This window comes from Colletotrichum tamarilloi (assembly GCF_030869305.1).
Source record: "Colletotrichum tamarilloi strain Tom-12 chromosome Unknown Scaffold_59.1, whole genome shotgun sequence".
Lineage (NCBI taxonomy): Eukaryota > Fungi > Ascomycota > Sordariomycetes > Glomerellales > Glomerellaceae > Colletotrichum > Colletotrichum tamarilloi.
Genome location: NW_026849441.1, coordinates 1 through 65,510, shown reverse-complemented (window position 1 = coordinate 65,510; position 65,510 = coordinate 1). Strand labels below are relative to the sequence as shown.

General features: G+C 54.3%; 24 protein-coding genes across 24 annotated transcripts in view; 11 read left to right on the top strand and 13 right to left on the bottom strand.

The window, feature by feature from the left end:
- Window positions 1-1,061, bottom strand: part of CTAM01_11225 (cyclopropane-fatty-acyl-phospholipid synthase) — a gene marked incomplete at both ends in the record, with an annotated part of 1,672 nt that extends 611 nt beyond the window's left edge. The window contains 2 exons of the mRNA XM_060527236.1: window positions 1-814; window positions 939-1,061. The exon at window positions 1-814 is cut by the window's left edge and continues 611 nt beyond it. Coding sequence (XP_060378090.1) covers window positions 1-814; window positions 939-1,061 — 937 coding nt within the window. The remainder of the gene's footprint in view (window positions 815-938) is intronic.
- Window positions 1,062-2,010: 949 nt separating this feature from the next.
- On the top strand, window positions 2,011-2,250 carry CTAM01_11224 (uncharacterized protein; the record flags this gene model as incomplete). The annotated part of the gene is made up of 1 exon (XM_060527235.1): window positions 2,011-2,250. One exon carries the CDS (start codon window positions 2,011-2,013, stop codon window positions 2,248-2,250), a length of 240 nt encoding a protein of 79 aa, XP_060378089.1.
- Window positions 2,251-2,559: 309 nt separating this feature from the next.
- CTAM01_11223 (threonine dehydratase catabolic) lies at window positions 2,560-3,567 on the top strand (the record flags this gene model as incomplete). Its single annotated transcript, XM_060527234.1, has 1 exon — window positions 2,560-3,567. The coding sequence occupies one exon, from the start codon at window positions 2,560-2,562 to the stop codon at window positions 3,565-3,567; it is 1,008 nt and encodes a 335-aa protein (XP_060378088.1).
- A 331-nt stretch (window positions 3,568-3,898) lies between these two features.
- Window positions 3,899-5,344, bottom strand: CTAM01_11222 (uncharacterized protein; the record flags this gene model as incomplete). Its single annotated transcript, XM_060527233.1, has 2 exons — window positions 3,899-4,352; window positions 4,416-5,344. 2 exons carry the CDS (start codon window positions 5,342-5,344, stop codon window positions 3,899-3,901), a joined length of 1,383 nt encoding a protein of 460 aa, XP_060378087.1.
- A 2,156-nt stretch (window positions 5,345-7,500) lies between these two features.
- CTAM01_11221 (RTA1 domain-containing protein) lies at window positions 7,501-8,913 on the bottom strand (the record flags this gene model as incomplete). Its single annotated transcript, XM_060527232.1, has 4 exons — window positions 7,501-7,911; window positions 8,041-8,414; window positions 8,495-8,630; window positions 8,689-8,913. The coding sequence occupies 4 exons, from the start codon at window positions 8,911-8,913 to the stop codon at window positions 7,501-7,503; spliced, it is 1,146 nt and encodes a 381-aa protein (XP_060378086.1).
- Window positions 8,914-10,397: 1,484 nt separating this feature from the next.
- On the top strand, window positions 10,398-12,788 carry CTAM01_11220 (ion transporter; the record flags this gene model as incomplete). The annotated part of the gene is made up of 4 exons (XM_060527231.1): window positions 10,398-10,534; window positions 10,664-10,798; window positions 10,896-11,722; window positions 11,782-12,788. 4 exons carry the CDS (start codon window positions 10,398-10,400, stop codon window positions 12,786-12,788), a joined length of 2,106 nt encoding a protein of 701 aa, XP_060378085.1.
- Window positions 12,789-17,713: 4,925 nt separating this feature from the next.
- CTAM01_11219 (importin-beta domain-containing protein) lies at window positions 17,714-21,051 on the bottom strand (the record flags this gene model as incomplete). The annotated part of the gene is made up of 4 exons (XM_060527230.1): window positions 17,714-18,105; window positions 18,158-18,285; window positions 18,334-20,574; window positions 20,714-21,051. The coding sequence occupies 4 exons, from the start codon at window positions 21,049-21,051 to the stop codon at window positions 17,714-17,716; spliced, it is 3,099 nt and encodes a 1,032-aa protein (XP_060378084.1).
- A 2,339-nt stretch (window positions 21,052-23,390) lies between these two features.
- CTAM01_11218 (RhoGEF domain-containing protein) lies at window positions 23,391-28,012 on the bottom strand (the record flags this gene model as incomplete). The annotated part of the gene is made up of 2 exons (XM_060527229.1): window positions 23,391-25,699; window positions 25,753-28,012. 2 exons carry the CDS (start codon window positions 28,010-28,012, stop codon window positions 23,391-23,393), a joined length of 4,569 nt encoding a protein of 1,522 aa, XP_060378083.1.
- A 2,232-nt stretch (window positions 28,013-30,244) lies between these two features.
- CTAM01_11217 (uncharacterized protein) lies at window positions 30,245-30,911 on the top strand (the record flags this gene model as incomplete). Its single annotated transcript, XM_060527228.1, has 2 exons — window positions 30,245-30,360; window positions 30,623-30,911. 2 exons carry the CDS (start codon window positions 30,245-30,247, stop codon window positions 30,909-30,911), a joined length of 405 nt encoding a protein of 134 aa, XP_060378082.1.
- Window positions 30,912-31,483: 572 nt separating this feature from the next.
- CTAM01_11216 (ubiquitin-conjugating enzyme) lies at window positions 31,484-34,453 on the bottom strand (the record flags this gene model as incomplete). The annotated part of the gene is made up of 4 exons (XM_060527227.1): window positions 31,484-32,781; window positions 32,858-33,287; window positions 33,337-33,787; window positions 33,903-34,453. The coding sequence occupies 4 exons, from the start codon at window positions 34,451-34,453 to the stop codon at window positions 31,484-31,486; spliced, it is 2,730 nt and encodes a 909-aa protein (XP_060378081.1).
- Window positions 34,454-36,484: 2,031 nt separating this feature from the next.
- CTAM01_11215 (Rad4 transglutaminase-like domain-containing protein) lies at window positions 36,485-39,685 on the bottom strand (the record flags this gene model as incomplete). The annotated part of the gene is made up of 2 exons (XM_060527226.1): window positions 36,485-37,331; window positions 37,380-39,685. The coding sequence occupies 2 exons, from the start codon at window positions 39,683-39,685 to the stop codon at window positions 36,485-36,487; spliced, it is 3,153 nt and encodes a 1,050-aa protein (XP_060378080.1).
- Window positions 39,686-40,398: 713 nt separating this feature from the next.
- On the top strand, window positions 40,399-41,334 carry CTAM01_11214 (AN1-like Zinc finger; the record flags this gene model as incomplete). Its single annotated transcript, XM_060527225.1, has 1 exon — window positions 40,399-41,334. One exon carries the CDS (start codon window positions 40,399-40,401, stop codon window positions 41,332-41,334), a length of 936 nt encoding a protein of 311 aa, XP_060378079.1.
- A 196-nt stretch (window positions 41,335-41,530) lies between these two features.
- On the bottom strand, window positions 41,531-42,449 carry CTAM01_11213 (uncharacterized protein; the record flags this gene model as incomplete). The annotated part of the gene is made up of 2 exons (XM_060527224.1): window positions 41,531-42,215; window positions 42,268-42,449. 2 exons carry the CDS (start codon window positions 42,447-42,449, stop codon window positions 41,531-41,533), a joined length of 867 nt encoding a protein of 288 aa, XP_060378078.1.
- Window positions 42,450-42,578: 129 nt separating this feature from the next.
- On the bottom strand, window positions 42,579-42,929 carry CTAM01_11212 (uncharacterized protein; the record flags this gene model as incomplete). Its single annotated transcript, XM_060527223.1, has 1 exon — window positions 42,579-42,929. One exon carries the CDS (start codon window positions 42,927-42,929, stop codon window positions 42,579-42,581), a length of 351 nt encoding a protein of 116 aa, XP_060378077.1.
- Window positions 42,930-42,977: 48 nt separating this feature from the next.
- Window positions 42,978-43,365, top strand: CTAM01_11211 (uncharacterized protein; the record flags this gene model as incomplete). Its single annotated transcript, XM_060527222.1, has 3 exons — window positions 42,978-43,025; window positions 43,130-43,254; window positions 43,320-43,365. 3 exons carry the CDS (start codon window positions 42,978-42,980, stop codon window positions 43,363-43,365), a joined length of 219 nt encoding a protein of 72 aa, XP_060378076.1.
- A 224-nt stretch (window positions 43,366-43,589) lies between these two features.
- On the bottom strand, window positions 43,590-44,552 carry CTAM01_11210 (uncharacterized protein; the record flags this gene model as incomplete). Its single annotated transcript, XM_060527221.1, has 3 exons — window positions 43,590-43,877; window positions 43,937-44,148; window positions 44,201-44,552. Coding segments are annotated over 3 exons (852 nt in total), but the record flags the coding sequence as incomplete, so codon positions are not given.
- Window positions 44,553-44,984: 432 nt separating this feature from the next.
- CTAM01_11209 (uncharacterized protein) lies at window positions 44,985-46,501 on the top strand (the record flags this gene model as incomplete). Its single annotated transcript, XM_060527220.1, has 6 exons — window positions 44,985-45,035; window positions 45,108-45,158; window positions 45,217-45,920; window positions 45,985-46,103; window positions 46,259-46,296; window positions 46,460-46,501. The coding sequence occupies 6 exons, from the start codon at window positions 44,985-44,987 to the stop codon at window positions 46,499-46,501; spliced, it is 1,005 nt and encodes a 334-aa protein (XP_060378074.1).
- A 1,325-nt stretch (window positions 46,502-47,826) lies between these two features.
- CTAM01_11208 (uncharacterized protein) lies at window positions 47,827-49,262 on the bottom strand (the record flags this gene model as incomplete). Its single annotated transcript, XM_060527219.1, has 2 exons — window positions 47,827-48,790; window positions 48,880-49,262. The coding sequence occupies 2 exons, from the start codon at window positions 49,260-49,262 to the stop codon at window positions 47,827-47,829; spliced, it is 1,347 nt and encodes a 448-aa protein (XP_060378073.1).
- A 727-nt stretch (window positions 49,263-49,989) lies between these two features.
- Window positions 49,990-51,058, top strand: CTAM01_11207 (thymidylate synthase; the record flags this gene model as incomplete). The annotated part of the gene is made up of 2 exons (XM_060527218.1): window positions 49,990-50,141; window positions 50,200-51,058. 2 exons carry the CDS (start codon window positions 49,990-49,992, stop codon window positions 51,056-51,058), a joined length of 1,011 nt encoding a protein of 336 aa, XP_060378072.1.
- Window positions 51,059-52,147: 1,089 nt separating this feature from the next.
- Window positions 52,148-53,389, top strand: CTAM01_11206 (centromere binding protein B; the record flags this gene model as incomplete). Its single annotated transcript, XM_060527217.1, has 1 exon — window positions 52,148-53,389. One exon carries the CDS (start codon window positions 52,148-52,150, stop codon window positions 53,387-53,389), a length of 1,242 nt encoding a protein of 413 aa, XP_060378071.1.
- Window positions 53,390-55,006: 1,617 nt separating this feature from the next.
- CTAM01_11205 (SH3 domain-containing protein) lies at window positions 55,007-57,068 on the bottom strand (the record flags this gene model as incomplete). Its single annotated transcript, XM_060527216.1, has 3 exons — window positions 55,007-55,936; window positions 55,992-56,765; window positions 56,910-57,068. The coding sequence occupies 3 exons, from the start codon at window positions 57,066-57,068 to the stop codon at window positions 55,007-55,009; spliced, it is 1,863 nt and encodes a 620-aa protein (XP_060378070.1).
- Window positions 57,069-59,215: 2,147 nt separating this feature from the next.
- On the top strand, window positions 59,216-59,801 carry CTAM01_11204 (uncharacterized protein; the record flags this gene model as incomplete). The annotated part of the gene is made up of 3 exons (XM_060527215.1): window positions 59,216-59,348; window positions 59,401-59,483; window positions 59,598-59,801. 3 exons carry the CDS (start codon window positions 59,216-59,218, stop codon window positions 59,799-59,801), a joined length of 420 nt encoding a protein of 139 aa, XP_060378069.1.
- A 457-nt stretch (window positions 59,802-60,258) lies between these two features.
- Window positions 60,259-60,492, top strand: CTAM01_11203 (uncharacterized protein; the record flags this gene model as incomplete). Its single annotated transcript, XM_060527214.1, has 1 exon — window positions 60,259-60,492. A coding segment is annotated over one exon (234 nt), but the record flags the coding sequence as incomplete, so codon positions are not given.
- An 818-nt stretch (window positions 60,493-61,310) lies between these two features.
- CTAM01_11202 (uncharacterized protein) lies at window positions 61,311-61,622 on the bottom strand (the record flags this gene model as incomplete). The annotated part of the gene is made up of 1 exon (XM_060527213.1): window positions 61,311-61,622. The coding sequence occupies one exon, from the start codon at window positions 61,620-61,622 to the stop codon at window positions 61,311-61,313; it is 312 nt and encodes a 103-aa protein (XP_060378067.1).
- Between the last annotated feature and the right edge of the window lie 3,888 nt (window positions 61,623-65,510).

The window sequence follows — 65,510 nt, the reverse complement described above, 5'->3', positions numbered from 1 at the left end:
TCTCGGGGATGCCGGCGCGGCGGAGGCCGTCGTTACCCCAGGCGGCCTGGTTGCTGGCGATGGTGGCACCGGTGACCTTGGCTCCGTAGTTGACACTGGCGAACTTGGCGAGGGTGCCCCAACCGCAGCCGATATCGAGCATGGTCTCGCCCTCCTTCAGGCCGAGCTTCTCGCAAACGACGGCCATCTTGTTGTCCTGCATCTCCTCGAGGGTCTCCTCGCGGCTGAGGTCGGAGAAGAGACCACTGGTGTAGACCATGCGGGGACCGAGGAAGTAGGAGTAGTGGTCGTTACCCTTGTCGTAGGTGGGCTTGATCTGGTCCTCATCCTGCTGGCGGGAGTGGAAGATGACATCGGGAGCGAACTCGAGGAAGATGAAGCGGAACAGGGAGTAGGTGAAGGCAAAGTTGGACCAGTCGTGGCGGTACTCGAGGGCGTCGAGGAGGTCGCCGTTGATGTCGACGAGGCCCTCGGTGTAGAGCTCAGCGAAAGTCTGAATGGGGATCTTGTTGCGGCCGCTGTACTGCTTGCGGTCCTCCTCGTTCTTGAAGGTGAGGTAGTGCTCGACGGGGCGGCCGGGGAGCTTGGCCTTGTCGTTGATGCGGGGAGAGAACCTCGAGGAGACGGTCCAGAAGGCGATCAGGAGGGGGACGACGAAGAGGATGAAGAAGAAGATGAAGGTCTTGAGACCGCCGCCGAAGATGCGGGTGACCCAGAGAGGGACACCGGCGAGGACAGCTCCGAGGATCCAGTTGGAGAAGGATTCATTGCCAGGGCCCTCGGCAGGCAGAGGAGGGTTGTTGATGGTGGGGTACTGGATAGGAGAAGGTCAGCTTTGGGTCAGAGACGCAGGGAGGCAAGAAATTGAGCTTGTCTGTGATTGCTCGCAGTCGATTGAGTCAATCCGCGGGATAGGGGTTTTGGTAGAAAGTCCTTACGTTGGTGGTCTTGACACCGCAGTCCTCGCCAGTGCTGAACGTGGAGGGCTTCGCGGCAGGGGTCGCGATGAAGGTGATGTCACCCTCAAGCTGCGCGCCGTCCTTGCGCTTTTCGTCAGCCATGATGGACGATGTAAGCTGATGGTGCTTATGTTAGAAAGGAAAGCTCCGCGGTTTCGATCTTTGTTGCGCGCAGCTTCGTTTCCTAACCGCGTATCGGGATACAAAGGAGGAAAGGTGGTTGGAGATGTAGTTGGAGACACCGCCTGTGGAAAAGGTGTGGACAGATTTAAAGCTGGAGCTGTTTCCGACGCGGGTCGCGACCACCAACAGAATTTGGGGGGGCCCTTGGCCCTTTTCGGGGGGGCTACGGGGGCCTACGGGGGGGTGGTAACGGGGTGGTTTACTTGGCTTCTAGCAGCGTTTCTGTCTTGGCCTAACCGCATTGTGTGTTTCTCGGACGCCGCTGGGCCCGCTTTTGTGGGCAATTTTATGCAGGGGCGCTGATAAAAGAGGGCAACGTCGCACACAACTGGCTGAAGTGGCCCTGGCAAGCCCAAGGACCCCTGCGGGCAATGCACCGCCAAGTCAGTTGAGGCCACGAAGTCACCAACTGTCAGGAAAGAATTCACGAAAAAAAGTCTTCACCGCCCGGAGGCCGGAGGGGTATACGGTATATCGTATGGGTGGCTCTTCTGGCCTTTCTAGACCGTCCAATCCTCCAAGGTCTCGACATTCCCCAGATCTTGGTTGAGACTTGATAGCCAGCAACACACAGCGTTGCACAGAACGGTAGACCGTAGAACCTAACCATCCAATTTCACCCTTCCGGGTTGTGGGTTTAGATAGCCCGGGCGTTCAACAGGACCTATCCATGTTGCGTCTTGAAATGATGATGGCCACGTTGAGCCAATCAAACAATGTCAATTTGCGAAATCAGCCAGGCCAGAATGAGCGGTGATGGGATTCAATCATAAGGTAGCGAAATGACGCCTCATTGTAATTGTGCCGTTCAAATATGCATCTTGTTTTTTGCATGACAGTAAATGCTGAATCCGATTTCGGCCGAGAAATGGCACGAGCTCAGGGTCCAAGGAACCTTATCTCAAAGTGCCCTGCCTTATCAATAGCCCAGATTGCTCCGGATCCGATCCGGGGTTCATCCGGGTTCCCGGGTCCCGGGACGGCGTTAGTGGATACATCTAACGGCATTGTGGGCCCCGCCGTTGCCGACCCAAGTCGCACTCGAACAACGATAAGTCCGGCCCGGTTCCGAGCCATCGTTACACTGCAGACGGTGCTGGGACTTTAGTCGGAAGGATCCGGCGCCTTGCATCACTAAACGGTAAATGGCACTCAAGCCAATCAGGAATGCAGCCTTTTGAGTGGGTCGTCCGTCATCAACAGGGCGTATGGAGTACCTTAACAGATCCAAAGTCCCGTAGTCCCTGATTCGTACATCTCCAAGACGTCCTCAGAGTGTTCTATAAAGTACTTGCGTAGATACATCGTTTACAACCAGGTTTGGTTTTACATCTTCAGCTCGGTCTACAGTACCATACTACCGTGGTCCAACATTTCCAATCGCTCAAATTCGAAATCTCCATCACCACACACCACCATGTCCCTCTCAATCCACGAAGTAGCAGCCAGCGCAGTCCAAGCCAGGTCCCGCATCGCCTCCCACATCTACACAACCCCCCTCCTCCCAGCCCGCACAACAGGCCGCGACGCCAACGCCCGCGTCCTCTTCAAAGCAGAAAACTTCCAACTCACAGGCTCCTTTAAACTCCGCGGCGCAACCTCCAAAATCTCCGCATCCCAAGCCACCGACTCCGACTCTCATAACAACAACCAAAAGCTCATCACAGCATCCTCGGGAAACCACGGCATCGGCGCCGCCCACGCAGCTCACGCCCTAAACCGCTCCCTCACCGTCGTCCTCCCAGAAACGGTCTTCCCCGCCAAACTCGCCAAAATCAAGTCCCTCGGCGCGACCGTTATCCTCCACGGCACAGAAACAGGTCTCGCGGAGCAACACGCCCAACACCTCGCCGCCTCGGAGGGTTACACCTACATCTCGCCCTACAACGACCCCCTAGTCGTCGCAGGCCAGGGCACGATCGCTCTCGAGATCCTAGAACAGTGCGCCGCGCAGGGAATCCGCCCGCTCGACAACATCTTCATCGCCATGGGCGGCGGGGGACTCATCAGCGGCATCGGGTCCGTTCTCAAGGCATTCGCTCCGCACGTGAGAATCTACGGCGTCGCGGCGACGAACTCGCAGGCTCTTGCGGAGTCTATCCGTGCCGGGAAGGTTGTGGAGACGGAGCATTTGCCTACGCTTGCTGAGGCGGTGGCGGGCGGGATGGACGAGGACTCGATTACGCTGCCGCTTGCGAGGGAAGTGGTGGATCGAGTTGTTGGTTGTAGCGAGGAGGAAATTGCGGACGCGATGAGGAGGATCGCGGTGGAGGAGAATATGGTTGTCGAGGGGGCTGCTGCGTTGGCGTTGGCAGGGTTTGAGAAGGTTAAGGAGGATGTTGAAGGCCAGACGAGTGTTATTTTGCTTTGTGGGGGAAACGTTGATCAGGGGGTTGTGAAGAAGATTGTATATGGGCTGGACTAGCAAGGGTAATTTGGATCTGGGCTGTGTAGACTCTATCTCTTTATAGCTGCTGAACTGCTTCATAGGCATGGTAAGTGTCGAGAGTTTTATAGAGCTGGGCTCAAGATAGCAGCCATGGGCTAGGCAGGAGAGAGCCAACAACATGTTAGATTTCCAATAGAGAAATATCAAATGATGTGATACGAATTATTTACGTATTAGGAGCATCGCAACTCCGAGACTACCAGGGCCAATTTTGTCCCTCCTTGATGATGTCAAAATATATCCAAAACTCCAAGACACCAGAGCCTGACCGAACCAACCCACCCAAACCTCCTGACCTCATACCATCTTACATCCACATCAGATTCCGGCTCTGCCTCCGGTTCTGCTGCCACAACGGCCTCTCCTCAGACCCATCAGCCCGTTGGCCCGCATTCGTCGCCCCAGCGCCAGCGCCGTAAGGGCTCCCATCCGTACCCGAACTGGTCGCTCTGTGTCCCCCTTCACCCCCACGCCCAACAGCGTCATTATACCCTCTGGAAAACTCCTCCATCTCGCCGTGGTGCGTGAGCGGGGTGTCGTCCCCCGTCGACCGGGACGCGCCGGACGCAGAGGCGCCGCTGGCGGGGTTATATCCTCCGTGGGGGGCGGACGACGGCGGGCTGTTGGCGGATCGGCCTCCGCTGATGGAGGTGGTATTGCCGTGGGCGCCTGGCATCATGGATGGGTGGCCGTAGCCTGCCTGGTCGAACATCACCTCGCCGCCGGGCACGGGTGTGAAGTCCTTTTGGTTGGTTTGGGGGCTGCGAAGAAGTTAGTTTCGTTGACTTGATGATTATGGTGTCATGGACAGGTTTTGGACTTACACATAGGTGGGACCTTTGCCAGCGCCAGGACCGAGACGCTTGTTGCCACGCTTGCGCTTGCGCATCCAGAGTGCTACTGAGACGAGGGCGACGAATACAGCGCAGCCGCCGATAACACCACCGATAATGCCCCCGTTACGTCTCAGTCCTGCCGCGGCAGCCTCGGCATTTACTGGAGGAGCGCTGCTAGTGGCTGCTGGCGCAGACGAGGTTGATGACTCTGATGACGTTGTGGAGGTGGTTGAAGATGAGCTGGTCGTGGAGCTGGTGGTTGAGCTCGAAGAGCTTGTAGTCGTAGAAGAACTGCTCGACGAGCTTGAGCTGCTGGAGGAAGAGCTACTCGATGAAGCGGTCTCCTGTCTCGTGACGAGGCCTGAGATGTGCGTGATGGCCACCGTGGTGCTGAGTCCTGAAGCAGTAGCAGCAACAGTCGTACCCTGACTTGTCGTGCCGCATCCATACTGGTAAGCACCGCCATCGAAACTATTGCGGTAGCAGACATTAGAGCCCTGGCAAGTGAAGATGTACGGATCCGAAGCGGTTTGAGTGGGGCTGTTCTCGTCGACACAGCTCGTGTAGACACCCGTCGTACAGGCGGCGCCGTTCGGGCAGCAGCCAATGGCCGAGACGGAAGCGTCCATGGCGCAGTGGGAACCAGCAGAGCATGTCGCTGGCAAATTCGGGTCACCGCCGAGGTAACCACAGACTGTGTTGGTGCTATCGTCCTGCCTCCTCATAATACCCAGCCATGGCGCCGGTGTTGCCAGCGGCCAGCTACGGACGTCCAGTGTGCGGTAGGCGATGTGAACTTGAGCATGCTCTGTTTGGCGGGGTAGAGCGCCAGCTTCGGTCAGGGCGAAGATATTCGAGAGCAGCAGTATCGCCGCAGCCGTGGGCGGTAGTCGCGCGAAGCAGTCGTTCAACAACATCTTGTTGTTATGGATACGTAACTCTGCGAGAGGACCTTTTCTCCTAGCTCGGCCCTTCCTGGGACTCTCGTTCCTTTTCCCCGTTCCAAAAAGTAACCTCCGCTGAATACCAGGATGATTTATGACGAGAGTTGTTGCTCAATGGTATCCATATAAATAATAACAGAGCAAAGAAACAAAAGAGACTAGGAGAAGGAGACGGGAAATCTAGAATGATGAGTAGAAGGGTACCAGGATAGGCAAAAAAGGAAAAGAATGAAAAGGAAGAAACCGATGCTGACGAGGGATTGGGCGACGGAGTGTAATTTAGATCGGAACAGGGACCTCTGGAGGGTGGAGGAGGGGGGTGTTCGTCCTCCGGGCCCCCGGGGGGCGACGCCAACGAGGCTGACGCTGATTGGGGAGCTGTGTTTCAAGGATCCTCCGATCGTGAGCATACCAAGATTCGACTCTCACTCGAGAGCAGAAGGGAAGGGGGAGGGGCTGCCGGCCCCTCCTGGGCCCCAAATGCAACAAGAAAGCATGCCGTACTGTCGTACCACAGCCCGCAGATTCGCACCGCTCGGGGCGTTACCGGGGGTCTGAAGATCTCTTGGGATCATTCATACATACATTGGGGTCTTTGGAGGGAACGTTTCTGCCGTGTACCGTGGCGATGAGAGACAAGCGCCCGCCCGGGACCAGTCCGTGCGGATCTGAGAACCGCGCAGGCAGCAGAAAGGCGAGGGAGGCTCGGTGCCGGTGAGAGTGCGAGGTGAGGCTAGTGAGTTCGAGCTACGGATGCTACGTATGAAAAGAAGGATTGGCAGACGGAAGCTAAGAAGAAGGGAAGCCAGGAACAGGCGGAAAGCTTTGGGAACTTTTTTCGCTCGCAATTTGCTTCTACCCACCTACCGGCCGAGCGAGTCGCTCATGCTTTCGACTGGCCTGACCTGAGCTGGTCTGAGTATGATCCTGATTGCTTGATGGGGGGGGGAACAACAAGACATGACGAGAAGCCCGATTGTGATTCGTGAAAGAGTGATCGTCCCGTCGGGCTCGCTCGCCGCTCGCCGTGTCCGGCTGCAGACTTCTGTGCATGGCTCCCGTGGCCTCTGCAGGAGGTGATACAGATCATACAGACACCAGACAGCGGCTGGCCCCCAAGATGCCAAAGCTGTTGTTTCTCCTCTAGTGGAACTTTGAAGTTGTGCCTCAGCCCGCCCCTCCCTCTCTCTTTCTCGTCACCATTGTCTGGAACGATCTTGGGGGCAGCCGTTGGTCTTCCTTCCACGGCCCTTTGTTCTCTCGAGAGTCGCCCAACTTGTCAAACTTGCATGTTGGTTTGGCCGTTCAAGTCCAAGTAGACAGGGATGAGAGAATAAATGATGGAAGAAGTCATTCGATGGGGGATATTGAAGGAGTTGGGGACCCAACGGGGAAATGGAGCTGGATCGTTGGATCGTTGGAAGGAAGTGGGTTTGGGCCAGAGAGCAGGGGCCATTGAGGCGCGTTTGTCCTCGCTTGTTTGCGCTGCCTCCACCAAGCCAGATCCTCCGGACATTATATCGCTTATTTGCACTGTTTTGGATAATGATATATGCAGTATAATCACAGTAGCACAGTGTCCGGTGATCGCAGGCTGGCGGCAGTCATGGTGCTTTTTTTAACACGCGCTAATTCCCGCGCCAGGTGGATCCCCGTGGCGATGCTGTCGAATCGTCAAATCAGATACCTTCCATATTACCTAATCAGGGTCTTACAGTACGTACACACACCACGACATTTGAACTTGCCGCAGCAGCATCATCATCCAAACCTGAAGTGCGATGAACTTATCACAATCCCCCAAAGTCTTCACCTGCGATTATTCGCGCAAGAACCAGAGAACAGATGTGCCGACATACTGCACACGCAGTCCATTCCATTCATGCATGCATGTCAGAAGCAACGCTGTGTTGTTTCATGACGACATTCCCAAGAGTCCGATTGGTGTCAGCACGAACTAGGCACCTGAGGTAAGGTAAGAAGCTTGTTCTCGGACACATCAAAGGTCCATCTAAACTGCCAAAACGCCCGAGCTATTCTACGCTACACTGATTGTACACATGATGCCACAATCCAGGGCAAGGCAAGCAGGTACCTTGGCTCGGAACAGTGGCAGTCATGTTCCCCCTCTAAACATGATGGCTTCCCCTAGCGCCAGTCCTGTCATTGCTGTCATATTCATCCGCCGCCAACGGCCTCTCCTCCAAAGCAACATAGTCACCCTCATCACTATCCACCTCCAAGCCCGCCGCCTTTTCCTTCTTCTTCTTCTGCTCCCTCGCCGCCTTCTTGGCCAGCTTGGACTCCCTCTTGGCAGCCTTCCTCTCCAGCTTCACCTGCTTCTTCTCCTGCCTCGACAGCCGAGGGAACTCGCTGTTGTCGCCCCTGAGCACGATACCCGGATGCACAGCGTTGAGCAGCACGAGCGCGAGCACCATCGGCAGTGCGTCGAGCCCGAACGCGTAGTTCTCGTTTGTCAGAATCGGGTTGTCCATGTTCGCCCCCGGTCCGAACTCGACCAACCGAAAGATGATCCGGATCTCCGCGAAGAATAAGTGTCAGCTCGGTCCGTTCATCCCGTCTTCTTGTCAAACATGTTCTGTCATACAGGGGTGGGGGGATAAGGAGGTGCAGGTTGCAAAGACAACTAAGAAAAGAAAAGAACTCACAATGATGAGAACCAACACCACAAACATCACCAACACCATGGCCCCGATCCGTTTCAAGTTGAGGTTGAATCTCTGTGCCCGCCTCATCTTTACGTAGAAGCGACCCATGAGTCCGCAAAAGACGACAATGAAAGCGAGCTGCAGCCCGCACCCAATCATGTACACCTGCTTGCCGGTCCGCAGGATGGGGTCATCCGATGCGACCTCCGTATTGGACATCATCGCGCCGCCCGCCCCTTGCACCAGGAAGCAGACGACGTCCATGGTGACAAAGATTTTGGTGAGGGCCGTCGCTTTGATGCGGAACACGCGCTGGTCGGGCAGGACGAAGTAGACGAGTCTGGCGGAGAGCATGTAGGCGAATGCATTGATCCCTGGACGGCGTCAGCTTTCTAGCTTGGACTTTGGCTTCTCGTCACGCAGATGTGATACGGAGTCATGTAGTGAAACGAACATAGTGGAGCGAGTAGGAACAAGAGCTGCCCGCCAATCTGGTAACCAATCTGCTGTTGGTCCCTGGCGCCGAGGGACCGGAGAATGAAAGCTATCAGTTCCCACGACGCGCCGACGCAAAGAACCCAGCAGAATCTCTGTCTCGGCATTAGTTTTGGAAGTCATTATGACTGGATGACGAGCAGCATTGCGTACCTTTCTGTAAAGAATGGCTTGGGCAATGTGCGCTACAAACGACATGCCAAAGAGAACGGCAAACGCGACGTTGCCTCCAAAGCTGGGATCAAAGGCGTAGTACGAGTTGCAGGCGTCGATCGGGACGTGTCCGTACTTGCCCGGGACCGCCGTTGTGCATGATGGCAACGAGCCGGACGAAGTTACGCTCGCGGTAGACGCACTGGTAGATGTTGGTGTAGCCATGGTTTGTCTACAGTGAGTTGTGTGTGTTGAAGCTTGTCATCTGAATCCGTCCGAACTCACGTCCGAAGTTGTGGATGTTATATCCAATTCCCCCAACACAGCGTTCGCTCTCGGACATGGCAGACGTTCATCACGAAATGCAGAATGAGGCTCAGCTCTGGGACTTTGGTGTTGGTTTTACTCGTCAAATACAGCGCCGCGCCGCGTCACTGGACGAAAAAAGCCCCCCGAATCCTTCGATAAGCTAGGCAGCCACCCCATTGGATTCGGGTAGAGCACCAAAGTCCCGGTTCGATGGGGCGCAAATGCCAAAGTTCTTAAGCTCAGCCAGCCTTATGACTGATAACGTTCCGCAAGTTGGCGGCTGGCTCATCCTCCACCGTGACGCGGCTCTCTTGAAGCTGCTGCATCTCTAGGGCTGAAGTAGGTACGCGGCGAAGCTCAATACGTGCATAAGGCGTCTTGATAGATACTAGATGACGATCGATGTGTATGTAGATCGAAAGCAAAGACAAGCCTCTTTGGTGGGTACGTCTGAAAGCTCACTTGCCTATTCTGAAATTTCTCTGGCTCGCGAGTGGACGATTGGAAGCCAGGTGTGGCCTGGTGAGAGAAGGGTCCATCGCGAATGCCACGAAAACGTAACGTAAATGGAGGAATGGATGCCGTAATGAGCTTGGCATCGACTGCCGTTTGCGAATATGAGACATTCACTTGGCACTGTGAACTGCAGCAAGATCTTGGGTCATGTCCCCATTACGTGGGTTCGTATGAAGAAAAATCTCACTGTGAGACTCCAAAGAAATGAAGCCATTGACAAGCTCAAGCGGTTATCGTCACAAAATGTGTGATGCTCCTGGCGCATCTTTTTTATTCTTAACAAGGAAGGAAGCCGCTGACCTAAGGGACAGAGGTACTATGTACTGACGCTAGACTCAAACAGACGGAACACCTGCACGGGCCAATGGCAGTCGGTTGATCCGACCCCGCGCAGGTCTCCACCAACGTTCCTCGTTTCCAGTAAAAACAGGGTCCACTTTACCCCTGTTCTGCGCCGCAAAGACCTCCCGTTGCACTCCACTTTGGCACTGGTTGGAGACGGGAAGCTCAGCTATCTTCGTCCTCGGCCGACCGCTTCTCAGCATCCTGTTTTTTCTCTCTCTCTCTCTGTTGACCGCCTCCGTCTCGCGCTTTGCACCGTGGCTGAGTTGGGATCTTCTACTTGCTGCTGCATGTCGTTGCCGTTGCTCGTTTGCTTCCGCAGCTGCAAGTGAGAAATTACGCGGCATATCTTCCCGAGTACCTGATAACCAGATCAACCAGAGCGTGCTGACCGCTTGGCGACCCTGAATTGCTGACCACCGCAAAAAAGGAGGCATCTTTTCTCACGGCTACCCCCATTGGCCAATCCGAGTTGCGTTCCTCTGCTGCAGGATCGCATTGCATACACACGAAAGAAAGGCACCGAGTAAGCACCAGCCAAGATGCCTATCCGCGTCAAGTCCAAGAAAATGCCAAAGTCCCGGGACATGAGCCCCGTGTCCATGCACTTTGACACGTTTGAGCTGCCCGACATTGACACGGACGATACCTTCCGCGAGGTCGTCAAGAAGCTCTCCGTGTAAGTTTTGCGCCCCTTCGTCTCATAGGCATTTCCCCCGTTGAGAGCCGCGATGCTCTCCTACCGCCCGCCGCCCCTGGACGGAAAACGGTTGACCGAGTTTTTGCTGACTTGACGGATCCGGTCTAGATACTTCACCGATGTCATTGTTCTGCCGAGCACCTTTGAGCAGCTGCGTACCACCCAGGCCGGTGAGCCGTTGCGAGTCTTGGTCGATCACTTGAATGCGACCTGCACCAACCGGGCCATCGTCAACGCCCTGCTGTAAGCCAATCTCCCATGCCTCTCATTTACTGTATTCTCCCAAGAGGGTGAAGCGGTAAAACGACCGCACACCAGCTCAGTCTCTAACACATTCCAGCGCCCTAAAATGGCACTATGCCGTCGACGAGGCCGAGTCCAACAAAGGCCTCTGCGAAGCCCGCGCCAACGCCTGTGAGATTGTCGCTTGGCGCTTCCTCACCCGCCTCTCGGAGCGCGAGGCTGTCGATTTCTGCCTCTACGAGATCCCCGACCCCAAGGAGCCGGCCACACCGCCGCCCAACGCGGATCTCGAGAGCAATGAAAACTCCCCTCTGCTCTCCGGCGGCAGCTGGTCCAACCGCAGCGGCAGCCGCCGCGCCTCCGTCCGCCCGGGAAGCAGCGCCAAGCGCTACCAGCTCTTGTCCTCACTCTCCAGGCTCACCATGAGCATGCACGCCGACCAGGACGAGGAAGAGGAGGACGACCCGACCTCGCCCTTCACCAACCTCAACGCTCTCGAGATCGCCGCCGTCGCCGACGCCAAGCGCTTCCTCAGCCAGCACGTTGTGCAGAAGATTGTCACGGGCATCTGGAACGGCGACATCATCTTCTGGGACAGCCTCTCGGTCCACGCCGAGAAGAAGCCCCGCTTCTACAACGCCCACACGACCGACATCTTTTCCCGCCTGCGCGTGCCAAAGTACCTCAAGTTCTGGGAGGCCTTCTTCTTCTTCATCTTCCTGTGCCTCTACTACTCCGTCCTCGTCACCCAGAACACCGAACGCATCACCCACAACGAAATCGTCCTGTACGTCTGGCTCGCTGCCTTCCTCTACGATGAGCTCAGCGAGTGGGCCGATGCCGGAACCATCTTCTATGCCACGGACATTTGGAACCTGTTTGACATGATCATGATAGGCATCGGTATCACCTTTGCCGTTCTGCGTAAGCAAGCCCCTTCCCTCGTCATCTCCTCCCTACAACGAGCTAACACTTTATCACAGGCGTTATCGGTATTGCCAACCACGACATGAAGATGACCGACACTGCCTTCAACGTCTTTGCTCTGGAGGCTCTCTTCATGGTCCCGCGCGTGTTCTCTCTCCTCAGCTTGTCGCCCTACTGGGGAACCCTTATCCCGTGCCTGAAAGAAATGAGCAAGGATTTCATCAAGTTCATGGTCCTCGTCGTCATCATCTACCTCGGCTTCCTCACCACCTTCTCCCTCATCGGCCAGGACGCCTACACCTTTTCCCACATGACCATGATCCTCACAAAGATCTTCTTCGGCTCCTCCTACGTCGGCATCGAAATCATGGACGACATCGACAAGGTCTTTGGCCCCCCTCTCATGATCATGTTCATCATCCTCTCCTCCTTCCTCCTCATGGGCTCCCTGACCGGTATGCTCTCCAACTCCTTCTCCCGCGTAATCACCCACGCCCGCGAGGAGTACCTCTACGTCTACAGCGTCTACGTCCTCGAGGCCTCGACCAGCAACCGCCTCACCCACTTCTACCCGCCCTTCAACCTCATCGCCCTCGTCATCTTCCGCCCTCTCCGCCTCTTCCTCCCTTCAGACGACAAGTTTCGCCACAGCCGCATCATCCTCCTCAAGGCCACCCACCTCCCCATCGTCGGCATGATCCAGCTCTACGAGAGCATCCGCAGCCGCGTACACTCGGACGAGTACGCCGGCTTCAAGGGACCCCGAGGTCTCACCGGCGCCACGAAGCAGCGCTCCCTCGGCGTCTTCCAGGCGAACCGCCCGTCGTCGGGATACCGCGCGGGAGGAAGATCCCCGCGCCCCGCGGAGCGCGACAATCATCCCTCGTCGCACCACTCGTCGCGCCCGCAGACCCGCGCCGCGGAAGCCGACGACATGGACGCGCCGTCCGTGGTCGAGGTGCGCATCTCGGAGCTCACTGACAAGATTGATAAGCTCACTGCGCTCGTCGAGGCTCTGCAGTCGCAGACGCAGCCTGGTACCTCCCCCTCCGCCTCCTCTTGAAAGCTGGACTGCGATGGTCCATCCGTCTTGGTCTAGACAGGTAATGTTCGACCTTGCCCGAATTGGCCACTTTTCATCTTTGGCTTGATGTCAGGATAGTGTGTCTTACGCGCGCATGTGCGTCTGTGTATGTGTGTATGTGTCTCGTCGATCAGTGAGAATCTTGGTTGGATATATCTGCATTGCCCGGTGCATCTTCGGTGCTTGTCTTTCTGTTTTTGGTTTTTGTTTTCAGTTCGATGTGCATATGCATTTTGCTCTTTTCTGGATGAGATGAAAGTATGTGAGACTTGGATGTAGTCATGCTGATGCTAATGTTTTCTCGTGATCATTGGACGTCTTTTGAGTTGGTTGTTAGTTGGCCCTTGCAGTGATAAGCGAGCAACTTGTTAATTTTGGGAGAATCATGTTTTGAGTAGCGCTGGTGTTGTAGTACGTTAGCGAATCAAATTTGGTCTTGCTATGATTTTACATCAATAACATGCATCTTCTTAGACGTGACGTGCCAGAATCCAAATCTGGTTGCACTCAACATTTGCGGTATTAGCTTCCCTGTAAGCGGAGGCACGAAGGGAATTGCAGACACATCTCCTTCGATTTTGAAGAAATGGGACCACTGGACACAATGAAGATAGATCGTAGTCCACCACGCAGAACCTTCTTCCCTGAGAAAAGCCTCGTTTTCCACCATTCCTGAAAAACCTCAAGTCCATGAATTCAAGAAGTGAGGTTCGAGAAAGGGTATGGTGAAGCCACCCCCACCATCCACAGCCACAACCCAAAAATTTACCCCGCTAACGCCACCGAAATCAGCACAGAAAAGAAAGAAAGAACGAAAAAAGGTTTCCAAGCTGCGGTGTGCTCCATCAACCAAAAGGTTGGACTCAGAAAATACAAAAGTAGAGGCTCGCACCTCGTAATGTGAAAAGAGTGGGATTCGAACCCACGCCAATTACTTGACTAGCACCTGAAGCTAGCGCCTTAGACCGCTCGGCCATCTTGCCTTGATGGATTGTTGTTACTTTTCGTCAAGTGAGGACAGAAGTTGTGTGTGTGGGTGGGTGAGTGGCCGGGCAAGAGGTAGTGGGGCGGGTGTGTCACGCGTGGGCGTTGTTGTCCCAGTCAGGAAGAGAGCCCTTGGGCAGTTATTGCAGACGTCGGATTTGCGAGCAGGGAAACGGTTTCTACTGATATGTGACACGAGCGTTTTGGATTCGAAGAAGTGAGCGTTTACCCAATTGGAGTCGGTATCCGGCCGGGTTCAGTGCCGATCTTCGGACCCCGCATCGCCGTTGGATCGGACCAAACTCCGACGTCCTTGGCACCTGGCTGACTTTGAGTCAATGCCAAATGTTGAAGTTTATGGCTGAGGTTAACATTCTTTATTTGCGCTTCGTTAATTTCATGTGTTTGTCGACGCCGCAAGGTCAGTCCTGCACCTTACTTAGAGTTTCAATAACGGCCAGGCGGTAGTGGGCTGTGATACCTTGACGGAAGATCTCGATCCTCGCAGCCATGAAGATGAGTATAGCAATTCAAATCTCTCAGAGGCCACTCTATACACCTTTGACTTCGTTTACTTGCTGATTTGCCCTTATGTGGCGCAAGAGCTTGTCAATGTCCGCGCAGCCATCCTAAACTTTGGAGCACCCCAGAGAGCCCGACTCTGATCAAACCTCTCAAGTATGTGATGAGAATCGCCCCTGCCCTCATTTTAGACTTCCAAAACAACGTGTTTGTTCTTCAGATAAATGCGTATATACACGAATATCTTTCATATGCATTGTTTTTCTAGGCCGCAGGATGCGATTGGGTCACTGAAGCCTCTACCCTCGTGATGTCAAATCGTAAGGTGCGCTTGTTCAACCCGCGAGATCAATCCGGAACCATCTGAATCATGACCAACATATAGAAACCACACAGCTTGATGACGGGAGAGGCTTCTTCAATGTATCGAAGCTAGCGGACATACCGCCCCTCATGTTTGAGGCAGTTCCAAACAAACGATCTTCTTCAATCTATGTCCCGTGACATCTATTCTCGCATTTCTCTCTCTCTCATAGAGATAACAAAACCCCATTTAGAACCGAGAATGGCCATGGAAATGCGTATATATTATGGACAAGTGCACTAGAGCTCCTGTTAGGTAACCCACTCTGCATCATTCGTCGTCGGCAGCTGCGAAAGCGGTTGGCGATGAGCGCAGCTATAACGCAGTCCTCATTTCCGCGAACTTCATGGACGATTTTCTCACAAGGTTAATCATGCCCGGGGTGATATTCCTAAGCTTAACAACAGCAATCCTCGATCTGCCACTCCCAAATGTAGGATATTCCTACGCGTATATTCAGTGATCAATACTCACCGTATGCCGGGCAAGAAAACTTGGAAGCAACGATTGCCTATCCTCCCGAACCCGCTGTGCTTCGCCCTCCGGCTCCGGCTTCCGCCTCTCCACAACTCCATTCACCCACACCCGACGCCCCCGGCAAGAAGGGCGCCGCCGGCTCTTTCGCAAACGGATGCACCAGGCCACCCAAGGGGTGCTCCGTTGTAGCCTTGGGTTTCAGTGACGCGTGTTTAAATACAGACGATATCGTGTCGCATCACCACCTCGACGCGGAAGGTCTAGATTAGACCTGCACCATACCTTCTACCGGGACATCGGGTTTGCTACCTAAGGCAAATTGGTTATCCATCGAGCTGAATCAGGTCCGGGCTGCCTCATCCGTCTCATTGTGCACGCATTCAACGAAGGGATACATCCGGGAGGAGGACTATCTATAATGGAAGGGGTACTTCTACACAGCTAGATGCTGCCGCAATCTTCTCAGGGGTGAATTATGGTGTAAAATAGGGAGCTATCGAATAGTCCAATTTCAGACAAACCCAGGTTCGGCTTTCACGCGGGGTAAGGTCGTGGATATAAATGTTCGACATGCTATTGTGAACAACGAATTTTACGGCGAATTTCAATCGAAATGCAGTACGCAGGCCGACGTATCTCGGGAGTAGAGACGACTGAGGCTACTCATGCCTAGGGAGACCATTCATCTAGTAGCTAGGACGTACAATAGGTACTTCACTTGCAAAAGGAACTCAATACGGAGCATTGGAGAAACGCTCTAGCGTACCGAGGTATAGAGTTGAATACCGGCATGGACGAAGGAACCCAGGTCTGAAATTATTCATCGTCGCCGATGCCGGCGTACCAGACATAATGGGCCATCGTCATGTGCCTGGTCTCACTGTTAGATGTAAGGTAGGCCGAGCTGAGCATGCGAGGTGGCCAGTATGATTCAAGTCACCAACGATCGCTCCATGAGATATCGATAGCTTCGTCACCAGGGCAGTGCCAAGCTTACACCAACGGCAGTGCTGATCAAGTGCCTCCCTCGGTTCTGTCGATACAAGAGGTGTCGTCCAATACATCAATTCCACCTCCTCGGCAAGTCAATCTCATTTACAGAAGACGCATCTAATCCCCACGCTCGCCACCGCAATCTTAGTATAAGCGATAGATTCTATACCTCCTGTATCTTTTTCCTATACGTATATATATGGTCGCAGTGCTCCTTAAGCAGCGCCCACCTAAGATCGAGGCCAGCCATTGTTTCGGGCCCGGGGCAGAACCCGCCATCAAACAAAAGCTGAGCGGATTTGGTGCGAAGTCCTGCGTTGGCATAAACATAGCTCTGCTATACATACTTCACTAAGAAGGTAAATCACCAACCCCCATTAAAGTACTTCATCATCCTGCGTCCCCTAGACATACGCATCTCAATACACCCAAACCAACAACCAGAGACCAGGAAAACCCCGTAGAATCTGCCCTTGTAACGTCACAGCATAAATCTCAAGTCTGATCCCAAGCTCAGGCTGGACCCCTACCTCATCGGCAGCAGCAACGTGCAACAACAAGGACAACAAGCCGCCGGATACGGCATCTTTGGCTCTTCCCCTTCTTCTTCTCGGAACATTCCATTTATATACCTGCACGAGTCGCCTATTGAAGTCCTTGTCTACCAAATTTTCAGCCAATGCTCAAGTACCTAGATCTAAAACTAGAACCCAAGAGATGAAAGAATCACACTACAAACCTCAAGCGGGAAGGCTGTATACGAAACCGAGGCAGTTGTACGAGGCGGGGTAAAGACTTAAGCCCGCAATCAGCTCAATGAAGTTCGCTTCGCCAGATCCTACTCATCTTCGTTACCATTCCTCAACCGCCGTGCAGTTCCCTCTTCGCGATCCTTCAAAAAATACAGCAAGACCAACTCACAGCCAGCCATCAGAAACGAGACACAAATACACCAAGAATGGTATCAAATGCAATCAATACTTTGTCTAACATTATATCTACGACAGCGTTGCGCCATTACCCACCATGATCCTAAGCCAATCATGCCGGACTCGCACAGCGCCCACAGCCACTGACTGACAATAGCCACAGCCAAAACGTATCGCTAATCTTTTTTTCTTCGCCTTCCTCACGGCGACTTGCCATCCGTCTTCTAGTGGTTGTTGTGGCGTCTATCTACAAAGGGTGGTTTCGTTCCAATTCGTTTGTCCGTTCCAAGGCCTCCTTGTTTTCCCGTCTTTTTTTCTTTTTGGTGCAGTCTCCCTTCATCGCGCCAAACGCGGAGGTGCTTTCCATCCAACTATATAAAGTCGGTCTGCTATTTATATACCGCCGTGTTCAAAGGCCGACGACAAGAGAGGTAGCAACTTTCCGCGCGTGAAAGCATTCGTCGCGCGCATTAAGAGTATAACTTTCTTCGCAAATACCGCTTCCGAGCGGATTTCGGCGGCAACCGCAGCAGAACCGATTCCGTGGTCCTCCATCCATGATCCTCAGGAGTAGGTGTCGTCTCATCTTCACTGTCCGTCTCGTCTTCGCTGTCCGGCTCGGCCGCAGCGCTTTCCTACTGGCCGGCAGCGCTAGCCAGCTCGTTAAGCTTTCCTCGCTCCTCCTCGGTGAGCATGCCGTACCATTCCTGGAAGTTGGCCACGTTCTCGCGCGCCGCGCGCATGAAGAACTCGGTCAGGTACGCCTGCGTCTCGTCGTCGCGTTGGCGGGCACCCGAGCCTTCGATGAAGGACATCAGATCCGCTTTGGTGCCGCCCAGGCTAAGGTCGAGCGTCTCGGGCTCATCCTCCCATCCGTCGTCTTCGTTCTCCTCATCGGCGAACTCTGCTGCGGCGGCTACTGCTGCAGCATTTGCGGCGGCGTTGGCTCCAGACGCGGAAAGAAGCTCCTCGATGAGAACCTTGAGAATCTTCAAGGAGGCAGGAATGACGGTGTATTGGTCAGGGTCTGCTTGTGATGTTAGCAATCAGGCAGTCCACTCATTCAGCAGTCTACTCACTGGCTTTGGCGCGTGAGCGCGTCATGATTCTGCCATCGTTGTTGCTGTTCACGATGAGGTCGCCCTTGACCATTGTCTGGGCGAGACGGGGATCGTTCAGAGAGTAAAGCTTGGACAAAGCAATAACACTGCAGAACGTTAGTACTGGTTTACAAGGCTGATCTTGAGACACTTACTTTTGGCGAATCTCATCATAGCCTGCAAAGCTGACTGAATTCTCAAGCCATTTGCTCAGAACAACCTGCAAACCGGTGTTTCCATGGATCTGGATCTGGCTGAGGAATTCGACAACATCACTAGCGCCGACGAGGGACAGACGAGCAAAGACAAGGATCAGAGACTGGATGAAAGGAGCAGCCTCAGCCGACGCCAATCTGGTAGCGACAGCTTGCAACAGCTGAGGCAAAAAGGGGCCAAGACGCTCCTGTCCGGCCTTCTCGACGAGCTCTGCCGCGAGTCCGCCAACTTCGGAAGCAGAGTTGTCCTCAACAGAAGGTCCCAACAAGCGGTCAATGATATGGAGGCAGACTTCCAGACCCGAGCGGTTGTTCTCGTCGTGCCAGCCAAAGACTTGGTGGTGGTCATGCATCAGGAGGTACTTGACAGACTCAGCACCAGGACGAAGGACCTCGCCCTCAATCGACTCCATCAGCAGACGGTTCAGCTTAGGAAGCGTAGCGGCGACGAAACCAGCAGGCAGGGGCTCGGAGCCGTGCTCGACAAGCGCGGTAAGCAATTCGGTAGCAACGGTGACGAGGGGATCATCCTGGGTGACGTTGGCGGTGTTGAAGGCCGCAGTAAGTGTGGGCAGAATCTTGGCGCAAAGCGCAGTGTAGGAAGCGGTATCGGACAGGGCACGAACAATCTCCTCAAAGGCTTCGCAAATCAACATAGTAGCCTGGAAGTTGGAAGCGCCAAGCTTGGCAACCATGAAGAGAAGGTCGACGGAAGGGACATCCTGGGAGAGGACAATTCTGGTGTCCATGTTCATGGCTGCACGCAGAGACTCAGCAAGAGTAACGAGGAGCTCGTCGGCATCCTCCATCTCTTCGGGGTCCTTGTTCTGCATGTACTGCGCAATAGCGTTGATGATGGGAACTTGGCGGTCAGAAGTGACCCTGCCGGAGCGGATGAAGCCCTCGACGGCCTTGATGCAGGCGACTTGAACAACCTCAGACTCTTCGGAGGTGATGCATTGGATAATACGGTCGAAGAGAGCGGGAGGGGTCTGGAAACCACGGGCAAGGGTACCTCCAACGAGGTAGCCTCGGGCTCTCAGGAGGGGCTGCTCGTTTTGGTTGACAGCGTAATCGACCAGGCCGAGGTAGGCCTCGGACAACGCCTCGGGGATGGGCTTCTCCATATCCTGGAAGTCGCTCAGGAGCATGTTGAAAAGGTAAAGTGACGCCTCCTGGCTTCTCCACGTGGACCCATCGCCGGGAAACAGAGTCTTGGTGTAGCCAAACAGGCCCTCGACTGCTTTTTCGCTATACCACTCGCCAAGCTTAATGAGCAAGTCGCCGGATGCCGTGCGCGCAGTGTAGTTTGCCGTAACGCTAGTCTCCTCGGCAAGATACAGAGAGCAGTCGATATCCCACAACTCCTCCTCCTCGCGGCTGATGCGAGAGTATCCGACAACCATCTTCATGACGTCGACCATCCAGGGGGTCTCCCCTGCCGAAGCGTGGGCAGACAGCTGGGCCTCGAGCTCGGCCTGGACGGGCGGCGCGCGGAAGCACTGGTTGAGGAAGTCCAGCTCCTCGAGAATCAAAAAGTCCAGAGTGTACGGCAGGCTGTCCGAGTCCTCGAGACGGCCCTGGGCCTCGTGTCCAATGTAGAGGTCCTCATGAGGCTTCTGCAGAAGGGAGAGCTCCTCCCAGACGGCAGTAAACAGGCTCGTGCTGTGCGGCAGGAGCAGGTGCGGGAAGACAGACTTGACCTTCAAGAGAGTCTTGACCACCTGCAGCTTGAGTGCAATAATGTGGTTCCAGCTTGGGGGCTGGCCGTTGCTGGTGAGCTCGCCAGCGGCTTCGGGGAGGCGGGACTTGAGCACCTGGGCGAAAAAGGGGTACCAGTCCTTGAGCGCCTCCTCGGCAAAGCCCCTAACTTCCTTCATATGGTCCTCCTTGACGATATCCATGAGGTCAAAGCACGATCGGAAGACTGAGATGGCGAGGGCGCGCAAGTTGGGTTTCCGGTTCTCGTTGAGGGCGACTTCGGTGACTGCCTTGACAATATCCCGCGCCATGGTGAAGAATTGGTCCTCACTCAAGCTCTCATCAATAATGTCGCCCAGGACTCGCAGGGCGCCGTGAAGTTGGACGTCGGTGCTCGTGGGAATGACGCCCAGGACGGTGGGCAATAGGCTGGGCCATCGCTCGGGGAAGTCGGCCGACGCAATCTTGCCGATAGCATAGCTAGAGGTGGGGAGAAAAGCACAAGTCAGCAAGGCGGTTGTTCTCTCTTTGAGGTCTTCTGTAGACGACAATTGGGTTCGAGATGCTTCGGACGACGTCGATTAGGAACTCCTAGGCAGAGACGAGCGCACCACCATACCTAGCAGCAACCTTGACAGGTCTCTTGTCCTCATCGCTGAGGGCGATCTCGAGCAGAGTATTCCGCAGCTGCTCGCGTGACGCATCGGAAATTTCGACGGGGGGCTCAGCGAAATCCCTGTCCTCTGTGTTCCAGTTTCTCTCAATAAAGAGGCGCAGAGTGCTGAGGGCGGCCTGGCGGATTGCCACGTCGATGGAGTTGTGGTTGGCGATGTTGGCCAGAGACGTAGGGAAGGCCGGGTTCGTGCGAGCGTGCTTGAGCTCGATCTCGGCTTGCTGGCGGGGACCCTGATCGGAGCTCTGGGTGTTGGCCAGCAGCGAAACCAGCTGGTCCTCCATGTTGGGCGCGGTTTCGAGAGTTCGTAACTGTATGTGTGTATGTGTGTTATAACCCGTGCTTCACACGCTCTTGGGTATGAAAGTTGCGACGGTCGGGAGCGACGTGGGTGTGTCCGTTGTTGGACTGCGTCGGGCTTCTCGTTGTGGGTTGTAATGCGCCGGGTCGGTGGTCCCCAGGAGATTCGGAGGCGAGAAGGAAAGCAGGTGAAATGCTTAGCGCGACCCCCACGGGATATTATCTAGGAAGGAGAGAATGAAGAAAGAGAGGTGCGGTGTAGAGCAGGGGGTCCTGTGGCTGACTCAACCCAAAGTAGACGGGTAAGGGAAGAGAAGGCGGTGGGTTTGGGGAAAGAGACTAAAAAGTGGTGGTCTTGAGGAAGAGTGGACTCCGTGGGTTATGTGAGAGTGTGAGGAAGGAGAGGTGTCGTGGTAGTAGGTAGATTGTGTGTGCGTGTGTGTGTGCGATGGCGGGCGGTGGTGGCGGTGGTGGTGGTGGTGGTTCTCTGGTGATGTTTCTCACTTTCTTTTTGGCGGGGTGGTTTGGTTTACCGTTTACCTTAGCTAGACGCGCGAGTGGAGCCTTGGGACGTGCCACAGCCCACTTGCACGTTTCTCGGGCACTCTCACAGGCCAGACGTTTCTACAAAGTATCCGTACGTCCAGGGCAGTAAAGGTCCAGGGTGCCTGCCTTTGGAGGGGTTGTTTACAAGTACTTGGCGCAAAGTACCTAACCTCCTCACAGGCTTCTGTCTTGTTAGGTACCTAGGTAGGTAAGGTAGGAACGAATAGAGAGAAACAAGTGGTGAGAGCAGGGCAATCAGCCAGCAGCAGACGGAACAACAGCCCACCATTGAAACAAAACCCCCGACCAGCGCCAGAGCCAACGCCGCACCTCTTGCTCGCTACTGCTAGTGGAACCCGGTGCCCGCAAAAAGAGGGAGGCACCCGATGGAGAGAGAGAGAACTTGGAAGGAGGGGTTCGCTCGGCAATTTTCAGAGTGGCAGGCACCACACCACACCACACCACACCACACTACAAGATACCAAAAGATAGGTACCTTCCCATGGAACCAATCTTACAACTTTCAAGTGCGAAAAAACACAGGTAAACATGGAAAGGGAAGGGCACGGGCCGTCTCGCGCCTTTAGCAAACCCTACTTTCCCCAACTCGAGCAGTGCTTAGGTAATTACCCAGTAAGTAGGTACAGACATTGGATGCCACCAAGCACTCGAAATATCCCAATTCTTCACGAGGGATGCCACTAGGGTACCTCAAATGCACTCTAGGGAAGGTAGCGCGGGGTCGGACCGCGATGTAAGAGTATCTTTAGTCGGAGGTCTGGGCGGTGTACCACGTCTGGCCTTCTTTGTACCCAAGCACCTCAACTTATGGCAGTTCAGCCAGCCCAATGTCTCAAAAGAGCAGACAGGAAAGAAATAAGAAACAGCCGTTCACCGTCTTCCGATCCGTAACCTTGGGACAGCGGTTGGTACGACGGTGGAAAAAAAAAAAAAGAAAAAAGGGTCCATCCTCTCAGCCCAAAGGACGATTCCACCCTAAGCTTGGGCTTCACGGCATTAGATTTTGCCAAGAATCATCATCTCCCCCTCTATTTGCCAAGAGGGCGTCACTTCTCACATTTCCACCCCCTCAATCCTCACTCCTCACTCAATGCTCACAACTTTTTTTTCATCTTGATGCTTTCGATTCAAACCCGTCAATCCGGGACACGCAGTCACACACACACACACTTCTCTCAGTCTCTCTTAATACCTACACCATCTAGACCGCCGCAGACCCCTACTCCCCTCCACACACCAACCAGAAAAAAAGAACATACCACATCCCACATTCCGTTCCTTCATTCAATCCCATCCAACCCATCCGCCAAAAAGCCCAAGAGTCCAGTGTCCCTATTCCATCCCGTTCCATTCAATCCCCATCCCCGTCCCTAAACTGTCCGTAGTCTACCCCGTCCATCTTGCCTTGTCTGCCTGATGCCCACCTGCCTGCTCAGACGCAACTAGACGGGCAAAGGAAAAAAGAAAAATAGAGGTCCGCATCAAACCCGTTTCTCAGGCTTGGTCTCGAATGCCGGGCCTCTTTTTTTGCATATACCAGTGAATTAAACCAGTAAGCAAGTTGTAGTAATGGTACACCCCGTACCTGTAAAAGAAAACCAAGGACTCGCTCGCAACGCAACTAATCCGCAAGAAAATGAACGCCGCAAGCCCCCTGTCCAGTCTTATACACACACTCTTTTCTCGTTCTCTCTCTGTACCGTGAAGTACCGCATCGCAATTCTGACACCAATCTTGATCTCGGTCAGATGTTTCTTCAGTCGGCACCCTTCATGACCGTCCGCAGACTGATAATCTCCCTCTTCAGCCGCGCGTTCTCCTTCTTCACCCTCGCCGTCTCCTCGCTGTGTTCACGTAGGCTTCGGATGAGCTCTTCCTTGTCTTCTCGGCCCTTGCCCTTGAGCGCCTTGACAATCTTGCCCAACTCGCTGTTGAACTTTTCGTACATGAGCTCGTTCTCGGCCGTCGATTCTCTGTACAGCTGATCAATGCTCTTGACTTTCGTCTCGGATGCTCTCAGCGTGCTCTCCATGTCGCGTTGGATCGCCGTCTGTCGGTCCGTCAGCTCCGACATCATCGTCGGTATCCGTTCCTCGAGCGTCTTGACCGAAGCTGTCAGCTTGCGCAGGTCCAGCGTGTTGGTGCGTCCACCGAGACCAGAGTTGACTCGTGACATCTCTTCGGCAATCTTAGACAGCTCCGGCTGAAGTGATGCGTCGACATCCTCAACCGCCTTCTTCTCCGTCTGCAGCCGCTCCCGGAGCTTCTGTGGCGACTGTAGGCGGAGCTTGCCGCTTCCCGGTGGCTTGCCAGGACTCGTAGATGGTCTGGGGATTGAGTCGGTCGATTGAGAGACTGGGCCTATCGGGCGAGTCGGTCTGAGTGTTGGGATATTGGAAGTGGACAGGCCTCTAGCATGTCCCTTTGGTGTACGGCTGGGAGTATTTTCGCGATCGGGGGGCGCTGGCGGTGACGAGAACAACGCTTCAGGCGACATGGGGTTCTCCTTTTGGCGCGGCGAGATCATGCGAGGAGACCGCAGGCTCTGGGATGTCGGGCTTATCGGTATCCTAGATGGCGAGGGTATCCGGGGCGTCGAGTTGAACTTTTCTGAAGTCTGCTTGTTGATGCGCAACGGCATCATCGCTTCCTCAATCTTCTCCCTGGGGTCCGTGATCGTCGCCGCCTCCATAAGGCTTCGCAGATCAGATAGAGAGCTACGCCGCTTCTTCTTTGATGACTTGACAGGAGGCGTTGACTCGACGTCGGGCTCACCGATCGTCTCCAGGCGCATGTCAGGCCGTTGCGAACTGCTCGGTCTGGGAAGCTCGTCAAAAGCACCAGCAATCGGTGGTCTGTCTCTTGAGCCGGGTCTTCTCAGCTTGTTAGGCCCCGGTTGTGTCCCCGAGTCGATTGACCTTGCCCGTGACGATGTCATCTTGGATAGACTAGAACTCGAGGCTGCATCTGCAGAGGCAGGGTGCCGACCATGTTTACTGAGCGTGCGCCAAACGGATGGCCGCTCCGAGTCGTTCTTGCTGTTCTGCCGCAGCAAAGTGTCGAACCCGAATTTGCGTCTGATTGAAGACGTATTTGAAGTCAGCGATCCCGAATGCGACTTGCCGCTACGAGAGTTCATAGACTCGAAGGCTTGTTGAACAGTCAGGTTGACGCCGAACCCGGCATCGTCAAAGATTCTATCGCAGTCTTCGACAAGACGGTCCAGCAGGTTGATGTAGGCTTGCGCTGTACCATCCGAAACGAGAAGTTCTGCAAACGAAACCGTCAGGATGCCTCTGTCGCCATCATTGCCACAGCCATCAAGCAAGTCGGCAAGCAACTTGATCAGAGCCGTGAACGCCCTTTGGTTTTGTGGCGCCATCTCCTTGAAGATGAAGTTGACAAAGTCGGCAAAGTTTCCTGGTACTTGTCGGTTCATACGCTCCAGCAATGTATCCAAGGTCTGCTTCGTCATAATTGGACCCATCTGCTCGCCCCAAGCGATGCGAATGAACTTCTCAAAGGCAACAAATATCACATCCGCGCTACACTCGGACGAGGCGTCGAGATCAAACGGACTCTCAATCAGCCGGTTGTAGAGATCATTGACCAGGAGTTCGTCGGCAAGGGATCGGTTCAGCAGCATCCGCCCGATGATACTACCTTTGCGAGCCTGGAGACTGGCGACGTATCCTGTAAAGGTCTGCTCGAGCCGTACGAGGGGGTTCTCGGGGCGGTCGTCGCCGCCCATTTTGATCCCGTCTTTGCCCCTGGCCGAGCCGTAGATGGACCCTGCTTCACTATTTGCTCGTGAAATTGGTGGAGGGAACACATTCGTCACGGGCGTTCTGCTGTGCTTAGGCGGGCTATGTGCTTCAGTGTTGGTTGAGCCACCCCAGATGCTGGAGAAGAGTCCCTTGACTGGGGAAGAAGCAAGGAACGACCTCGTCTTCTCTGCCCTCGTCATGAGCGGCAGGCCTTTAAGAATCTTGGTGTAGTATGATACCAACGCGGGTGCGAGTCGCATATTTGACACGCTGAACTGCGTACCCAGTAATTGAATGACTGTGCTTCACGTTAGCGTTTCGCTTCTATCTGGCAGATATGAATCATCTTACTCCGTCGTGTAAGCGTCGGCAAGAAGTCGTCCAGCGCTACATCGTCTGTGAACTGTTTGCCGTTCAAGCCAGCAGTCACCATCTTCACTTTCTTCAGGTCGCCGCTGTTGACGTTGACCGTGATTTCAACGCCGTAATGTCCAATCGGCGCACCCTTGGTGCCCTTTTCGTGGTCAATGACGATGCGAATGGGTGCAGGCTCCCTCCGGCCATCAATGAGCTGGTCGGCGCCCTCCTGGAAGACGGCAGCGAAAAGCCCGAGGTTATTATCCGACATTCTGATAGAACGAAGGGTCCACGAAGGGTCCTCGCGCTCCTTTTCCGAGAACCGACCCTCCACACGGGCCTTTACAATGTCTTCCGTCCACTTTGACGCTCTCGTAAAGGTCTCCTCCAGCAAGAAGCACCGCGACGTGACAGCGGTGCCCGTCACCCACTCTCCTGCATGCGCTCCCTTCATCTCCTGGGTTGAAGTCATCCAAATAAGCTTGCAATCTGTCGATTCAGTGAAGCGCACGTCTGCCAGATTATGCCAGCCTGTGAATGCAAGCTCGTAGGTCGGCTGGCCACCGGCGGCATTCGTCATGGACAAGAGAAGACCCGCTGCTGAAGGCTTGTCGATTTCGCGCAACAGGTCCTTGCCAATCATTGGCTTCGGGCCTAGCTTCTTCAAAATGACCAGGCAATCTGAAAACAAGACGAAAATACCGGCGCGCTCCGCCGCCTCCGGGGGATCAAGCACACGGTAGGGTGCGGGGAGCTCCACAAAGTCGGCTGCGAGGATGAGTCTTCCTTGGGGCTCGAGGTCAAGGGGCCAACTTTCAACCATGTTGCGCAGGCGGTTCGTCACTTGTGGCTTATCTGGGATAGGCTCATCCATGGAGCAGATGTTTGTAATGATGTCGCGGGCTTTGAGCATCGATTGCAGCGCGGGATGTGTCATGGGAAGACAGCTCACAATCTGGTCGATGAGCAGACTGTATCGGGGAAGACGCTGAACGGGTTCGATGAGAATTGAGCGAACAGTCTGCTCGCCCGTCTGCAGAACCCGTTGACGGAAGCTCGACTGCTGGTCCAGGAACGAGTTGAGAAGCGTGGGGAAGTGCTGGCTGGCGCGAATGTACTCCTGGTAGCAGTCTGTGAACTTTGGGAACCACTCGAGGAATACCCTCGCGATCGCCAGTGCGCCTGTGGGATCCTTCATCTTGGATGGCGACCCCAGCCTGGATCCCGTCAGTGCAACCGTCGTCACCTCCATATCCCTGACGGCCTCCTCCTCGGTGTCGTCCATAATCTTGCGCAGCTCCTCCATGAAGGCAGAGTTGACCTGTAATATCCTATCCGCCGACCGTGGGAAAAGCTTCTCGAGCTCTTCTTCGGAGGGGCTCAGGCTGCTCGGGTCACGCTGTTTCGCAGATTGTCTAAAGTCGTCGGCGATGTGCTTCACCAGCTCATTCAGCTTCAGCACGTATCTCTCCTCCGTGTCGACCAGCTCCCCGAGCTTCATTCTCAGATCCACCTTTTGATCCTTGGAGAAGGACTTGCTGCGATTCAGCGATGTCGGCTTAGAAGGCGCCCGCCGTAATCTGGAGGTGGGTAGGAAGAGAGGCTCGCCGAGCAGCTTCACCAGTGATGTGTATCCTCCATATTGCCGTAGAGTTGGGTCCAGGAACTCGTCGTCATCCTCGGGCGCGTCGTCGAGATCTTCGGGTTGCAGCGGCACAATGGAGCCGGGAGGCAGGACAAAGTCGACGTCCACGTTGCTCAGGTGTTGGGTCTGCAGGGCGGTCTGTAACGTCTCGAGAACTTCGACGGTGTTTTCGCTCTTGATCATGTTCTTGGCGAGGTCAGCAGCGTGCTGCTCGCCAAAGAGGGCCGGCCCACTCCCCGGGCGGCGCCCCCTTGTGGTCGGGTATGTGTTCTTGAGGTGGTTCTTGACGACCTCGGGCAGCTCCTGGAAGTACTTGTACAGGCCAAAGGCGAGGCCTCGGTAGATCTCGTCGCCCTGCCATTCGCGCGGCAGGTGGTTGACGACGGCGTAGAAGGGCGAGTTGGGTTGGATGGTCAGGCGCGGGAACGACTGATAGCCGGCGGGGCTGTAGACGTGGATCTGGACGCGGGAGCTGTTGAGGGTGTAGTTGGCAGTAGTAGAGGCGCCGTGGAAGATGAGGACAGGCAGGTGTCCGAGGAGGGGGTCGGAGGCATGGTATAGAGTGAGCTGCTCTGCGGACAGAGCCAGCTCCTCGGTGACACGAACCATTGTCGGGGCTGGCGATGCGGTCGATCGGTCGGTCGGTCGCGTGGGCTCGTTTAATGGGCCAAGGTCATTGCTGACTGGGCGCTGACCGAAACACGCAAGGCAAAGGAAAGTTAAGAGCCGTAAGGGGTGTAGGAAGTCGGCAAACGAGTGTATCGGTTTCGGTGTCCTGTGGTGTGTGTGCGTGTAGTGTGTGTGTGTGTGTGTGTCGACCGCGTCAGGCGCAATGTGGTGGTGGTCGAGCCGAGTCGAGTGGCGGTCGAGTCGATGACTGAAGGCCAAGGGTAGCACCGGGCGTTCGCGATGCGACTGTCGACAAAATGGAAATAAGGCTTTCGACGTGCCGGCCAAGGGAAGAAAAAAAAGAATCAGGGGGTAAAAGAGCGTGAGGAAAAAAGTTGGCAAATTGCCAGGTTGGCTAGCGCGACCAAAGTTGGATAGATGAAGATTGCAAGCGCAGCGATAATTACCTATCGTGTGGTGGGAGTGGTGGTGGTGGTGCTGTCGGTGTCGGTGTGAGTTGGCTGGCGTTGAGCGCAGCCGGGGTCGAGTCGAGTCCGTGGGTTTGGTTGACCTTGGGACTTGGAGAAAGCAGCGGGCAGCAACGGGGGACCTCAGCAACGGCAGCAGCAACAGAGCCCAGGTATACAGCGACAGCAGCGGTGGGGATCCGTCAGATAGGTAAAGTAGGCAATGTCAAGTAAGGTAAGGAACTCTGTAAGGTAGCAGTGTATCCGTAGTATGAAGGTTAAGGCCTGAATGAACCGGGCTGGACTGGGCGGTCTGTAGTCCGTGGGGCGCTGTATGCTGTGTGTGTTGTTGTTTGTTGTGATTGCGATGGAGCTGCAAGCAAGAGAGGTGAAGCCCAATCCAAGGTTGATGGAGTGTAATACCGTAAGGCAGAGGGGTCCTGGTCGGGGTCAGGAAGAAGGCCCCATCAATGATTAAACAGCAGCACCGCAACAATGAGATCCTGGTTCAATCTGGCTGCCCTCTCTGGCAACTTTGTTGAACCCTTTGTTGACCCTCAACTTCTGAAGCAGGCCAAAGACGCAGTGAAACAAGAAAACCAGCCTCTTGTCCTCCGTCAGCTTCCTAGTGGTTGTGTCCTTTTTTTTTTCTCTTCCTGACTAGGTTTTCTTGGGCTGGCTTCCCTCTGTGCCTCTTCACCGACACTCCCATGCAGATGCAAGTAAGTGGACGAGAACAAAGAGGGTTAGAAATGTGACGGGGGGCGAGAGAGCGGGAGAGGGAGGATGACGAAAACGCCAGACAAGGGGAGGGAATTAAGCGACGAACGCCTCAGTCCTGGACTCGGGCTAGACTCTTTACCTTGTCGATGAGAGAATACACTGATAATTCCAAGATCTCTATGGACAACAACAGTACATCAACAAACCATATAATATCCGGACTAAAAAGTCAAAAAAGAAAAGAGTCCTAGACGACGGAATAAACACCCACTATTGACTGGGAGTCGCGTGCTATGCCGACCACCTTGGATCTATTGGCTGACTTAAATTAAGATGCCTATGGTACTTACTTCTACTATCTATCTACATCTTGAATGTTCCGAAATGCATCTTACCGCAAGTCCGTGATAGAGAATTTTTCACCAATTGCTTCTGTGACTGGATGCTCACAAACAGCAAGATGCAGGTGCAGGCAGGTTCGGACTTTCAGCATCGCATCGCTCCTCCCCTCTCTCGCTTTCCACCAGAAAAAAAGTGGTCTCGAAACGTCAACATAAACAGATCCAACGCGCCCCGCCCATCGCCCACGACGCGTCCACTCAGAGCCGTCAAAAGGTGCACTCAGGTTCCCCACCCGTAACCTTGCCGGACCAGCAACAGCCGCACTAAAACAAGGCACTCGGGCCCATGGTACGTACACGTAGGTATCGAAAAAGCTCGGATACTCGATTCTGCCCAATCATGCATCTTTCGATCTTTCAGCCCCACTAGATCCCCTGCCAAAGTCGATGCAGCCAATGGCGAAAGCTCCCCATGAACCCCTCCTCCTTCCTCCCATGAATCCCATCGCATTCCGTCCAATCTAATCGGCTCTCCGTCCCAAAATCTCCAAAAGACGTCTCTTTTCCCACCCCGCACCGATTACGCGACTGCTGATTCGACCTCACATCCTCATATCAAAGTTTCACCGGGCTTTCAGATTTCACTCCATCAACAACGTCGTATTTCCCATAGAAGCATCATACCTCGATACTCAAAAAACATGTCTACCCAAGACCCCGGTATCCCCTTGACCCATGCCCCAGACGCCAGAGGCTACAAGCTCATGGAGCTGCCCCCCGACCTAGAAGCCCTGCTCACTGCCGAAGATGCTCCGGTGTAAGTCAACCCACTTCACCCCTCCGTCCATCACTCAACCCCCCCGGCCGTGCCTCAGTCCACCTTGAGCCTCAACACGACATCTCACTTCACCTCACCTTACTTAAACCATATTTCCCTTCTCCATGTCTCACTTACCTTCATCGTATAACCATTCCCTTACATCCATCCCCTCATCTACAATCCACGTCACCTCTCTCACTCACTCATCACTCATTTACTGGCTATCTCACTCACTTGCTCACTCACTAACACACAACAGCATAACCCTCACCTCAACCCCAACAACAGCCCTCCTAAAAACCCCAGACAAAACCTACAAACTCCTCCAGAAAAACACGTCAAACTCTCTCATCCTCCTCGCCCCTCACTCCACCGCACCCTCACCGAATTCCTCGGACGACAGTATCCCCGTCACCGGCCTAGCCGCCATCGCCACCATCCACGAAACCATCGAGCTCGTCGCCCAGACCGAGCCGCAGACGATATCAAATCTCAAAAACACTGGAAGCAAGGGGAAATGGCACGAGAAATTTGGTCGGGGGCGGTGAAAATCCTGGACATACACACACTTACATTTACACGCGCACATCGTATATCTCACTGACCAATTCCTTTACGATTAACACAAGACTTGGTAAACTGTCTGCTTTTTAAGTACCTGGAGCGTGCGATGCTCCATAGTTCACACACCCACGTTTCACATTCCATGTATCTGCTTCACAAAAAAAAAACCCATTTTCATCAACGGGAGACTTCATTGATGGTATCTCAAATAATGTATACCATGCTGGCATGGCACTCGCTTCCACCCTCCCCCTCCCATATGAGTGCCTCGATCAATGCTAGAGTAATGAGATGGAGATACCCTCCAACGCTGTGCTAATTGTCATCCGGTAATCACCCTGATGAAAACCGCCTGAAAAGTAAACAAAGTAATAGGAAAAGGAAAACGCAAGATAACAAACTCGTATCCTGCCTTCCACGAACCAAACAAAACCACGCTTCCTCGTTCATGTGATGTGGTAATGACCACCCAACAATGCTAACTTCCCATCGCTTCATCGTCGTGTAAAGACAATTGTGTACGAGCAGAAATAGGAAGAACCCCGGAAGACGGCAATCAGTCCATCTTGATAGGATGATCTCTGCTTCCTCCGGGAATACCATTCGCCCCGCCACGGTAAAAAGCACGGTGAAGAGCAAGCTGTCGTTGAAATTCGTGACCTGCGTCTATAGCCCGTTGGGCTGCTCGACTCACGGGTGCCGGATGCTGAACTTGGGACCCATCTCGATTCGTTTTGCCGGCCACAAACTCTGCAAGTCCGCAATTGGGGTGGGCTAAAAATTGAGCTGCAGTCATTTTGGCGCTGGCCTGTTGCGCGGGCTCTTCAGGTCGTTGCGGTTGCTCCCCGGCCTTCTCATCAATGTTCTGTCTCGCCAGGATGTCGGGAAGCCGCTGTGCATTCTTATCGCAAAACTTGTGCCTCTTCAACTCTCTAGGCTCTCCGTACTCTGGACCCCATCCCTCTTCAAAACCCAAGTAGTTAGGATTATTGAGTCTGGCCTGGCCGGGTGGCGCGATGGCCTGCACTACCTGATTCACAGGCTGAGGAGCGATTATCGGCGGGTGAGGCGCAATCATCGGCACTGCTTGGGCTGCGGGCTGGTAAAGCACGCGAGGCGGGTTAGGATTATGAAACACCGCTGGCCGACCTTGTTGAACCGCTGGCGGCGGTGGTACTGGGAATGGTTGCAAGTAGGGAAATCTGGGATGTTGCGCATTAAATCTGGGATGTTGCGCATTTGGGAAAGCGGCTCCAATGATTGGGCGGTGCTGCTGATCGAGCATCGGGTTGGGATTATGGCCCTGAGGGTATTGAGCCTGTACCGGACCCCTTTGCATCTGCTGATTCGCGACTCCAGCAGCAACATTTGCCGGCGGAACCATCGCATGAGCCTGTGGCTGTGGCATCATCGGCCGAGGTTGAAAAGGCCCGACCGCGTTTGCGGGAGGCATGCCAACAACTCGATTCATCCCGGGTGGGACAATCTGGGCCTGAGGATTTTGCGGTGGAAGCTGTTGTCCGTAGGCAGCTCGCAGTGCTGGGGGGTTCTTGGAGACCGCCGATGCCAGTTTTCCCGAGTTGACTTTGAGAAGGTCTTCCTTTGCCTTCATCGAGGGGTGTCGCTCGAGAATATCTTGACGGGCTTTTGCCTCGGCCTGTTGCACTTCCTCATTGTGGCGTGTGTTGACATCGTCAAACAGGGGACAATTGCCTTTCTGTCCACCTCTTGCCTGGTCGTCAAAGTGGGCGTAGTCGCATGACTTGGAACAAACGTAGCACTGGACGTTCCTACATCCACGCTTTGTACAGGTCATCTTGTTGCACCCTGATTCTTTGACAAACGCCATGCCACCTGGGTTGGATGTCAGTATCATGTGCAATCTAATCAATTGTCTTGGTTCAGTCGCCAAAGAAGCAAGGATACTCACACTTGTTGCACTTGCGGATGAGCGCACTGGACATGGCCTCCTCAATTTGACGCCGAGCACCTTCTGCGCTGTCTCCAGCAGCTTCGTCACATGTTCTGGGTATATGGGTCTCTTCTCTGCAAAGCCGGCAGCTGACCACCTGGCAGTCGGGATTCTCGCACTTGAACTCCTTGTTGATATCGACCGGTGGATACTCTGCGGCATAAGGGCAGAAAGGACAGGTCTCCAGGCCGTCAATGCCAGCCATGCGGAGATTAGCCTCAGATTCGATACGATCCAGGGCTTGACTAAGTTGGTCATTGATGAACTTGGAGCGTTCTTTGTGAGCGAAACCAGAATCGCATCCATCTATGGACATGCAGGTAATCTCATACTTTGAGAGGCCAACCACTGTTTCAGCGTTGCGGCGTGCACATTCGAGACAGAAGAACTTGAAAGGGTTAGCAAAAGTCTGAAAGAATGGAGCGTCATAAGCTTACATGGTTCCCATTCTCGCAACGGACCATGCGATTGAGAGCGAACTCGCTATAACAGCAGCCACAGTCCGTAAAACTGCCAGTCGCCTTTGCTATCTCAAAGTTGGCAGCTTCTCTGGCAGCCTCGAATCTAGCTGCATCGAGCCTGTTACGGGTAACTATCAGCACTCGCCGGGCGGCCACCAGTTCATCCAAAACTCTCTTTTCTTCGTGAGTCGCCGTTTCGAGAAGTTCAGCCATTTTCTGACCCGCGAATATACGATCCGATGGTGGGGTTGGTCTCTTCTTGAGCGCAAAGCCGTAAGGGAGACCTTCTTGGACACCGTTCTTCAGATCCTCAAGAGCTTTGTCGACGGCAAGGTACGTAGGCAGCAGTTTGCAGGCGTTGTCGTAAAAGATCTTCATGACGCACTTCTGGATAACTTGAGGGAAATCATGCTTCAGAATCTCCTCCCTACGTCCAGTGTCAGTCTCATCTGTATAATGAGCATATAGCAACAAGGTAGTGGCCAACTTTGATGGCCTTAACCGTGGAAGCTGAGCTAAGGAAAGGAATGAACTAGACTTACGACCTGGAGATGTACTGCTTTCTCGTTTCACGCTCTCGGCCAGGGTGAGCATAGAGGCGGAGGATGTTTTCCTTCTCAACATCTTCATCTTCCTCATCATCTTCAGCCCATCCTTCACGCTTCCGCTTAAGACTTTTCTGGCGGCGGGATGCTTTGGGGTACGATCCGCCTTTCTCGGTGGAACCCAAAATGGTGTCGATAGTTTGATCGGCGTTATGGTTGACCTTGGCGGCTGTCTCCTCCAGGTACTGAAGGCATATGTCTGGGAAGACGCTGAGAACTGTGGCCGCACAGGCGCGTTTGTCGTGGTAGACTTGCTCCATTGCTGCGCTAGGAGGCTCTTTCAACCGATGATGTATCACAAGTCCATGAGTGAGAACAGTTTTGACGTGTTGCGCGACCCTTGGCAGAAATCTAGAACTCCTTCGGGCAACAATGTCGTTTGAGGCGCGAGCGATTGGTTGATGTGCCTGGACTCTTCGAAGTCGACTATGCTTTTCATGATCAGCAATCTTTCCACTTTGACACCATTTACTCAGCAAGGCAAACATGATAGGCAAGCTAGAAAAGTAGCGTTGAAATTGGACCCAAAACCAGCCCAACAGGCTCATTGTAGAGAAATGAGTACAACATAGCCGAATGAACAGGAATCTTGTTGGTAAACGTGAGCTCGCTGATGGAGGCGCATGAAGGGTAATAGAGGGAAGCGAGAAATGAGCCCAACACACTTGCATTGAATATCGGGAGCCACTCACACCTTGCCCGCGAAATTCCTCGGTGCGTCCGCCCATAAAGCTTGTGAATGAGTCCCCGGGAGTGTATGGGAAGGATTGGGCCAAGTAGGAAGGAAGGTTCAGGGTAAATGAGCAACCAAAGAGGCTATTCGCGAAGAATAGCACAAAATGGAAGCGCCACCAAGCCTCGAAATGAGAAGGAGGAGAAAATTGACAACAAAGTGCAGCCTACTTACCTGCGGACAGGAGATGCCACTGCGGACCTTTTCGTCTTGGATTTGCCTCCTTGACGCGAAACGAAGGAGGTGTGATCTAACGGTGATGGTCCGACCGAGACTCGATGTTCGGAAGAAAATCGATATTCGCCGTAGGAAGTGAGGTGATGAAATATGGGATTGCGCCGAGCAATGGGACGGGAAGTGGGAAGTGGGAGGTAGAAGGGTAAAAGACGGGAGGGTTGAAGGTGAGAGAGAGAGGCGGTAGCGGATCGAGGTGGGTGGTGAGATGCCGTCCTTGACGTCCTTGACGATAGGCAGGTACGGGCAAGACCAGAACCGTCGTGCCTTGCGCCTTCCCGAGGACCCGTTTGGTTCGAAAAGGTGTTTTTTTTTTCTTCTTCTTTTTCTTTTGCTTACTTCTCTCTCGTCTTTCTTCTATTTGACCCCTCTTCCGTTTTTGCCTTCCAGAGGCGAACGTTCTCGCCAAACACCTGTGTGCATGTGGCTTATGAAAATAAATAAACAAAATTCACCTCTAGGATGCTCCAATATCGAAGGAAAGAGTAACCTGGAGCCTCGCAGCCTTCTAAACGGCCTTCACCTTCTCATCTGCCTACTAGAATAAAAAATCCTCACCGTCGTTCGATAGCCTGGGAATCGCCTGACCCCGTCTGACCGGACGATTTTACCCCTCGCTCCCGGTGCGCTTCGCCTTGCCGCGCTTCTTTCGCTGCCTGTCTCACCTCACCTAATGGTATTTTCTAAATTTTTCCGTTCTAGTTCTGTCGCTGAGTTATAAGGCTTCGATAAAACGGTGACACGCAACTTGGCGCCCACGAAGTCGCGATTCGCATTGTCGGTCAAAGGTGAAAGGGAAGCATGAGGTGACGTTAGGAAAATCATCTGGACCTGACTTAAACCGATCGGTGGATCGTCAGATGGCCCCGGGAAGTTGGACAGCACCCCCGGCCTCTCCTTAGCGCAAATCTTCAGCAGGGGAGGTCCTGGGAGATGGCTCGAACGGGTGCGCATTCCCATACCGAAGGTGTCATTGGGTGCCTCTTGTCTCACTTACTGTCACTGACATGGCGACCGCTCGTATCAATGAGTACCTTGAGTGGACAGACGGATAGACGACGATGGTCGATGACCATATGCTTCTTGGGATGCGGAAGGTTTCACATTCGTACTATGGTATCTTCTATCAAATACAGACCATCGCCGATTCCTCTTCTGATTTCATGATGTATCAGGCTGTGAATGCAGTTACTTCACACGCTGACACCTTCTCTTCTATTGGATGCTATGTCCACTTCTCAAAGTGATCAGGTGCTCTTGACTTGACCGTACATACACTAGCAGAGTCGCAGAATCAAACCCTTCCAGTCGGGCCAGCGCATCTCGGCATACGAGCTGAAGAAGGAATAGTCCTCCATTGGTGGCGATAGCTAATAATGCCCCCATCTATGCATCTTGCGACGAATAAGGATGGTGGCACACCTACTGTACTACAGCCGCCTGCCAGCTGCCCAGTTTTGTCCACGACTCTCAAATCCCGACGCACAGTGATGAAAATCCTCAAGCGGTTTCCCGTCTTGCATGATCTCCTTCGAGCCTAGATGCAGATGCACTACTCGTAATCATCGTCCGAGGCCACGAAATCGTCATCGTCGTCCTCATCCTCATCTTCACTCTCAGATACGGGCCTTCGCCGGCGCCTAGATGATCGTCTCGCCACTGCCTTCTTCCTGGGCTTCGGTTTGGCTTTCACTGGTGCAGGAAGAGGCTCGGGTTCGGGTGAGCCTTCCATCTGATCCTCTGCATTTTCCGCGTCTTCCGCGCCATCCGAGCCGTTGCCAGCATGCGGTTTCTGATCATGGCCGTGATCCACTTGCAGGGCGTCATCCATGTCTTCATCTTCGTCGTTCTCATCCACCACTGGGAAGAAGCCAGAGGTGAACCTCTTGGGTTGTTCAACCTCTTCTTCGTCGTGCCCTTCGGGGAAGAAGCCGCCTGCCATCTCTTCTTCTCTCATCTGCATAGCTTCGGCGTCCACCTGGTTCTTGTCTCCTTCTTCCTCGGCGTGAGCATCTTTGGTAGCCTTGGCCGCCCCGTGTTTCTGGAAAACAGGAACACTGTCGTCGACATGACCATAGTCCTGGCGAATACGCTCCACGATCCTGAGACCTTTCAAGAACTTGCTCCACATACTCAGCGCTGCTTTGCGGCGCTTCTCGTCCTCTTTGCGCGCTCTCTCTGCCTCGTCCTTGCGAATTTCTTCCATAACCTGGTCGTGATACTCCTCGGCTATGACAACGCCTTGAATGACCGGGACGGCCATTCGATTGCCAAACTCAAAGCCCACAACGGCTTCGGCGTAGTCGATCCCGAGCCTCTTACAGACCTTGACGGCTCCTCGGAACGGGACGTGTGCGGCGCCTTCGGGACACATGTGCTCGGCAAAGAGATCGATGTTACTGGGAGGTGTTAGCATTTGAATCCATTCAATGAGCACGCAGACATACCCGTAATTGTTCTTCGGGATGACTCCATCTTTTATAGGCGGCGGAATAATCCAGTCCGTTTGCTCAAAGCTGTACAATCCTTGAAGAACCTTTTCGCCGCTCGCAGCCTCGGCCTCGGCGATCTCTCGTCTCCTGTTGGTCGTAGCCGCGCGATATGGCACCCTCTTCAGGGGCATCTCGCCAGGTTTGGGTGCCCTGCCTTGCTTGTGCCATGTCTCTGCGCTCTTGACGTTGACCACGTCCTTCCTCGAGTAGACCGGTTCTGGAGAGATTTCTCCGCCCTTCCCCTTGTGGAGGAAAGTCTTGACTGGCTTTGCTGTAGGTAGCAGGGCCTCCTCGCGCTTCATGTGACGCTCGAGACAGAACTCTTTAGACTGCTTGTAGTACGCCATAGTTTCGCTACCTTCCTTGACCTCTTTCTTCTCCGGCTGGGCGGGTTTAAGATCTGTCGAGTCCTCAACGTCGTCCTCCTCGGTGAGCGGATGCTTTTGACTGCCCTTGACATAGCCCTTCGTAGCTGACTTGAACCAGTCGAATTGGTCGTATCGTTTTACCTTCCCGTGCCTGTTGTAAATCGGTACCTTTTCCAGTGGCATTCTCGCCCCTTTTGTACGACCTGGCCACAGTTGCTTTCGCAAATAACGAACCGTTACGTCCTTGGCTGTGCCATCCGGAGAGAATCCAACAACATATGCCATGACTTGTTTCGCTTTCTCTGCCTTTCCTCCACGCGGCTCCAGAGACTCTACCAGTTCTCGATTAGTACCGACAATGTTCTTGACGATTGGATCCGCTGGCAGATATTTCTTCGTCACCGGCGAAAGCACTTCCGTCCAATAATGTGGAAATTCCAAGTCCTTGTCAAACTTTTTCGACCTCGGGGTTGACTTTCGTGGGGTCACTGCCAACTCTACGACCGACGCGTCATCGCTGTCCGGATGCTCCAAACCAAGCTCATCATCCGAGTCATCTATCTCAATGACGGCGTTCTTGTTACTGGCTTGTCTCGCTCCAGTTTTTCGTCCAGAGGTTGTTTTTGGTGCCTGCTTCGATGTGTTCTTCACCGGACTATTCTTCGTTGTCGTCTTCGCCCCCCTTTTCGCTTTACCGCGTGTGCCATCTGCCGCCTCACTCGCTTCGTCACTGCTTTTTGGTGCCGAAGCTGCAGTCTGTTCCGTCTCAGGATCTGCCTCCTCCAGCTTCGTCCAGCCGAAGCCAACTGGCTGGAGATTCGCGACCATCCGTGTCTGCAACCCCAAAGCCCTCGAGAGCGCGGTGAAAAGTTGCGATCCCACATCTCGGCTTCCTGTGCAGTCCTGAGCGCATTTCCGAAACCCTTCAAGTCCATTGATCCGCTCTCCAAACTTTTCGTCATCTTTCCCTTCCTTCTCCCAGGCTTTTCGTAACCTACCAAGTCGTTCAGGCGGCATGTATCCCCACTTTCGGATCCCAGGTGCCGTGACGCGGAAGCGTTGCCTCCACCACGCCGCGAGAGCCCTCATAAGTCTGAACAGTGGATCGCCGTGGCTCATGTCGACAGCACCTGCCTCCAGCCTTTCAGCGGCAGCGCCCCAATCCCGAGAGTCGTCGTTTTCGGTCTTCTTTCCTTTGCCCTTTCCTCTGGTCTTCTTCGCTGGTTTGGCCACCTTCGTCGGTGTTTGCTTTGGCCTGGTGACTAAGCCGCTGGTCCTTCTCCATCGCTCTACTTCTTCCCACAAACGAGGCGGAACATGAGACATCATGATCGCCTGGACTTCCTGGTCGGATATCCATGAGTTCCTAATGGCATTGTGCCACAGAAGGTACTGGACGTGAATGCAGTGCGTCAAATTGCGAACCTTCTTTTCACGCTTCGTAGGTCCCTTCTTATCGCCGTAGGGATCAGTCATCGCGGTACCAAGCCCGGCGTCAAGGGTGAGCTGCAGGTCTTTAGAAGTAGTCGGCGCTACTGCCAAGGTGGCTCTCGGGGCAGGAACATCCTCAAACTCGATGTCGTCGTTATCGTCATCTTCAGACACTTCCTCCACCTTGTGACCGTTTGCAAGAGGCACATCCTCGAAATCGCCGTCAGATAAATCGCTCAAGGAACTGGTCTCGTCACTGTCGCTGATGGTATCAAGCGCAGCGCGGCCGACCTTGGATGACTCAGACGTGGTGGTAGCATCTAAATCGTCGTACAACGTCGGCTTTCTGCGACCGGAGCTGGCGGGAGTCTTTCCTTGCCCTTTCGCTACCTGTTGGCGTTTTGGGTTCTGCTTGACCGGCGACTCCTCGCGCGACCGCTTTCGCGATACATAAGGAGGCATTATGTCGCGTTGGTGTCAGGAAAGAAACATGGTCGTAGTTCGGAAGCGCAAGCTCTGAGAAGCTTTGCAGGGGAGATGCGACAGGACCGTTAACAACGTCATTGATTCGCGAGAAACGCGCAGGTACGTGACCCACTTTAGGGGTCCGGGGACCCGCTAGATCGGATCCGATTAAATACTGGGTCACATCCGGGGATCGCCTGGGTCGCCCCTCCATTAGCTCCGGCTCTTCGCCGTTATTTCCATGTCTCTCAAGGAGAGCAGTTTGGATGACCAATATCCACAGAGACGTTTGACTTCCCTCGGCATACTGCGGAAGCTTTATTGACTTTGTGATCCAGCATGCCAAACTAGCTCACATCATAGTAAAATTGCGACTTTGGTTAGTGAGCCGTGGCCCATTATGGATCTTACCCTTTCAGGCTGCAAGTGGCCACGCACACGCTGTACTTGGCGCCAACTCCCAGCGGTTGCCCCGCTGACAGCGACCCGTGGATTGAGGCAACTTAACTGAGCGAAACCCGCCAACTGGCGCCTTCCAGACCCTTCCGCCGCTATTTCTCATCAACCCGACATCGCCATCTCCGAAACTGCCACTCTCAGCCTCGTGCCACCCACTGCGCCCACCTTGAGGTCTACGCAAGCTCAACAAATCTCCGAAGACTGTTCAATACTATAGATAAATAGACAAAGAAGCCAAAAACGTCATCGCAATGGCATCCTCATCCACCCCCGAAGAGACGAGCTACGTCAAGATGGACGAATCCAAAGACGGCTTCGACGAGACCCTCGTCGGCAAACACTGCGAATACGAATACTGTAACCAGCTCGACTTCCTCCCCTTCTTCTGCCAAAGCTGCAAACACACATTTTGCCTCGACCACCGGTCCGAAACTACACACAAGTGCGCCAACGCCGGCGCCTGGGCCGAACGCCGGCGAAAGGCGGAGCTTGCGAAACCCTCCTACGGCCAAGGCCGCCAACTGCGCGATACAGTCACCCAGAAGCCCTGCGCATCACCGACCTGCAAGACCACCATCGGTACCTCGCTAGTGACTGGCGTCCACTGCCCGGGCTGCAATCGCGACTACTGCCTCAAGCACCGCCTGAAGGAGGACCACGACTGCAAGAACCTCGTTCCGCTAGGCGCGCGGCCGGGGTCGCAGATCGACGTCGCGGCGAGGACGAAGAGCGCATTCGACAAGTTAAAGGCTTGGGGGTCTGCAAAGAAGGAACAGGCTGGCAGGGCCCTCCCGAAACCGAAACCCACATCCGCATCTGCGCGCCTGATCGCTGTGAACAATCTTAAGAAGACGGCAAAGGGCGACGATAAGCTCGCGCAAGAGAAGAGAGTCTACCTGTACGTCGAAGCAGAAGCCGCAACCGCAAAAGCAAAGTTCCCCAAGGGAGAGTTCTTCTTCTCCAAGGACTGGGTGGTGGGTAGGGTGCTGGACGAAGCCGCGAAGCGGTTACAGGTGGAGAACCTCAACAACCGATCATCGAATGAGCAAGACAAACTACGAGTGTTTCACGTGGAGGGAGGACGGCTTCTAGAGTTTAACGAAAAGGTTGGAGCTTCGCTTGTCAGCGGCAACACTGTAGTACTGCTCCGCGGTGTTGGGCCGCCGCCTGATCTCATGGAGGTTTAGCGAATGATGATGACTTGATGAATATGTTCATAGTGGCATTTTCCGTATATACCCTCAATTACACACCACACGCCGCCAAATCAAGGGCCGTGCCAATCGCTTCCCTTTATGCCATGTTCCGTGAATTGGAGATTTCCTTCATGCGCCGAGCCAAATCCGATTGAGTTGTGATCCAAATCATCCTTAAACGCCACGCCTACAGTTCCTTTTCCTTTGGTCTCTTCGCCAATAGGTCTTCACGACCGGTGGCTGGTGCGTTGCCAACGAACTCCTTACCACCGTACGACTCGAAGCCCTTGTGGAAGATCCACTCCACGGCGTTCTCGACCGGCTCGTCGAAAAGGCTAGGCAAGAAGGGTACGACAGCGAGGCCGAGACCAATGGGGCCCCAGGTCCTTATCTTCGGGTTCTTTGCGTTCTTGAGAGCTCGGCCAGAGTACCTCACGACGCTGTGGATGGTGAAAGCCGGAAGACCCATGCTGGCAATGCTCTGGAAGATACCTCGCTGGATCATGACTGTCCTGTAATCGTCCAGCGGCGCGACCTTGCCACCCGGAACCACTTCGCTGGGGTGCGTCGCATCTGACACGGCATCCGGCAGTCCCGTGATCTTTGCTTGCCGTGCCGTAAGCTGGAGGTGCGGGTTGAGGACGCGCTGGTTAGCCCAGTACGCCTTGTAGCCTTCGTAACTGACATCGCCGAGGATGTAGAGCCACGAGATTCCGTAGGCGGTGCGGACGAGACCGGGATGCGCGACAGGCCGGAAGGATTCGCCAATATCAGAGGTGTAGGCGACGTATCGATGGGCGGACATCATGATGGTGCGGATTCGTGTCACGTAGGCGGCATAACGGACGTTGGATTCGGTGGACTCGGGCGCACTGTCGCAAGTCAACTCAGCACTCTAGTTCAGTCGCAACGATCGGCACTCACTACCCGTCCACCAGCTCGTCGAAGAAGTTATCCTCTCTGTCTGACTTGTCAACTATTTTTTGCAGCGCCGCTGGCAGCTTCTCACGTGCCGGCAGCTTGTTGGGGTCGAACGTCTTGGCGCCATCTTCCTTTGGCGACTCTTTCGGTTGTTCCGGTGTCTTGTCCTGGCTTCTTCCCCACATGTTGTGTGCTTTTGGTGTTGATGTACGGATTACTTCGTCTGAATCTGAGCTATTACCACCCAGGTTCGCTTTTCGGAGGCTGGCGGCTTTATGTGTGCATGGATGGCGGCAGTGCTGGGGGAGGGGAGCCTAAAGGGTAATGTAGTCGCCCTGCGCCAGCGCGCGCCGGAAACGCCCGCGGCATGAATCTTCTGATGTCGGTTGTGACGTCGGCTGCTGCTTGGTTAAGAAAGGTGCATCGGGAGCTTCAGCCACCGAGTGCACTTGCATAAACTTATCCGTCTGTGGCGCAGCAGCGATACGGAGGTACATGTCGGTGGCTGGAAATCCCCGCTCTCCCGATACTGGCCAGAGGCTCAGAGCCGAAATTGAGGGCCTGACAATCCAGGCATTAGATTCTCCAGCTTCCGAACGAATTTCGAGCTCCGAGTATCGACATCCACGACGAATCTCATCCATCTCCAATTGCCTCCACCTCATCGAACCAATTCACCCCCGAAGGCTCGCAAACCCCCTAATACCGACAAAATGGTTCAGATGTACACTATCGCCGGCCGCCAGATTGGCTCCCACTACGTATGTCGCTATCCCGAGCGCGCCTCTCTGCCTCCGCTGCTCCCTGCAACTCCCGAACCCGGCCCCCGAGCATCATCCCAAGGCTAACCTCTCTTTCCGCGCAGCTGGCCATGGGCGTCCTCGCGACCCTCTTCGGCGGCGCTTCCTACGGCCTCAGCGGCAGCAAGCCCAAGGCTACTGCCACTCCCCCCATCAACGCATCTAGCTCCGACGAGGCCGACTTCATCAAGTGCGTCATTTCCCCCTGGACGGACAGGAATCCCTTCCCCATTTGCTGACGAGGAGACGTAACAGGAAGTTCTTGGACAGCGCGGACAAGGACGAAAAGGCGAAACACTAGACGGGCGATATTCCGGGCGAAGTCAATGGTCTCTTTGCGACCTAGTGTATTCATAGAGGGCTTGGTTGATGGGAATGAAGACATTTTCTGACCAGCAAAAACGCGACGACGACATGTACCGCGAGGGTGACTCGGAAGTCGATATCAGTACGCAATTTTTCACGATCTTTATCCAGCAACAATTGGTCTGGACGCAAGACGGATGATCCAATTGATAGAAGGGATTACCAGGGGACCAATCTGAACTCGTCGTCTTCAAACTCCCAAAACGTTCCCGAGGCAATGACGCCCTTTTCTGAATCTAATAATCGTACAAAGACTTCAGCTCCATCCACCGGTTCTTTGGTGCCGCGAAACCCGTTGAAGGCCGTCTTGCAGTGCCCGGGGCTAGTTGCCCAGAAGACGACTTTGTCATCGGACGACCTTCGTTCTTCGGCCAGGTGGAATTGCAGGGTCATCATGTTCAACGCAGCTTTTGCCATGCAATAGTTGATGGAGGCTGCTGGCGGAAGCTGTATGTTGTGTGAGACAAGTCTGCTACCGAAAAGTGCGGAAAGTGATGTGTGCTTACCTCCCCATTTGCTGTTCTTGTCATGCTGCCTCGAGCACTCGAGGTCATGATGACGCGAGCATATTCGGATTTGCGAAGAAGCGGGAGGAATGCTTGAGTGACGATGAGATTCGAAGTGACACAGTTTGCAAGCACAGAGTTGGTCGCGGACCGGACATCGTGGAGGTTAAGTGATTCTGAGACGGTGACTCTGGCGGCGTTATTGATCAGGACTACCATCATTAGCTGCCCGGATTCGCAGTGAGAAGATAGGTAGTAACTCACCATCTAGTTTACCATACCTCTCTTCAACGATGGTTGCAGCGGCGATAATGCTTCCGTCATCCTCAATGTCGAATGGGAGTACGTCTAAGGCTTCTTGGATACCAATGTCTCTCCATTTGCGAATCGCTTTTTCGCCAGACTCATGTGTGCGACATCCGACGAGGATGGTGAAGTTGCTAAGTCGACCGGCGATCGCCTGAACAATACCAAACCCGATTCCTCTGTTCGCGCCAGTGACAAGAATGATAGCCATGGTAACTGTACTGAAATACAAGATGCTTGGCACCAGAAACCTCCCAATAGACTCTACAATTGCTTTTATATCATCACGCCATGCTTTATGGCGAAGCTCGCTGCGAGTCGATCACCGGACTTAGTAAGTCGTATGGCCGTAAACCCGATGTTGGCGCCGGGATGGCGGAGCATGCTACTGTGTAAGCCCGATACGGCGCCAGTAAACTCTACCCACATCGTCCGAGCCCGTTTCGGCCCCAGTCACGGCAATGCCCCGTGTCGGAGCTCATGGCAGGCCGATCCATCATTAGACGCGGGGACTGATCCGAACCTTTTGCGGTTTATATCTCAGCTGAAAGTAACGGAGTTCTACTACTAAGAGAGGGAAGGCAAATTGTAGGGATTTTCAGGTGTTTGCTGCAAACGTGCTTCCCGTTTCAATTGGGGCCGTAGGGGTTAGTAATTTAGCTCAGCCAAGTAGTGTCAATGATAACTAACTCACCAGAAACAACATCCAAGAGAATATGTGTGCAAACAGAGCATCTTCATCATGACAACCATTGAAGAGAAGAATATCAAGTCTGTTGCGACTCCACTCGAGGTAAGAATATCCTTTACGGCTCGTAATGAGAGTCAACGATCTACTCAGATCTACATGCTCACTGCCGAGTAGATAGGCGATCGTCTCAGTCCGACGCCAGCATCACGTCCCAGCTCAAATAAGGTGAGAACCTCATGTTCCGTTAGAATCTTTCCTGGGTTGCTAAAGAGATATTTTGCAGGCGGGCATCTCAATCATCCAATACGACCCCGCTCTTACGTCCATAATCGGCCCAAGCCCAACTCATGCCCTCCTCCTATCCTCCCTAGACGCCTCAGCCAACGCCTTTTTCCACCGCGGATGCGTATACATCCCCTCCCGAAGAGAGCTATGGACGACCTCCGCCCCACTCGCAGCAACTGACCCTACGCGGCCCCCCACGATCCTCATGTCAAAGGTCAACGTCGAGCCCAGCAAAACCAACGACATGCTCGCCGTAAAATGGGCCAAGATGCGCCCGCCTCCAACCATGCCCATGCCGGCGGGCGGCTGCTTAGTCGGAGAAGACGTCGCCGTGTGGTGTTCCCAAGGAAACATGGCCTCGCAGACGGGCGGCGTGCTCACGATGCAGGCGGGTAGGCACCCGCAGCGCGTGGCGTCCGGCTATTACGGCCACGACTTCAACTCCCCGCACAGCGCGGCCGTCTCGCCGCTGGACAACGGCATCTGGTTCACGGACCCGTGCTGCGGGCACGAGCAGGACTTTAGGGCGCGTCCTCAGCTGCCGCCGCAGGTGTATCGGTGCGAGCCGAAGACGGGTGAGGTGAGGGCCATGGCGGATGGGTTTAAGCGGCCGACGGGGATTGCGATTGACGAGGAGTTTGAGACGGTGTATGTTGCGGATGCTGGTGGTGTGCGTGTTGATGGGAGTCTTGACTTGACTGAGTGAGTTCTTTGTTTCCTTGTTTCCTCGTCTTATTCCCCTTCAGCTCTGACTAAGGTATTTTAGACCGCGGAGTATCTACGCTTTTGATATTGTGAATCGAAGTGGTTCCGTCTTCCTGGCGAATAGGCGGCTGTTCGCCCTGGCTAGGAGAGGTGCTCCCATGCACCTCATGTGCGAGAATGGTAATGTGTGGGCGGCCTGTAGCGACGGCATTGAGATTTGGAGTAATGGCGGTTCATTACTTGGCGCAATTCTAGTTCCAGGCAAGTTTGACCGCTCTGAATCTGAGATTTCATTTTGTGTGCTCCTAAGGATGCTAACATGGCCTCTCTGGCAGGTGGTGTCATGAGCTTTTGTCGCGGGCCAGATGACACGGTATTTATCTGTGCCGAACAGAGGTTGTGGAGGCTCCAGCTGTCTGGTGATCATTCAGTTGCTAGCCCAGAGTTGCTTTGAGCTACAGTGATATAACTATGAAGACTGACATAAGGGTCTGGCTATCAAAAGTCTTCCTGATAACCACGCTTACTTTCAATAGGGTGAGGAAATTGTCGGAAGCATGGGTGTACAGTGGGCCTAGAAAGCAAGGTGGAATTCATGTAGCATCGTAAAACAATTCTTTACTCAGCCCGTAGTGTCTTCAGATCGAAAAACGAGGCACTTGGCTGCAAGATAGTAGGCTGGGAGATGGGGAAGATCCTGAATGTCTACGACTGCCTTTGGAAGTCGATGTGACCGCAGCGAAACCTCAACCTAAACCAAGCACAATAATATTCATCGGTTCTCTGGGAGTATTCAAAACTAGACATATTGAACCTGCTCACGCTGCTTCTTGAGTAATACAGCCATATGAAAGCTGGTAGTTTACACACACGTGGGAGCCTGCCAGCACGACTGATCTCTTCTTCTCATCGTTGTACGTTTACCCTTGAACAGACGCACCATGTTATGAATAAAATAGGATTTGAGCTGCCTGCAAGACACTAAAAAAGGTAACAGCTGATTTGTGCTTCCTGGGCACGCTTCAAAAAAAAACGATATTCACATGGTGGCACAATCTAGTCGTTGTGAGGGACTAAATCTCAGCTCTATCCCGAGGTTTTCTTCACACAAGATCGCAGTGTATTAGACGGTTTAAAGATTCCTCGCTTTGACGACACAAGCCAGTTTTAGCGTTTCACGTGCCGGGCGTACTTGTGTAAAGGACTCGCTCTAGACGGTCAGCATAGCTAGATTGGGAGATATTGAAGACTGAAATCGATTATAGAAGTATGTCCTTAGTAACTATGTAAAGGTTAGGGGAGGCAGTTGTTACGTCATGGAACAATATCAATCTCCTTTTTATCATGGAATATTTTCTTGTCGCAATCAATTGCATACCTCTCTTCATGTAGGTACTAACCAATAGAGAGTATGTGCTTCTCCTGTTTGAACCTATCGTATCGTATCCCAGCTCCTAGCCCAATGATCCAAAGGGTATGGAGGCTCATGCTGTAAACCTCGAGAAACTTCAACAAGTGCGGGAGTCGTCGGTGGCGTAGTTGTTTACGTCAATGTTACGAATAATAGACGCACGAGGAGCAAACCCACAACCAATATGATGGACTTTCCGTTCCAGACCAAGCACATACGACCACACCCATCGGAAAATTCGGGATCCCGTCCGCTCTCCCATAGACAAGCCGATGAGGGCCAGATCAGTAGTTGAGTCGGTGACGATCAGCGAATACCTGGTGTTGTATGTTTTTGAATTTTTTTATTTTTCATTGCCAAATCTGATGGTGGGCGACGGTGATAAAAAGACCACTGTGGGTCGGCGAACTCGATAACCAGTTGGAACGTAAGCCTCAGGGCCTGGAACTATTGTATTCGTATCAATAAGGACTATCTCCATCAATACGTACTCTAAAAACCTCCTTGTCCAGTCGTATCTAGCCGTCTACACACACCGAACTCCTGCAACATCTGCCCAACGACAACCATGCCCCCTATCGCAGGAGTAAAGCAAATAGCTGCTCCAATGATGACATAGAGATAGAACGACGTCTCAATGATGCGGAAATACTTTGCAACCAGCCAGTCTATCGCCCGCTGCATGAACGTCGCCCTGTCAAGAGCATACGCTATCGCGTCGTTCGCACGAATCTTGTAAACGCCGTGGATCTCAGAGGGAAACACAGTGAGCATCCTGATGACCGGACCCATGACGATGCCAAAGATGAGCCAACTGAGAATCCAAACTTGCTGGTAGATAGTGCTGTGCCCGGGGCTAAACCCAGTCACGCCCGCGACGAGGATGGCCGGCATTAGGAGAAGTACCGTCGTGACGGCAAAGTACGACGCATGAGCCGCTTGAGAGGGCCAAAAGGTCCGCAACGGCTCCTTGATGCTGTCGAGGTCGACGCTGGCAACCATGCCGGAGAACCTTCCCCCCAACCTCTTCGCCTTGTCGAGATCGGGGGTGTGGACGAGGTAGATACAGTTATACTCTGGCGTAACAAGAAGCGCAATGAGATTGACGAGAGACATGAACGCATACGGCGCCACAGTCACGCCGAAGGCGGCATAGCCATACCGCTGGAGCTGGTCGCCCTGCGTGCGGTAGACGGTCGTCACGCCCCACGCGGCTTGGCCCAGGGCGAACAACGCCTTGGGGATGTTGTACGTGCTGCCCAGCTGGATGTTGGAGCGATCGAGGTGGGCGGCCCCCGAGCCGGGAGGCGGCATCAGCGGCGTGCCTACGGGCACCTCGACCAAGATGAAGCCCTTGGGCAGGACGCAGGTCCCGTGGATGGTCCGGGAAGAGTGCACCCACCGACCAGCGCCGCGAAAGCGAGAGCGATACCATTGGGGGGTGGGGATATCGTACCTTTCAGCATGAACAAAGTTAGTCACAAGAAAATGCGTATTGATTTGAAATGCTTCAATATTCTAAAGCGGATTCTGTTCAACACTTACCAGCTTCGCGCCCTCTCAAAGTTCATCCGCCTCAAGGACGTTTCTATCCACGAGACCTTGGACCTCTCCGTCTCGTCGACGACCATGCATAGCGCCCCGGCCCTGATAGCCCGACTGAGCTCGTCGCGCCTGACCGTGCCGGCGTGGGAGAGGAGCCAGCGGGCGGCGCGCAGGGAGCCGGTGCTGGGTAGAAAGAGGGCCGTCAGGACGGTGAAGCAGGTCTCGAGGATGGATTCGCCGGGACGGCTGGGGAGGGTGAGGGCGTGGACGAAGTAGTTTGTTGCGTAAAAGATGACAAAGTCGGTCCAGATGGGAGGCGTACAAATGAGTCTTGGGTCGCCATGGTTGACGGTTCCCGGCGGTACGGTGATGGTAATGTTCATCGTCGGCCCTGAGGTTTTGTAGAATACAGACGCATCTCCGTGAAAGTGCAACTTGAGCAAACTGCTTAGATTGAAAGATTTGTCAAAGGAAACGGAGAGGCGGCAAATGACCGAGTAGAGGTTTCGAGTCCCCGGACACCGAGGTCCCGTATACAGAGCGTCTACGTCAGTTAAGAAGAAAGCTCAGCTCTCTTCAGAGACAACTCGTAGCATCGAAGTATTTGCCAATATAGGTGAACGCTATAAGTCGACAGAGCTCATCTGTCCGTGTATCTTGTAAACCCGTCACGCCAGGCAGTGACCTTTGAGGGGGGAGGGGAGAACACATCGTCACCGAGTAAGTCTCAAGCAAGTGGACATGACAAAATCCCGAATTCCCATCACACATGAACGTCAGGGGCGAATAGGAAAGATCCGACGGCTGAATCTACCGAGATGATGTTGAAACGACTTCTCAGCTCAGACTCGTCGGATTGGCTGCTCCCATTCGCCCAAAGTTCAGCAGAGATGGAACAAGCTCCGGCGCATAGAGATGCTGCAGCCGGCAAGACCCTTGCTCCCCGGCAGGGCTTATCTTATCAGTTGCGACCCCCTTGCCTTAGTCAGCAGAAATGCACTTTAATCAGACGCGTCAAGACGCGTCTTCCGCGGGGCATTCCATTTCGAGGAGACATCTCACTCTAGAGAAACCACAGAAACTTGCTTTTCCAACATCTTGGACGCAACAATGGCACCAGCAGCTGTCGAATCCACAAACATGTCTGTTCCCGAGAACCCTACGAAGCAGAATGGCGCTTCCTCTGCCAAGCGCCACGAGGAATACCAGTACCTCGATCTCGTTCGCGAGATCCTCGAGGAGGGCGAGCACCGTCCGGACAGGTAAGTAGAAGGAAAGCAACCCAAAGTAACGAGCACCATGAGTTGACACAGTTAACAGAACTGGCACCGGCACCTACTCAATCTTCGCCCCGACTCCTCTTAAGTTCTCCCTCAACAAGAACGGCGAGCCCCTCCTGCCCCTCCTCACAACCAAGCGTGTCTTCCTCCGCGCAGTCATTGCCGAACTCCTGTGGTTCGTCGAGGGCAACACATCATCGCTCGCCCTGAGCGAAGCCGGCGTCAAGATCTGGGACGGGAACGGATCGCGCGAGTTCCTGGACAGCGTCGGCCTCTCCCACCGCGAAGTCGGCGACCTCGGCCCCGTGTACGGCTTTCAATGGCGCCACTTTGGCGCCGAGTACGTCGACTCCAAGACGGATTACACGGGCCAGGGCGTTGACCAACTGGCCGAGGTCATCCACAAGCTCAAGACGAACCCCTACGACCGCCGCATCCTCCTTAGCGCCTGGAACCCAGCGGATCTGAAGAAGATGGCGCTCCCGCCGTGCCACATGTTTGCGCAGTTTTACGTCTCGTACCCGCGAGCCCGCGGCGCCACGCCCGCAAACGAGGAGAAGCCAAAGGGCCACCTCCATTGCCAGTTGTACCAGCGGTCTTGCGACATGGGACTCGGCGTGCCCTTCAACATTGCCAGCTACGCGCTCCTGACGCACATGATTGCGCGGGCGTGCGACCTGGTACCGGGAAGCCTCACGCACGTCATGGGCGACGCGCACGTCTACGCGGACCACGTGGACGCGCTCAAGGTGCAGCTGGAGCGGGAGCCAAGAGACTTCCCGCTGCTGGAGATCAACAACAGGGAGCCGGGGTGCAGCATTGACGGGTGGAAGGTTGAGGACTTTGTGGTCAAGGGGTATGAGCCGCATAAGACGATTGCCATGAAGATGTCTGTGTGAAAGCGACGAGGTCTATGCGTTGCGGCGGGGGGGGGGGGGGGGGGGGGGGAAGGGGGATGACAGTTGTTGTTTTTTGTTTTACTCTTTAGGGAGGGAGGAGGGGTCTGATTTTTGGCCCTTTGGTTGGCTCGGCATTGGGAGTTGGGATCGGAACTTGCATTAATGAAGTGCAACACACCCTCAGCATGTGGCATGAATATGAGGGAGAAGCTGTCAGCATTGAAGGAAAAGTAGGTAGCGTATTTTCTTGTCCAAGGTAAATAGACTTGTGGGAATATCAACCAGCATTGAATGGCAAGCTTGCTCGACGGAATAACTGGCCATTTCTGTGGTGACTGAAGTACATTGGAATTGATTCACGTCGGATCATCAACTTCGTTTACTGGCATTACGCCGAATGCATGTCGGATTCAACAGAGTGATCCAATTGCAAAACGGATATGAAACTTATCCGTAAATGACAGCTGCGAGTTGATGCAACCCACGCAGAGAAGCTTGGGCCAGGCACCCCAAACGAAATGTCCGGGCGCCTGGGACTTTTTTTGCTTCACGGAGCCCAAAGATAGGTACTTTGTAAGGTATGGGTAGCAGAGGGTAATTGGCGGTACCAGGAGTAGCTAGCTCATTGGATGCATAAACAAGTGACATGCAACCTTGGCGGATCTCCCTCGAACCGCATGTGCTGGCTGAATAAGCCGTGCTACAATCCTAATTCGTACGGCCCTCGCTTCGCTTGCAGCTAAACACTTGCGCTTTCCCACATTTTCCCTCTCCCAGCTTGCTCCCTCCTCTTCCTTAACCAAAACTCCCCCCCTTCAACCACTTCGTACACGGATACAACGATTCTCCCAAACCACACCACGACACCCAGACCACCACTGGCGGCCCCCTCGGCCCCCCCTTCATCCGATTAAACACCCTCCCCCCGCGTCTTGCACATATTCACATTACCTCAATACACGGGCTTTTGTCCACCGAGCGAAACCCCCGTTCGTCGCAAATCGCGGTTTTCGGTGGTGGTGGACGCGCGCGTCGAGCATCGGGAGGATAGTCACCAAAACGGAAAAGAGAGAAGTTCCTTCATCCACCATGTCGGACCACGACCACACCCAAGACGTACACCACGACGCCGCCCACGAACTCCACCACCCCTCACAACAACCCGACGTCCTCCCCGGCGGCCCGGATCCGGACGTCACCGGCAGCCCCGTCGGCGGCACACCCAAGGAGCGTCACTCCCTCACTCTCGACCAACGACGCGCCCTCCGCCGCTGGGCCAATGCCCAGACAATCCGCCCCAGCCACAAGGCCTGCATCGACTGGTTCTACGCCCAGTATGGCCAGCACATTTCCCAGTCCACCGTCTCCCACTCCCTGAGTCCCAAATACTCCCGCCTCGATGGCGACAACCCCCAGCTGAGCGGCAGCCGCCTGCGCTTCGGCAATTGGCCCGACGTCGAGAAGCTCGTCCTGCGATGGTACCAGCAGGTCCAGGCCACCGGCCGCCACCCGACCAACGAGGAGCTCGGCGAGAAGGCCAAAGCAATCTTCACCGCCCTCCCGCGCTACAAGGACGAGACGCCCCCCGAGTTCTCCCCCGGCTGGATCCACCGCTTCAAGAAACGCTACGGCCTGCTCATACGCCGCCAGCGCCGCCACGGCGACGGCGGCATCAACCCGGCCGAAGACATCGCCTACCTCGCCGACTGCGTGCCCCGCCTCATGGCCCTCTCCGCCGAAACCTCCCCCGCCGCCATCCGCGAAGCCATCCTCCGCGCCCTCGGCGTCGAAGCGAGCCTCCAAGTATGCGCCCTCGTCCGCGACGAGGTCCTCCGCCGCCTGAGCGCCGGCGGACCCGCGACGACGAATCCCATGTCCCCGACCTCGGCCGTCCAACATACCCCCGACCCGCACAGCGCCGACACAAGCCTCGTCGGCCCGCCGCCGCCACCACCCCCGCCGGGAAGCGACACGCCCATGTACGGCGACGAGGACCCGGACATTGTCCTGCAGAACGCGCTGCGCCAGCTGCAGCAGGAGGAGGCCGAGGCCGAGGCGACGGCGGCCGCGGCGAGAGAGGAGCGCGAGCAGCGGGAGCGCGCGCAGGGGACCGCTGCGGCGGCACTTGCGACGCCCGCCGTGCAGAGGGTCGTGTCTGCGTCGAACCGGTTCATGCCGTCTACGCCGGAGCTGAACCTGACGCCCATCAAGAACGACGACCCGGTCTCGGCCAACGAGAGGCCGCTGCGGTGCCCGTTCTGTGTGAACCAGCGTATGCTTAGGACGATTAAGGAGGCTGTCGAGCATATGTCTACGCACGTTGTTGTCTAGGGAGATTCGATTGCAGAAGACTGGGAAGGGTATTGAAGGTATGGTAAGGGTTTAGCGAAAGGGAGCAGAGTGATTATCAAACGGAAAACGAAAACCTCCCCAGCGAGGGATATTCCAGTAGTTGGTAATCCATATTTCGGGTTTGCCGACGTATATCAGAAGGATTATTAGAAGGCGATGGACCAGTCACCACTTTCACAAAACGAAAAAAGGCTTTTTGCTGTCGGATATGGGAATGCAGGTATCAAGGGAGGAAAAAGCACAGTCACGTTGCGCGTGTGTAGTTGTGTATATAGGTGTATGAGTGCCGGGGGCCTGAGGGAGTTGCTACTTTTTGTAACCTATTCTTACACAAGGTATCTTAATGATGAATCGTATGAACGCCATTTACTCTTCGACATAAGGTACCATGCAGCTAGTCTAGCTAACATTACCTGCCACCTACCTGTATCTTGGGACTCGTCCTGTCCCAATCACCTAATCACAACACGCAAAAAGACGAGAAGCCCAGCCCCCTACAAGAGGGGCCCACGAAAAGATCCTTCCAGGCCCATACCGACCTCTGCCGTCATGCGAAATGAAGCAAGGATGTTTTTTTTACAACAAGAAACGGGACTCGAGCCCGTGATCCGTAGGTGCGGCGCAACTCAGAAACAGAGATGACCTTCTCCGCTACACTACGGGCCTTGGTGATGGCATGAGGTATTGCTATTCATTATAGAGGGTATCGAGGGCGAATGAGAGGTTGGAATAAGCTGGAGACGGGTAGGTTCTGATAAGTATTCATCAGTGGGGCGAGGCGCGGACAGCAGGTTGTTTAGATACACGTCTATGGCTCGTGCACATGGTTCACATCCTCCTCACGCGTATCAGGATTAGGTAGGACTTATTGAACAGGCTCGTCTTGATTCATCTCTGGCTAAAATACGGGTATAGGGCCCGTCCCTTGCCCATCTGTCCGAACCTCATCCTCATTCGTCCTCACGTTCGTTCGCTCATCATCAGAACCCCCCAGAACCGGTCTTCCTTCCCGTGCACTTCGCCCGAGTTCTGAGGACCAAGCCACCGAGGGGAATCCCAGTTGAGAAAGGGTCTCGTGCTAAAATAAAAAGAATTGTGACAGCTCAAGTCAGCCGTCTAACCAATGAACGCCCGCCAATGTCCTCTCTCCGTGGTTCTCGTGGTGGAAACAAATCCGTCTTGCGTCTGTTTGAGAAACTCTTGGACAGATATAAACCCTCGAGGGCTGTATCAATACTTCTTTTTCCCCATCATCAACGTCAATAACCATCAAAAAGAAAATCGTAAGTGGGGACCCTTTCGAGGGCCAAAGAAGTTTAAGAGAAAGAAAAGGGAGCGTAGCCGCTTGCGCGAAGGAGAGTCGATCCACTGGCGCATCATGGTCGTATATCGAGTCCAGCTACTAAGAGAAAACAATATAGAAGTGAAAAATCAGCCATCGCCTGTGTAATAAGACAGTAGATAGCAACGCGTCGCGTGCGCTGGGAATCATGAAGTGAGAATGCAATGGCGGGTGGGGGGTATGCTTTTGTCTCTCAAGTAGTCGTGAAAACCATCTAGGAAAAAAGTCCGAGCTGAGTAGCACCTTGTCGAGCCTTAGACCTGCTCGACGTAGAGGAGGAGCTTCTCGTTCCTTTGCAAGGCGTAGTCCAAGTCGTTGTCGCTCATGAGGTTGGGCTTGTCGCCGGTGGGTTCGTCCTTGTAGAAGAGCTGGACTTCCTCGCCTACTGGGATCTTGAGCCTGTCCACAATCTTGTCGTACAGCTGCTGGAAGGAAATGTCTGTCGCAACCCGGATCGCGATGAGATCGCCGTTGAAGTAGAGCTTGATCTTCATGGCTTGAACTTGACCCTGGCCGATGGCAGGAGAAGGCTGTGACTGCGACAGAGATGACGGCTGCCGGTTCATTCCGGGCTGGCCCATCGCTCGTTGCTGAGCACCGTAACCATTGCCATTCAAGTTATTCTTGGAGGATTGTCGTGAAGCCGCATCTGCTGGTGATTCGTTCGATGAAGGCTGCGAGCCGCCCGATAGTCGGTATTCGTCGCTCGGCGCATTGGGGTCCATCTCGTAGTCGCCTTCTCTGGGGGCGAAGAATTGCTTGACGAGGGTACACCTTGCAATGTAGGCAGGCTGCGCGAGGAGGTTCTTAACGTAGGCATCTAGGTTGTGTAGCCGGCCTTCCGTGATTTGATCTGTCACATAGTTTACCGGACCAGGCATGTATGGGAGTGTACGCTTTTGCGTGCCGGTGTTTCCTGCCTCGGCCGGGAACTCGGTGAGCAAGGCAATCTGGAAGTCGTAGAAGTCCTCGTAGTATCTGGACAATTCCCAGTGACGGCCATCCTCCAGCACTGCTTCAATGACGAACCAGTACTTGTCTTCCGCAAAACAATACCTCGGAATACGGGCTGAGATGGGAGCGTAAAGCTGCGACGCTGGTTTGGCGTAGGGACTGGGTTGAGCAGCTTGCTGAGAGTTGCGTGATTGCTGGTAGCTAGCTTGTTGCTGCTGCTGCTGCTGCTGCTGTGTGGCATGCGTTAGCCTCAAGGTTTCCATGATAGAACGAGGAGAAACGTACATAGTTGGCACCGTTCTGTGAACTGGTGCGCCCGCCTTGTTGAAGACTCATGCGTTCCATTCCTTGCTCGATGGAGCCCTGTTGCGGTGCACCGTTGTCGAACTTGCCCAGTGTGATGCTGCTATTCTTGTAGTCGGCCGCCATCTTCTTCCATTCTTCGACCTTGGGGATGCCGGCCTTCTTGATTGCCCCGGAGGCGTCTCCGACAGCGGTGTCCGTCGCCATATCGCGTATTTCGACAAAAGATACGGGTATCAAGCCGGGTCCTCCCAATCTGCCGATAGGCTTGGCGACAAACCATTCGGGGTTTGATTGAGCAATGACGATGATGGCCTCACCAGCCTTGGCCTCCAGCTCGTCGGCGCGCTCTGCAACAAAGTCGTACATGACGATACCATAGACCATCGCGCCGGACCTGCTGCCGGACCTAGACATACGCTGCGTCGGCTGAGTTGCGGGTGGTGATTGCATTGCGCCGGGAGGCGGCGCAGCCTCGGCATAGCCGGAATCGTGATCGGGGTTCTTGGAAATTGTCGGAGACATGGTTGGTGGCCGGGGCATAGCACCGTCGGACTGGCCACTATCTCTTTCGGTTCGGCCTAATGCTTGGAAAAAGGCTACAGGTACGAGGCCGCGGGCGTCGGGCAGTGCTGGGTTGCAGGCTTCGTACCAGTCGGGGTCGTTCTCTCTGCCGATGACGTGGAAGAAGTCGCCGCGCGAAAAGCTCAGCTCTTGGTTGGACTGGGCTTCATAATCGTATAGGGCTCGGATAACCTGGTAGGTGGATTCCAGCGGTCAGCATACGGAGTAAATGCGATTGCGTAGTTGTCAGCTTTCCCCCCACCATACGCATACGCGCGTGGTGGAGGCCCAGGCGCATGGGGCAGCATGGGGATTGAGGCATCTATCAGCACATACCTTCTTTGGGGGGACAATAGCAACAGCAGACTTGGGGGCAATGTTGACTTTGGCATTATCCTTTTCGCCCTTGATGGACCGACGGAGGGCCTGCATAAGGTGAGGGACTGTCAGTAAGTGATCGGAAAACCGATTTCTGGACATTGATTCGCGATTCATCGTGGGTATGAGCATGGGCGCATGCGGGGTTGTTCATATACGGCGGAAAGTGGGAGAAAGGGAGCGCAAAATGTCGCAAAAGGGCTGAGGGCAGAGATACAGAGAGGTAGAAACAGAGCGCATGCAAGATTGTGCACCGGTTTCTTTTTGGGGAGGATGTGAAGTTGTGAGAAGGAATCGCAAGAACACAAGAGTGGTGTTTGGTGTTTGGTATTGGTGGTGGTGGTGACATGCGCGCGCACACGACTGGGTTTCTGGAAAGAGGGAGAGAAACTGTTGATAGGGGTGGGAAGAGGGGGAAGAAGATGGATGGAAATGCGATGCAAGAAGCAGAGAGAGAAAGAGAGAGAGAGGATTGCACAACAGCAGGTACCAGGAGGCAGGAGTGTGGAGGATGACGAACCTTCATCTTGTGTGACGCTCCCTCACTTTGGGGAGGAGAGGACAGCTGCAGATTCTGGCAAGAATTAAGTGCGATGCTGTTGCGAAAAGGAAGTTGAAGTGGGAGTGGTGACGGGGGGCCCTGTTGCACCACACGGGAAAGTATGAAGTGGTGGTTAGGTACTGAGTGACTGACTGACTACTGACTGATGTTAGGCAGGTGCAGGCAGGTCAGGTCAGGTCAGGTCGAGAGAGGGAAGATAGGGATAATTGGGTGGGAAATGCTCCTTCCGCCAGGCAAGGCAAGGCAAAGTAAGGAAGGCAAGGCGTGATTGGGCGCAAACCAGGGGGTCTTCGTAGGGGGTGGGCGTGGATTGCGTGGATCAGTGTGCAACTATAAGCGACACTGCGACAAGACGAGACCTAAATGTCGATGTCCGTTGAAGGTGCAAAGTAAGTGGTGCAAGTATGAGTGTGTTGCAGTTCCAGTTGCTGTTGCTGTTGCTGTTGTTCGTGTGTGTATACCAGGCGGGATTCTCTCCAAGAGATGAAGGAGGAGAGGTGTTGCTAGGTTGGGTTTAAGTTGAGAGTGTTGTTCCTTCCACTGATGGCTTGTTTTCTTTTTTTTCCCTTTTTTTCTTCCCTTCGACGGAGGGAAGGAGAGAGGGGGGGGGATTGATTGATTGGGACTGGTAGGTTACCGGGACCAGGCTGATGCCAGTGCGAACGGGAAGGAAGGAGGGGCGATGATGACTGGGTCGCACTTTCCCTTCGGATTGCGTTCCTTACTTGAGTCGTGGGGGAGGTGCGGTTGGTGGTGGAAGGCACGGAGTGGTGGTGGTGGTGGTGGTGGTGGTGGTGCTTGCCGTGGACCGTTGGGCTTTCTCTGGAAAGGAAAGCGACGGGCTGAGAAATGGTGCGGCAGGCGGAAAGATCGACGGGTAAAAGTCGTTGGTTCCTTCTTGAGAATGTTCTTTATCCTCCCAAGGTCTTCTTGTTCGACGTCGTCGGCCTCGGTGTTTGGCGTAGGTTTCCTTTCCTTGCCTTTCCTTTCTCTTTTCTTGCACAGCTCCTTTCTGCTCTGTCCGTGCGACTTTTCGATCTTTCTCTCGTCTGCCCGTTTGTGTGTGTCTCTCCAATACGCTTTTACCACGCGATCAGTTTCGACAATGTCCTTCCGAGTTTTCCGCTTCGTTTTTTTTTTATTTTCTTACTTCACACGGAGCAAAAAGAAGAAAAGAAAAATCGTTTCCACTGGATATCGGGCTGGCGCAGTACTTCGTGGGATTGTCTCTCCTCTGCTTTCTTATTCGGACTCGGAAGACGGCTGTATCCTTCTCTCTTTCTCGGCCTCCGAAACAGGGTGACCCGCGACTCAACTCGGGCTACACGGTACTCGGCGGGGTCGCAGGGGTCGGATGTGAGGTTGGCAGATGCACAACTTCTCGTCGTTCCTCGATCAATGACTGTCGTCCAAGACTCCAAACTTGAGCTTTTCGAATGCGCGACCAAGTGCAAAGATTGCGCTGAAGTGCGGCGTGCGGCGGACTTGCTGCGAGTGACCTGGAGGGTTGAGAGGAGGTGAGGGAAGCGACTCGAGAGAAAGCGGCGCGGACGGACGAGGGTAGAAAAGGCTCGTTCGCCCAACCAAGCATCTGCCCAAGGTGCCTGGGTACCCCGTACTCACTACCACCTACTTTACTCACTTTACATTACGGAGCGCTGCGGCACACACACACACACACACACACACACACATACACACTATGACCACACTCCAACGCCCGGGATGGACTCCCATGGCCCAAATCCCACCAGACCAGACGAATCGAGGGGGAGACGGTTGGAGAGGGCTTGACTGGTGGGACTCGCCGACGAGGGTCGCCGACACCCCGGTCTGTACCCGTCTATCCAGTCTGCCCACTGGGCGTGGGTGGGTAAATTGCGCTAGGGTTACGGGTGGGTGTCCTGCCCTCCAACGAGGGTGTCAACTTGCAGATGGCTATGGATGGTGGCATGCGTCTCGCCACGGGAGTATGTGGGCAAAGGCCCTCGTGCGCCGTGTCTGTCACCTTGTGTGCCGCGTCGCCTGCCTTTCGCATGCTCTGCTGCCAGGCTGTGCGAGACAATGCTACTGACCATCAACCGTGCTTCAAGTTCATGGATGCCATCCATAGGAGAATGTTTCTTCTTCAACCTTCGTCTACATTTGCTACAGCCTTTGGCGCACCAAGTCTCCGACAACCGTCACTTGGCAGTACACTTACACCATCACAGCTAGAACAGCAGCCACCGTCAGAGATCGCTCCGTCTGGTAACGCAGCAACAGCAAGTTCGGGAGGCACCCGGTGACAGTTGACTGACAGACCAGTCCGAAGACATCGAAGCCGTCGCCCACGAGCACGGAGACTAAAACCGTCTTACGTACGGACCGGGCATTGCGCGAAACCACAGCGGGCGTGGTGGCCCAGCAGCAGCAACCCTCAGATGGAAAGCTTAAATCACCCCCCAAAAGTCTGCCATGGAGATAGCAGTCGGGAAATGTCACGAGAGCCGATTCTACACCATACAGTCCTCCTTCCACTCAACGGAACCACAGAGAGCCAGCTCTCGGTACGTTGGATGTCCAGTTGTCAACGCCCGATGGATGCCTTTGGTCGCATTCTTTGTGCGGCATAGTCATTTCAGGGCCCAGGGACTAGCAGCTCGAGTGCCAGTCGCAGCTTGCAGCTGCATGTCTCGCCCTTCTGCTCCCTAAGCCTCATACTGGAGGCAGCCACCGGCTCTGAGCCGAAGCACCATACCTAGCTCGAATCTCTGGACGACAGTGAAGGGTCGCGACAGGCCAGCTATAGCAGCACAAGACTCGGTGCGTAGTGCCTATGACGACGGCACTGGATTTCATCCAAGGGCGCTAGAGCAGCTAGCGATGGGGATACAAGACAGCTACCAGTCAGCGAGCATGACTTTTACCCTTCGACGACAAACTAGAATCCACCTTCTTTCTCAGCTATCGTCCGAGACGCCCTCGTTTAGCGTATAGCTGTCAGCTTTCCAATAGTCTTGTCCTTCTCTACAGCTTACCGCAAGAAGGGCTGGAGCTGTGCAACCATCAACAAGCCAATCTGCCGCAGCAGTCGACATCGCACAGCGAGAAGCCTGGCTAGCGGTTGGGCCGCTTGCCGTCAATACTGTCATACCCTGGACCCCATCCCCTGAGGGCATCCTCCCCGCGGTTGCTCAGCCTTTGCCACTGTCTCCCTGGGCGCGCACATGGCAAAACCTCCACTCAAACACAGACCTTTTTTGGATTTTCGCAAACACCCCTCCTCAAGCTAGATTGAGCTTTGCACGCCCCCATGCGACACATCAGTTTACAACCAATGACAAGAGCAAAGAGCTTTTGACACTTGCTTTTGCATGAACTGACCTCGCTCTTGAACAGCTTATCCCGTCTCTGGCAGAGTTGGATGAGCTCCCCCGGATGGCAGTGCGACGCAGGGGACTGGTCAAGAGATGGAAACTCATGGCGGCACCTTATCGATTAACGCAAAGACTCCTTCGCTCCCTTGTGATCCCGAGCAATGCAGGAAGAAGGGGTATCCTGTGCCCCCCATCTATCGGCCACACTCTAGCAGAGTTCTTCCTTTTTCTCAATCAGGGACAGCTCACTTGAACAAATGCCTCTTGGTTAGGACCCCTGTACGCGGCGGGCCCGGACGGTAATTATCTCTTTGGGACCCATTGAGTTCCAGCCTAATAAGTTCAACGGCCTGGACGCCACTTCGGCCTCAACCCAACCTACGGTCGAGCCCTGTCACACGGAATCTTTCCCCGGCCACCAGGCCGAGACAACACGGCCTATCCGTACCTTAGACCTCTCCGGTATAACGTGAGATTGCGGCGTCTACCTGTACGGCCTGTTGTTGTCGCGATTGGTGTCATCGGAAGAGCTGCACTTCTACGGCCAGGCGGTAGGCTTATAAGTCTTGCGCAGACTACGACGTTGTCACAGATCTCATCGGTTGCCATGCGGCTTTCGGGCGGCCTGGAACGCCGCGGATGACGCAGCATATCCCACCAAAAGGTGCTAGCAAGCAATTGCATGGCAAATATCCCGACGTTTATTACAAGGGTCTCGTGGATCCAGTGCGATCCACGCCAAGCTGGCATCGCGAATCTTTTTGATATCGTCTGTTGATACTGGTCATGCGGACATCGACAGGCCAATATGGGTAATGGCACACATTCGACTCCTTATGCGCATTCCAACCCTTCTTACAATGGCCTCCACCGTCGAGACGGCTCAAAACCTAATCGGCTTTTTGTCTGAACGACATGGCGATCTTGCCCTACCGTTAGAGGTTCAAAGCCTGCGGAGTGAGGATACACTGGTCTTCACGCTAGCAAAATACGCTTGCGAGGATTCAAAAGTCTAGGCCAGGCCAGAATGCGTCTTAGCCAATTGATCAGCAAGGAATGGAGGACCAGCTTACGCGCCGACGCGTCGGTTCAGGCTTCCTCAATTTGGCGCGCGCATCCACAAAAACAGTCCTGCAGCCATTGTCAACCAAGTGAACCAACAATGTCGAATCGCATTCCGCCGCTTTCAAAGTGCATTTTCTTCCGTTGGTGCCGTCAGATACCTACCGGCCCTTTCTGCGAACTACATGTCAGGGCCAACGCCGTTGTACCTTGCATAGACGTTGCCCATGCACGCCTCATCAGAATGATTTCATCTACCGGCTTCCCTGGCACCGCTACTCTTCCCAGTCCGTCCCAGGTTTCCGACGCCTCGAATAGATTGCTACGTTCTCCATTCCCCCACCCGTGGTGCTCTTGATGGCGCCTTGGTCTTGCCCAGGTCCCAGGTGCGCTAAATGGCTGTTGCAGAGAGAAACCCCGCCAACGACCCATTTCAGTGGGACAGTTCAGGAACGGTATCCTGGCCCCTTCTTGGCCTTTCCACTGCCTGACGGATGTGGCAGGGCTGGCTGGAGAAAAGCTGGATGCTTTTAAACCGCATCTCTCTGCCGCTGATGTCGATCGCTACCGGTGTTAGTTTCTGTACAGCATTCACGGAACGCGGCTGGCGCTCGAGTAGACGCGGATCGAGTTGACGTTGCAGGGGCTCATTTGGGATTACCAAGCCTACGGTACGGACACTCTGCACTGCAACTTGCGCCGGCCCCATTTGGCTCTTACACCAATGCTTGGTAACCCAAAGCAGCAGCATATAGAAGCACTTTAATGGGCGTGACGTAGGACGGAATATTGGCAGCAGAGCCGCGTCTTCTGCCGACCCCACGGCACCATATCCCCCGTTCTCATGCGCACCGATACACAGTTGATCAAGTTGGCCTGACATGTCTCCCGACTATGCTACTTGTCATCGACTCTAGAAGCTTCTCAGATTCACAGCTCCCGGTAAATCGCATCTGCAACAGCGCGTCGTACGTCCAGTGCCATCCATGGCATGCGAAACCCGCTGATATCCAAGCAAGACAATGCGCCAGGCATGTCAAGCCCGATAGCGAGACTCGCATTCCAAATACCCCGGGTCACGTTAACCCACACTTTTGCATTTATCTTGGCTACTACTACTCTACTGAGCTTGCGGAGCAAGGTCTAGCTTTAACCTCGTGCCGCAGTTGTGTTCGGATCCAGCCCGTCCCGTTCGTGGGCACGACACAACTTGAAACTCGACGTCCCATGTCGCCTGAAACGGGGCAGAGAACGGCATCATCACCAATGAAAGGCCAGGAAAACGCACCCATTCTTTGCGACTTAAAGTGCTTTCAGAGTTCCAAATAGGACGGAGAGGAACCCTGGCCCGTCCCTGGTTGATGATCTTCAAGTCAGGGTTGCCTCACATCGGGATGCCCTGGCCAGAAAGTGAGACCTGTCAGCCCCAATCGCGGGGTGAGTGAGAGAAACGGAAGTGCAGTACCATATTCCGGAGCATCAAATACGTAGCGTTGACCCTGAACGCCCAACTAGAATGGCTCATTGGGCCAAGAATCGAATGCCCTGTTGAGATGACGGGCGATCACTTACAGTGACGATGTCTCTAGTCTGCTTCTACTATCATGAGTCGTCGGCTGCGCCAACGGTACCAGAGTGAACGGGCAGACTCAGTAGAACAAGCTGTATTCGGCCAATGGACGCCAATCGTTCTCTCGTCAGTGCCTTAAAAAAGCAATTTCGGAAAGACAGGCTACACCTCTTCACCACCCATACTTACACCTCGAAATCAGGCCGAAACAATCACAGAAAGACAGCCGGCATGCAAAGTCCCGTTCACACCATTCCGTAGCGCCGATCTTCCGCCGCCGACTCGCGGGCTCTAGGAAGGACACCAAGTGCCACTGCCGTTCGGTGGTCGACTCTTGGTAGCGAACGGCTGACTTGGCGCAGGGAGAAGGGATCTCTCGCATGGCCTTGGTCCACGATGCAACACCAGACCACCAGGACGCGTCCTCCTCGGCCCTTGCAGAAGGCGCTCTTCTTTTAGTCTTTGTCGGCCTTCCTCGGAGTGGCAAACCGTGGCGGCTCTTCCCGCGGGACACCACTGTCCCCGGTCAAATCAGGTATTTTGGACTCGGATTCGGCACACGGCAGACGGTCTTGCGGGCCAATGAGTTGTACGGACCAACGGTCTGCCCGTCCAGAAATAGCATGCGCAGTCCCCTTTGACGACCAAGCATAGTATAAGGTAGCTGGGGTTACAGATTGCTCTCGCAACCCTGCTCTCAGTTGAAGAGGTCGCCACTGCTCGAGTGGCTTCACAGAGCATTGCATTTTCAAGAGGCCCGGTATGCGATATGAGACCTGCCGTCTATGTGGAGTATCACTCGGCTGCCTTTCGCTTGACGTATCCCGAACAGGATTCGTCGTGGTTTATACGCGTGTACGAGCATCCAGTGAAGAAGATCTGCCGCCTTCTCAACGAGGATTTAAGCCAGCTCGGCCATACTGATGATACTTGTCGATTTCTGGTGACGTCTTCCGCAAGCCCGGTCTCTATCATGCCAAGCAAGAGATTGCAAAATCTCTCCTCCACCAATACAGAGCAGTACCGCGAGATATGTAAAGTTGTCTTACACCACCAATAGGACCTTCTTCGGCGCTCTACTCTCAGGCGCGAAGCTTCACCGAAACTCAATCCAGAATATACTGTAACAAGCACCCCTATCACCTTGTTGTTTCCATTCGGCCCCTTCCACCTAGCTTAAAAGCTTGCTCATACGATGCTATAGCTTCTTAGCCTTTTACCTTCTTTTGTTTTCCCATGCAGCTAATATCATCCATTACTCCCTCGATGTGCCTGACCATCTAAGCCCGGGATGAATGGCGTGGTGAGATGGGTGGACAGACGCCCGGGACCCCGTGCGGGTTGTGCGTGCGTCTGCAAGTGCACGGCCGGGGGATGTCATACCGCGCGAGGGGATTTCTGCTTCGAGCTGTTGTTTTCTTTGACCCAACGAGAAGCCGCAGGGAGAAAAAACAATATCCGAGGGGGGAAAGCTCGAGAGATTGAGAGATAAGAGCAGAGTTTGGCCTCATGATTGTGTGGGTTTCCAACATCTTACCGCTCTTGCTATCGTAAGCTTACACCATGGGCTCCAGCACGGCCCGCCCCCGGACCATCTCCAATGAACATCTTTTCCCTTTCTCTCTTTTCGAACGGGAATGAGATGCCCGTGGTTCGCCTGAACCTCTGTTATTACGCCCGGTTCGGATGAGTTTATCCCGTCTGCAGCTAGTTGTACTTGGAGATGTCTATGCGAGAGTCGCGGGGGTCTAGGCCGAATTCGTGGAGGAACTCGGCGGAGGTGGAAGTATGCAGGCAGGTCAGTAGGTAGGTAGGGTAGGTAGCCTATCTTCCTCGGCCCTGATCGGGCAGTTGGTAATGTGCGAGCATACTGGAGGTTGAGGATAAGGTTGAACTTGAGCCTTGCTCGTCTTTCCGGCGTCACGGTCCCGTGATGCTTTTTGAAACTTTTACTAGACTGTGATACTGTCAGGCTTTCCTTCGTGAACTAGGCTATGACGGGGGGG